Here is a 60,948-nt window from a genome sequence, read left to right as displayed (position 1 = left end):
ACATTTTCATTGTTCCTTCAAACTTTTTATCTAAAATAAGCCTATCTCCTCACTCCTCCCTCTGAGTCTGGCTCACCTCCTATGAGCTTCCTGAGCATCCCTTTCATTAAGGTGACTAACACATTCTGGTTTGCCCAACCATTGCCCCGTTGTAATTACTAACAGTATCTCCTTTATCGTCCCATGGATCCCAGAGCATCATGTGCTCCTCTACCTATCATGATGCTGCGATTGTCTGTGTCCTTTGTATCTCCCCCTAGATGACAAGTTCTAACACTTAGTAGGAACTTAATAACTCTATTGAATGAGGGAAGCGTTGAATAAAATTAGGAGTCTTCTGTGACAGAAACTAATTGCGGCGAACCTTGACTAGCGCTGGCCGTCAGTTCACAATGGGCTTCCTTATCTCTAACGTAAGGGGTCAACTCTCCCTCCAGCCCGCAAGTGTTGGGAACTGATGAGGATTCGGCCACAGCTTCAGCGAATCTGTGACTCAGTCCTGATCCTTTAGACCAGAAGCGGTGTGGGGGATGCTGGTGTGGGGTGGACTGTATTGCTACGTCTCCCCCTTGTGGCTGTTGTGGGGAACTCATCACAAAATCCTTTCTGGTTCTAAGGAGGTGGTTCTGTGGATCTGAACCCAGATTTCGTTTGAGTTTGAGATAGGGTCTGGGCATCAGTATATATTTTTAAAGCTCCCCAGGGAACTCGAATATTTATTTCACCTTGGGAACATGAGCAGGTGTGAGCCCACGCAGCTCTCGTCTCTGTGGGAGGGTGGCTCCTACCTTGAGCTAAAACCCTTGCCCACACCCTAGGAAAGGGACAGCTTCCCACCTCATCAAACCAAATGAGACACCCTCAGCGCTTCATAGTTTTAGAGACACAAGTCTGTGGAACGTGTCTTGCCATACTGCTACGTTATGAATCCTTCAGGTGACACAAGACAAAAGTGCAGGTTCCTTGATGGATTGTCTGAATTTTATTCATTTCCAGGAGGTAGAAACAACAACTCAGGAAGAGACGTAACTTACTGTCATCGTGGTCCTTCAGCCCCCATATGCACCCTTTACCAGCACATCGGCTCGAGTGGCCAGAGTGAGTGTCCTGGACAGGCTGGGACCACACCGGCCCGTTATTGTAGAGCACCACCAGTCCCTTAAGCCCGAGAATGGTCTGTTCCTCTTGAGTTCTCCAGAATTCAGATACGCTCAGTCAAAAGAAGACATGAGAGAAGAAACACGGGGAAACTGGACTTTTTTCATCTTTAGGCCTGAGGAAAAGGAACGCTCCAGCCCAGCAACAGTGCCTTTCGGGGAAGGGTGTGAGCTGAGGGCTCTCTGCTTTCTGGCTTGAACGCGGAGCCTGGACGGTGCAGAACAGGACGTCAAATGTCATTCGAGGGTCGGCCTGAAAGTCCGCACGGCACAGCCATCCTCCTCAGTGAGGTCTTGAGCCCAGGTCTGGGAATTTTGAGGGGATAGTCTCTTCTTCCCCACTTTGTTTCCTTCCTTCCACCGGCTGGGGTTTGGCCACGGGAAAAACCCAGGTGTTGGGAACCGATCTGCTAGAACAGTGTGAGTCGTAGTAAAGGACCGAGTGCTCATAACCTCAGAGTTTACAAATCCCTGATAGTAGCTCCCTTGGTTTTGGAGAATAGACAGCCAACGAGCCTCAGTGTATACCAGGGTGGTGTAGCGAACTTTTTTTTTTTCTTTCTCTGCCTTCCCAGAATTGAATCCCACTGCTTGTGTTTGCAGAATTCCTAACTCCTAAGAGGGAGAGCCCACCAAGCACTACGAAAATGGAACGTTCCAGATACTCAATTCCCAGTCTCCCTTGGAGGTAGGACATGGGCGTGTGACCTAGAACTGGCCACTCAGGCCCCAACTCTGAACTAGACACAAGAAAGGAAGAGACAAGGAGGAGGTCACCTTGGTGCAGACGGGGCACCGGCCGTTATTGGGTTGCTGAGTCCAACTGAGGCAGGGGAGGGGGTGGCGGAGTCGGGGTCTAGTTCCATCAGGACGAGAGCAGTGCCCCTGGCACTCAGCGTCCTTGAGCTGAACAGTCGGTGACCCCCGTTATATGGTTGTGAGATCGCTGGTGATTGATTTCCTAACCCACGTTCACTAAGGTCATAGAAGAACCCATCAGAAAAAAAGAGCTTAAACTGAAGAAGGCCTGTCTGAGAGCAAGAAGAGGAAGAAAATAGGACTTTACTGAAAGAGACACTTTCTGTCTCTGGCCTGCAATTGAAGTCAGGAAGCGTGGAATTACTTGTAGCTGTTGGGTCACAATATGTTCATTTCCCACTTCGGGATAAATGTTGCGTGAGGAGGGGTGGGGCACGGGTGCCTGGTAAGGACCCTGTGGGTATAAAATGGCTTCAGAACGTGGCGAGAGGGTCTCTGCTGAGGCTCGACACTGCTGTTCAATGGAGCCAACAGAGAAATAGGGATTCAAAAATCATTTGGAGAAGTGAAAGATCAGCCTGGGGCCACTTCTGATAATTCTGAATTCCTCCGTGACGGTGTCATCGCAAACTCTCGCCACGTTTCTTTAAACCTAATGCCATCTGCATGGGACATTTTTTCAGAGTTCTTAAATACTTAAATATCACATATATAAGTATATATATATATATGTTCTATAATATTATACTTAAATACCCTGTAGTTTTTTGAGACTCTTGGGTGATTTTCCTTCCATTATTCAAAGCTCAGAGACTTCACAGTCTTGCTGTTGGTTTATTGACCCTTCAGCTTCTGGGTTTTGCAAATAAAGTACTGACTCTATTAGCTTCTTTCATAGAATAATCCCAGAGTGTTCTACCTATAATAAGGAGTTCACCCTTCACTGCCCGTCCAGAGGGGGAAAGTGAGGCACAGGGCCCTGATCGGGGCTGCGTGGGGAGCGGGGTCGGCTCCCAGGACCAGGCATGGGCACGTGAGCTGTCCCAGGCTTCGTGGCTGGTGGGCAGCTGCCTGGGAGGCACTGGGGGCCCCAGCTTCCCGCCTTTGGCTCTTATCGTCCGGTCCGGGCAAGGGGCAAGACTCCTGGAGGACGGAGCTCACGGGACCCACGTGACTCATTCCGTCTGCTACACCACAGAGCTGGAAAACTGCACCAAGTAGGTCTCTGTTCCAGGCCTGAGCCCCGAGGGGCAGGCTGAGCGCTTGGAAAGCCTCGGCCCCTTGTCCATCCCCCGGGTGGCTGTGGAAGAAGCGTCACCAGGGCGTCGATCTGAGAAGAAGGCAGATGTGCACAGTGTCGCGGGGAGCTTGGGACCTGGGGCCACGCGCGGTGCTTATCCGGGCCCCTCCACGTTGCTGCGGAAAGTCCCTTCACTGAGTCTCTGGGGTCAGCTCTCCGGCAGTGTCACGCTGGCGTAGACTGTCATGGACTTTGGTTCCTGAGGGCAAAACAGAAGTCTGTGGGTTCAGGCACTGGCTTCACAGGCTGCAAACGGAAACCGTGCTGCTTAGTAAAAAGAGAGGGTCTCAGGTATCAGGTGGTGGGGGGACCTGCCGGGGACGGACGGCCCTCGGGTCCCCCACTGCCAGCATCCCCTCCGCCCCGGGGCTCCAGCTCCCTCCCGGGTGTGCGCACACAATCAACAATCACCACTGGGAAGACCAGGAGAGATGCCCCCCTTTGCTCTGTGTCCTGCCCCTGCCTTGTAAGGAAAGCCATTGGCTCTGCTCTAGGTTGGACGGGGGTCACGGTTTGGAGAAGCCAAGATGTTCTGATTTACTGAGGTTTAGAAAGGGTTAATGAGACCCAAAGCGAGAAGGGAAGATGGCAGCCCACAGGAAGGGAGAGGAGACAAGGACTTGGGGCAAAGACATCTTCTAGGTCAAGTGCACTCAAGAGGTAGAGAAAGAAAGACAAGAATGGAAGAATTCGGTGGGGGGGGGGGGTTGCTGTAAAATGTGAAATATAACAGACTGCTTCGGTGACGAAAACTTCTTTAAAAATCTGTATTCTTTCTTAAAACTTTTTAAAGCCAGATTCTTGTGTTCACTTTCCCCATTGGATAGGATAGCGTCCTCAGAATAGAGTCCCGGTGCAGACGGGGCATCTTCCCCGGCATTTCCGGGTGTCTGTCCGGCTGTGGGAGCTTTGGGGCAGGGGGCGAATGGAAGCATTTCTGTGGCCTTTTGATCCTCAATTGTCTCAGAAAATGCTTTATTTAATGTAGAGCCCCACTAGAGCCAAGATTCCAGCCCAGAATTTCTGTCCATTTAGGAAAAGGCATAGTTCCCATCAAGCCAGTTTAATCCATGGTCATTTTGCAGCGGGGGGAGCCGGCGAGGCTCAGTCTGGGCCACACGCCACAGGGTCCTCTGGGCTCACGCCAGGCAGAGTGTCACTCTGAGACCTTCTGGTGAGATGGCACTGGATGGAGCCCCCCCCCCCCCCCACCGTGATTCTGTTCTGCAGCCGGACTCCTGGATGCAAGATGCAAATCCCAAATGTCAAAGTGCTCTGGGACCACCTGGGGAGGTTGCTGTTTAATGTAGAGATGCCTGGTTACTCAGCGTGGACATTCTGATTGACCCTGTAGAAAGCCCCAGGAAAATGAATTTTTAGCAAATACATGTACGCCGATGCCGATGGGGTTCTTGGACAACCCTCAGGGAAACACTAGGGAACAGAGAGAGCTGTGTCCCCAGGTGAGCATCCAGGAGGGGTCTCCTGGAAGTCCCGCAGCCACAGAGGCTCCTGGTGACCCACGAGCCAGGGTCTGCCTTCTCCGCTTCAGGAGACGGCCTCTTCCCTCCCTGCAGAGAGGAGGCCCAGACCGGTTCCTCACCTGGACAGGCTCTGGGACAGGTTCTGTGGCAGCGACATAAATGGTGGTGCAGGGGTCCTGAGCTGATGGGGCATCAGGTTTCTTCTGAATGGACTAGAAGAGAAGCAAAGAAAGCAAGAAATCAGCCAGGCAGTGGATTCCACCAGATCCGCCCCATGGAGAAGCCCAAGGTCCAGAAGCTTGGAGCTAGAAAGCCCCTCAAAGTCCATTGGCCCAGCCACTTCCCTGGTGGAAAGGTCCCTCCAAATTCCCTGGAATTCAATCTCAGAGTCCATTGGCCCAGCCACCTTCCCTGGTGGAAAGGTCCCTCTAAATTCCCTGGAATTCAATCTCAGAGTCCATTGGCCCAGCCACCTTCCCTGGTGGAAAGGTCCCTCCAAATTCCCTGGAATTCAATCTCAGAGTCCATTGGCCCAGCCACCTTCCCTGGTGGAAAGGTCCCTCCAAATTCCCTGGAATTCAGCTCTCGGGGCTTTGCTTGGATGCCCCAGGCGACACTGCGGAGCTCACAGTCTGGTGAGGCAGCCCACGTCACCATGAGCTCCTCCCAGATGTCTTAAAAGTCTTCCTCATGGTGAACTGGCATCGCCGTGGCTCCCACCAGGGCAGCTGGAGGGAACGGGGTCTTCATAAGATCTGTCTCGCTCCTGTCACCGACAGCACACAGAGCTCATCCCTTCCCACACTGCTGTTCGTACTATTCCTTCCTCTGACACGGTTTCCCGAGACTTCTCTTTCCCGTCCAAGTACTGAACTTAACAATAGGCACACATATCCAGAGGTGTCAGTTTACGAACTTTTCCGCAGATGCCACATCGGGCTCAAATCCACTCTGTTAAATCTCGTAGCGACACATCACCGATGGGGACGCTAAGGCTCAGAAAGACTTAACACTTTCCTACGTGCACGTGCATGAAGTATCGAAGCCAGGAGTCCCACCGACTTAGAGGCACGGGGGAGAAGTTAAGAAGTTTGGGAAAGGAGAGGGGCTGCCTGGGTGGCTCAGTTGGTTGAGCGTCCGACATCAGCTCAGATCATGACGTCATGGTTCGTGTGTTTGAGCCTCGCGTCAAGCTTGCTGCTGTCAGCACAGAGCCCATTTCAGACCTTTTTTTTAAAATTTTTTTTTAATGTTATTCAGTTTTCAGAGACAGAGAGAAAGGGTGAGCGGGGGAGGGGCAGAGAGACAGGGAAACACAGAATCCGAAGCGGGCTCCAGGCTCCGAGCTATCGGCACAGAGCCCGACGCGGGGCTCGAACTCATGAACTGTGAGATCATGACCTGAGCTGAAGTCGGACGCTTAACTGACTGAGCCACCCAGCCGCCCCCAGATCTTCTGTTCCCCTCTGTCTGCCCCTCCCCCTCTCGCACTGTCACTCTCAAAAATAAATAAAACATTTAAAAATTAAAAAAAAAAAAGTTTGGGAAAAGAGAAAGGTATAAAGGAAACCATCTATAGTCTTACCACTTTGACACAACATGGCTATTAGCACGTTGCTAGATTTCCCTTCAGGATTTTAAGCTGGATTTACGGAATTATTTTAAACATAGTTGTAATGACTTAGTGCATTTTGGTATCTTGGTGTCTTCAGTTAGGGCATGAGGCCAGGAAGCATGATCTACAAGAAACTCCAGGGGTGTTATTCTCACATAGCCTTTGTGAGCAGTGTCCCCATGAGCTGTGCAAGGTAGCAGTCCTGGTAAGACCTAGGGAGTTCCCTGGCGGACAGTAGACGTGTGTTAGATAATTTTCCCCGGTACCCTGGTCTTTATCATGGGAACATACCGCCATTGCAAATAAGAACAAGGCAAATGTTCATATTTCCTCATTGTCCACATAATTAGTCTTTATATGATATCATACAGGCATTGGAAATATGAACAAAGAAAATTGTAAACACGTAGGGAAGTGTAAATACATGTTGATGCGTAAAACAATATGTCTCCTATGTTTAAAACGTACATGAAATTGCATAATGGCCAAGGGGCACCTGGGTGGCTCCATCGGTTGAGCGCCCAGCTCTTGTGTTTGGCTCAGGTCACGGTCTCACAGGTTTGTGGGTTCGAACCCTGCATTGGGCTCAGCGCTAATAGTGCAGGATTCTCTCTTCTCTCCCCTCTCTCTGCCCCTCCCCCACTCACCCCGTCTCTCTCTCTCTCTCTCTCTCTCTGAAAAGAAATAAACTTAAAAAAAAAATCAAAAAAGGCACATAAATCAGAAGGGGAACTTCAAACGAAGATGAAGTCTTGTCCAGGAAGAGAATAAATGTTAGACTTTGGTGAGTCAAGGATGTATTTTATCATTTCTAGGGTAGCAACTAAAGAACAGAAAAAAAAAATTGCTTCATTACTAAAAGGGGAGGAGAACGGAATAATAAAAATATAATTTAAAAGAACCCTTCCTCAAAGGAACTCCTGGCTCAGAGAGCTTCACCCGGGAGCCCTGTGGAAAATTTAAGGGGAACGATAATATTTATCCTGCCCAAAGGAAATACACCATGTGGTGGGTTGAACTGTGACCCCCACCCCCCACCAAAAAAGTCAGGTCCATCCAGAATCTCTAAATGTGACCTTATTTGGCATAGGGTCCTTGCAGAGGTAATTAAAGTAAGGATTTCAAACTCAGGTCAAGCTGGATTACTGGATTACGCTCCTCACTGGATTTAGGACCATCCTCTGAAGAGACAGGGACGGAGAAAACCCAGAGACACAGAGAGGGAGGCAGAAATTAGAGTTCTGTAGCTACAAGCCAACCAGTGCCAAAGATGCCCAGGGTCACCAGAAGCTAGAAGAGGAAAAGCAAGTTTCAGAGGGAGCATGGCCCTGTCAGCACCTTCAACTTGGACTTCTGGCCTCCACAACTGGAGAATAGCTTTTTCTGGTTTAAGCCACCAAGTCCGTAGACATTTCTTACAGCGACACTAGGAAACTAACATGCAGCTCCCGCTCATAATCTTGGTGTCAAAACCTCCCCAGGCAGTTACAAGAAAGGAAAATTGCAGGCCAATTCCCCTCGGAAACCTAAACAGGACAACGACAGCACCCTCTTAAGAAAATATTAACGAAATAAAACCCAGAAGTATTTTATTTTTTTAACTTTTTTTTTTAACATTTTTATTTTTATTTTTGAGACAGAGAGAGACACAGCATGAATGGGGGAGGGGCAGAGAGAGGGGGAGACACAGAATCAGAAGCAGGCTCCAGGCTCTGAACCATCAGCCCAGAGCCCGACGCGGGGCTCGAACCTGCAGACCGCAAGATCGTGACCCGAGCCGAAGTCGGACGCTTAACCGACTGAGCCACCCAGGCGCCCCAAACCCAGAAGTATTTTAAAAGGAGCAGACTACATTGCTTCTATTCCGGGACTGCAAAAGTGGGATAGTCTTTACAAATCAGTGTGGCTCATGAGATAAATAGAGCGACCCTACAACCCGGCAACTGCACTAGTAGGTATTTATCCAAAGGCTACAAAAATGCTGATTTGAAGGGGCACATGCCCCCCAATGTTTATGGCAGCGCTATCAACAATAACCAAATTTTGTAAAGAGCCCAAATGTCCCTTGACTGATGAGTGGAGAAAGAAGACGTGATATATATATATATATATATATATATATATCCACAATGGAATATTACTTGGTGATCAAAAAGAATGAAATCTTGCCATTTTGCAACAACATGGATGGAACTAGAATGTATTATGTTAAGTGAAATAAGTCAGTCAGAGAAAGACAAATATCATATGATTTCAGTCATATGTGGAATTTAAGAAATGAAACAGAAGAACGTTGGGGAAGGCAAGGAAAACTAAGATAAAAACAGAAAGAGAGGCAAACCATAAGAGATTCTTAAATACAGAGAACAAACTGAGGGGTGCTGGCAGGGTGTTGGGTGGGGGGATGGGCTAGATGGAGGATGGGCGTTAAAAGAGGGCACTTGCTGGGGTGAGCACTGGGTGTTGTATGTAAGTGACGAATCACTAACTTCTGCTCCTGAAACTATTATTAGATTATATGTTAACTAACTTGGATTTAAATAAAATTTTAAAAATAAAATAAAATAATTAAAAACACTTAAGAAATAAAAATTTATGGGGCCCCTGGGTGGCGCAGTCGGTTAAGCGTCGACTTCAGCCAGGTCACAATCTCGCGGTCTGTTGAGTTCGAGCCCCGCGTCAGGCTCTGGGCTGATGGCTCAGAGCCTGGAGCCTGTTTCCGATTCTGTGTCTCCCTCTCTCTCTGCCCCTCGCCCGTTCATGCTCTGTCTCTCTCTGTCCCAAAAATAAATAAACGTTGAAAAAAAAAATTAAAAAAAAAAAAAGAAATAAAAATTTAAAAATCCATAAGATCATATCAATAGATGCAGAATGTTGATAAAATTCAACATCGATTCCTTAGCAAACCAGCAGTAGAAGAAAACATTCTCAATTAGATAGGACAGCAGCTATAAGAACCTTCGGCAAAAACCACATTTAATGGTCAGATATTGAAAGTGTCCCTTGTGAGTTTGGGACCATCCAAGGACCCTTCTGTTAACCCTTCCATTCCATACTGGACAAGGCACCTCAGCCGGTAAAAACAAGAAGGAAGAGAAGTTACGTGATTTGAAAATGAAATAAACTGTATTTTTTTTTTTTTTTACAGATGGTACAGTTGTGTACAGAGGAAACCCAAGTCATCTAGAGACAAATGACTAGAATTTTAAGTAAGTTTAGCAATGCTGCAAATATAAGGTTAAAATACAAAAATGAATTGTATTTCTATGTACCAATAATAGACAGAAACTAAAGATTTTTAAAAAGATGACAATATTCAAAATATCAACTGTTCCAACGCCAAGTAATAAACTATGATGGAAAAGTCCTCTTACAAAACCTACAACGCTCCATTTAGAGAAATTAAAAAAGATTGACACAATGGAAAAGATATATTATTTTGTGAATGGAAAGATTCAATGCTATAAACACGTATGGTCTCCTCAAGTGATCAGTGCAGTTCTGATTAAAATTCCAGCAGGATTTCTAGGTGGAACTTGACAAACTGAATCTAAAGTATCTATGAAAATGCCGAGGACCCAAAATGGCCAAGAACCTCTTGAGGGAGAACAAGAACAAGGGAGAAGACATTTTACCAGGTATCAAACTTAGAATGAATCTGTAATGACCGGTCTATAAAGACAGCATGGTCCAGGCACAGGCACAAATGAACAAGCCAATGGAGCAAAAAGAGAATTAAAAAAAAAAAAAAATTGATCCTCACTATGTGGAGCCTTGATTTGTGATGAAGGTAGCACTGCAGGGGAGGGGGGGGGGCAGTGGTGGGATGGGGACAAGGCCAATCTTTTCAAAACGTGGTTGATAGGATATGCATTTGGAGAAAAATGAAACCTGACCCATTTCACTCCATACTTCAAAACTCATTTTCAGGTCCATAACAGATAGAATGTGAAAGGTGAGCCGTAGGGTCTTTAGAATGACAGAGAATATCTTCCTTACCCGGGAGGAGAGAAAAAGATTTCTCCAACGGGACACAAAGCTCCATCTATGAAGGAAGAGGCTACTGAATTGTTCTATGCTAAAGTTAACAACTTTTCTTTATCAGAAGGTATCACCGAGCAATTGCAAAGGCAAGCCACAGAATGGGTGAAGGTATCTGCTAACATGTAACTGCCAAAAAGCTAAAAATATTTAAAGAACTTACACTAATCCATTCTAAAAAGCCTGAAGTTCAAAGGAAAATGGGTAAGAGATTTAACAGGCACTTCAAGAAAGAGGGTATTAATATGGCCAATAAACATAAGAAGTGTTGCTCAGCTTCCTTAATAATTAGAGAAATTTAAAATAAAGCTATAAAAAGACACATCCAACGACCAAAATTTAAAAGGCCAGGGGCGCCTGGGTGGCTCGGCCAGTTAAGCGTTTGACTTCGGCTCCGGTCGTGATCTCACAGTTCGTGAGTTCGAGCCCCACACCGGGTTCTGGGCTGACAGTTCAGAGCCTGGAGCCTGCTTCGGCTTCTGTGTCTCCCTCTCTCTCTGCCCCTCCCCTGCTCGTGCTCTGTGACTCTCTCTCTCAAAAATGAATAAACATGAAAACAATTTTTTTGAAGGCCAATAACACCCAGTTTTGATTAGAAGGCAGAGCTGGCCTAAAAGAAAATTGGTGCACTCACTTTGAAAAAAAAGTTTGGCCTTATGCAGCCAATTTGAGGATATGCGTCCCCTATGATTCAGCAATTCTACTTCTAGGTGCATACCAAACACAAATATCTGCACGCATCTACCAAGAGACACACATAGGAATGTTCATGGTTGGAATTTTTATAATAGTCTCAAACTGGAAATAACCCAAATGTCCATCAATCGTCAACTAGTTAAACTCTAGTGTATCCGTAGGCTGATATTCTATAAATGAAGCGATGAAAACGAACGTATTACATACCAAGCACAAAGACATACGAATCTCGTGAAAGTAATACCGAGCAAAAAACCCAAAAAGCCCAGAACAAAACCAAAACCAGGCCCAAGAGGAAAAATACGGCAGGACTCCATTTTTATAAAGTTAAAGGAAGAGAGAGAGAGCTAAAGTATATTTTTAGAAGTCAGGATAGCGGTATGTTTGGCGAGGGGAGGGAGACTAGAGACGAGGGGGTGGGCACTAGGAGGTCTTGTGGGCGTTGCTGGCAATGTTCTGTTCCCTGATCTGGGTGGAAGTTATTATGGGATTACAGCACTCGATACTGAAAGACGTAATTTCTCCTCAAATGGATGTGTAGATTCAATGCAATCCTAATGGGTTTTTCCCCCCTTTTGTGATACTTGAGAAGCTGATTCTGAAATAGACGTGTCAGTACAAAGGGTCGGGAAGAATCAAAAAATTGTTGGAGAAAAGCAAGGCGGGAAGGTTTGCTTTACTAGATTCCACAACGGGGTAATTCGCTGAGCTGACAGTCACACTTTGTATATGTGTCATACCTGACAGTAAGAAGACAGACGCCAGCAGCATCAGACGGAGTGGGCAGGGAAGGCTGAAGTTGAAGCCAGCCATCTAAGCATGTAAATGCAAGGGAGAGGTTGCTCTTGGGACTCTCCTATACATATATACATATACATATATATACACACACACATATTTTCAGTTTATTTATTTATTCGGAGAGAAAGAGAGAGCAAGCAGGGGAGGGGCAGAGAGAGAGAGAGGGAGAGAGAGAATCCTAAGCAGGCTCTGTGCAGTCAGCACAGAGCCCGATGTGGGGCTTGAACCCACAAACCATGAGATCATGACCTGTGACGAAACCAAGAGTGAAAAGTTTAACCGACTGAACCCCCCAGGTGCTCCGGGACTCTCCGATTTTTAATGTTTGTTTGTTTATTTATTTTTGAGAGAGAGAGACAGACAGACAGAGCATGCGCAGGGGAGGGGCAGAGAGAGAGAGAAGGAAACACAGAATCCCAAGCAGGCTCCAGGCTCTGAGCTGTCAGCACAGAGCCCTACGCTAGGGCTCGAACTCACGAACAATGAGATCATGACCTGAGCCAAAGTAGGACGCCCAACCGACTGAGCCACCCAGGTGCCCCAGGTCTCCCATTGCCAAATGGAACTTGGCTGTCAGACATAGCGATGGCCTATGTATTAAACCCTCCAGGCCACCAGGGGGCAGCAGAAATAAGAGCTCCGGCCAAGAGTCATCCCTGGTTATCAGAAATGCCTTCCCATCTGATGCAATTTTCCAAGGTGTTAATCAAAGCTGTCTTCACCTTCATGCCCTTTACTCCAGAATTTGCTCCCTCTGCATGACCAGATTCTGCCTTGTACATCACCTAGCATTGCCTTCACGTCTGAAAAACTAGAATATCTTCCTGGCTAACTGTATTCCGTTAGCCTCCCTCTAACTTCTAACATAGCTGCATCCTGACTTTATCATGACTAGCCATCTGTCCAGCCAGAATCCTCAAATCCTCCTTCCCTGTCTCTATGGTGCTTTGCAAACTCCTACACTTGCGTCAGACCAACACATCATACCACAGCCTCTCTAAACCTTCCCTTTGTCCTCAGGCCTGCCCCCCTGTCTCTTGAGAAGGGCGAGTTAGGTAACAGGGACCCACAGACACCTGGAACACCACAGCTAGAGGAGTCGTCTATCATAGGTTTCTTGCTTCCTCGTTCTCCCCCTATGAAGACACAGATGCCCAGGCTACCCAGTGTTTTCATCATTTCAAATGATAAATAACCCCATCGGACATTGAAGTTTAATGCCTTTTTGGAGAGCTCTTGTTCTTGACTTCTGCTTCCCTAATTTCCTCTGCTCCGGAACCCATGGAGAACCATGAACGTCAGGCATGCAAGACGGACTGGCCAGGAATCCCACGGAAACACGACAGGCCCACCCCGGACAAAGAAAGTCTAGAACTTACACCTGATTTCTGGACTTGGGCATAGATAGTAAGGCTTTTTGCTTCTGTGGTTGGCTGGGAATGATTTGCTTTACCTGGGGAAAAGAAATCACAGTGGTTATCTCTCTGTGGCCTACCCAGAGAACTCCACTCAGACCTATGTGGTCTTTACCCCCCCCCACCGCATACCCCCCACCCTTCCCCAGGAGTACCAAAGGAACAAACACCAAGTCCCAAACCCCCTGTATATGTGTCACATGACATGAGGTTGGTTACTTGATCTCTCTGTTTCTATTTCTCTGAGAAATGGGACTGAAGTATCTTCCCCCACAGGGCTGTTGTGATGGTCCCATGAGCTGTTATCTGTCAAGTATTTAGAACAGTGCCTGGTCCATAGAAAATTCCCAGTATGTGTTACATGGAATTGGAATGCCATTCAATTATTTTCATCTCTATTGTTTAATGTGCATATCTGGGCTCCTCCCAGGATTCTAAGTGCTTTGAGGACGGGGCTTATGACCCTTGCATACTCTTCCACTTGTAGCACAGCGCTTGGTTCAGCTTTCTCACTCAACCCTCTGTTTCTGGGACACTTTGTGCGTGTGTAGAGGAAGGGGGTCCAAGACGGACGATCCCCCAGGACTGATCGGAAAACAAAGGGACAGCGTCACTCGAACACCCACCACCCGGAAACTTTGCTCAGAGCCTAGGGTCTCCGGAATTTAATTCATTGCAGGACTCTTTAACAGTTAACCAGTTTTTGAGTTTCGTCTTTTTAAATTATAAAAATAATTCATTCTCATTACAAAAATTAAAATTGCATAAGGTCAAAAGTACATCCCTCGTCCCCCACCCCAACCAAGGCAATTTCATGTCCAGAAACGATCGCTTTTAAGCTCGACATATATCCTTCCAGACCGACCCTGTGCAATTACAGGAATGTCCCATACCTGCAGTCTGAGAGACAGAGCATGAGCATCGGAGGGGCAGAGAGGGGGGGGGGGCGGGGACACAGAATCCGAAGCAAGCTCCAGGCTCTGAGCTGTTAGCACAGAGCCCGACAGGGGGCTCGAACTCACAAACCGGAAGTCATGAGCTGAGCCGAGGACGCTCAATCGACTGAGCCACCCAGGCGCCCCTGTTCTCTGGAGTTCTTTATGCGCTTCGTGCAGTGGTGAGAAGCGTGGTGAAAGTACCAGACTAAAGCATGGAGGCTAATTTGGGGACGCTTGCCAAGTCCAGGCAGAAGCAATGGAGGCTTGACCCAGAGGAAATCACACAGGGTCTTTAGGTTGGACTTATTTTAACGCCGATCAATTGATCCTCTTAAAAAAATGAGGAGCCAGTCCCTGAGGGAACAGCACCGAGGAGCGGTACGCTTTTATTTGGAAGGGGAAGGCCGAAAATGTATGTATGCGGTGAAGGTGCTCGAAGGTGCCGCATGAGAATATATGATCGTTGGAGTAGAAGGGGAAGCTCAAAGCTCTCAAAGAACGTCCGCGTAGGATGTGCTTGTGTCCGGGGGTGGGGGGTGTGCGTGGAGTGCCTGGTGGTTCCGGCTTTACTTTTTGGCCAGGATCGATATTGGCTGCCGAGCGTGCGTGAATGCGCGTGTGCAGAACGGAGGCTGGGGCTTGGGGGTGACAGACGCGGTAATGAGAGGGGGGCACAGGTTGGGTCTGTGAGAGGGTTTGCAAAGTTAGCCGCGCCCGCCCTGGCCTGTGCTCAGTCTGTAGGAGAACAGACACCCGTCTTGAGGGACTTCGACTCTCGGGTCAGCTTCAGGCCGAAACGGGTGATTGTGGGGACAGCCCCGAATGCTCAGACAGATGGAAGAAGGGAGGCTGAAACGCCGCGTCCGAGAGAAACACCGATGGTTCAAGATCGTTCCGTCGCACAGCGTCCTTCCTAGCTCCAGAGCAGGTTTTGGGAGTCAGCTCAACTCAGCTCAGTCAGTGAGGCCCTGGGGCCGAATGGAAATGTTCATCGTGGCCTTAGAGTGAGGGTAGCTACTCCCTAGTCCTCACTGGCTGAGTGGCATTGGACAGAACCTGCCACCGAATTGGGTCTCTTCTCTTACTTTAACCGTAAAATTCAGATGGAGAATGTCTAACGTCCTTTCCAGCCGTGGCCTGAAGGACAAAGTTGTCCTTTGTTACCCAGGCTTCATGGGCTTGTCCTGAGTGCTGTTCCCAGATGCGGCCACATCTGCTGATGATAGGACTTAAACCATTGGTGTTTGAATTCACTCCCTTAGGAGATTTGTCTAGCGTGTATGTATCTGTCCATCTGTCGTGCATCTGTCCGTGTCCCACCATCTGTCCGTGGACATCCCCGTATTCGGTGTTTTGGGCGTATGGACTCCTGGATCCCCACAACACTGCACCTTACATAACTTCACCCCTGTTTTGCAGGGGAGACCTCACTGATTCAGTTACCCAGCCCGTCAGTGGCCGAGTCTGCGTGTGAATGTAAGTTTGGCCAGTGCCTGACCCCGTGTGTTGGAGCAGTGTATTCTGGGCATGAAATTGCTAGGGAGACCCTTTGCAGAGCTTCAGAGTCAGGCGGCATCTCGGAGGTGACGGCATTCGTGTTAATCTCAGGGTCCTCAATCCTGGTATCTCGCCGTTTCCTTCTTATCTAGGCCAAATGTGGGTGCCTTGCCCCATCCCCTTAGGCTCTCATCATGGTTTCTGTCTGAATCACCCCACCCCAACCCCTCCCCAGCTAACTCTTAGATGGAGGAAATGAGACAAAAGTAGGTGGCTGGGCTGTGATCTTGACTTTTTTCATGCAAGCCAACCCGACTCAGGGTGCTGCGGTAAGGGCTTTTTTGAGAAGGTCGCACGTGACCGATCTACTTGGCAAATAAGATCAGCCATCAGCTTTGTGGCATGAAAATCAAGTCCCGTCCTCACCACGGGACGGCCAGCCCGGGAAACTGGACCTGTGGGACTGTGGTATGGGCGGGTGAGGCGAGTGGGGCCGAGCGCATTGCTCCTTGATGTGGAATCAGGGGACGACTTGGAGGGGAGGCCAAGAGACCCTACCTCTAGGTACTTAACCTGCAAGGAAGTAATGGGGCCTTCAGAGCTATCCCAGGCGACCTTCCGTATCATTTGGTCTGGCCTTAAGCAACTCGCAAATGGTACCGTTTTCCAAGGTGAGGCAGAATTTGTGCACATATCTTTAGTAAAGAGCATTCCCTCTGCTGCCTTCCGGTGACCCGTGGACCTTCCCCCTGGCATGCGCCCTGGGGGGTGGGTGTCAGTTCTGGTCTCTCATTAACAGGCTGGGTGAACTCGCACGAGTCACGTAGCCTCTCTCTGCGTCTGTTACCCCGTTGCTGAGTCACGTAGAAACGATTTGCAGAGGATATTGCGGGAATAAAAAGAAATTATAGAAAGGTTTCAACCCTTGGATGAGTGCCTTTTTATTAGTCAGTAATTCTAACGTTCCTTGAATGAAATCCAGGAGTCCCCTGGATTCTGCGTCTGGTGAACATTGTTAAGCCTCTGGACCCCTTCAGCATCCTGTATCTACGTCTACACCAGAGCGAGGCATACGGAATGAGAACGATCTGTGTAAGGCCTCCCGCGTTAGACACCTGTGGCTCATCCCTCTTTCCATTCCCACAGCCCAACACAGGGGATCAAGACATGTGTTGAATCACGGGGCACCCGGGAGGCTCAGTGCGTCTGACTCTTGATTTCGGCTCAGGTCGTGATACCCGGGTCATGGGATCAGGCCCCAAGCTGGGCTCTGTGCTGACGGCACTGGGGCTGCTGGGGATTCTCTCTCTCCCTCTCTCTCGGCCCCGCCCCCCGAATAAATAAATAAACATAAAAAAAAAAAGACATGCTGATTTCGACCGAACTGAGCAAGGCCCCAGGATATGTGTATTTAGTTATCGCAAAGGTGCTTTGTGGAGAAAAGCGTGCTAAGGGGTGCAAGCAGGTCTTTGCTTGTGGGGAGCCGTCCCTGCTTACCGCAGAATCTGATATGAGTCTCTTCACTGACACCTACCTCTTCTTCTCAACAGCAGCACTGCTACTTTGAGCGTCAAGATGACACCAATGATGGCCCCTGAGGACAGCCCGACATACAGTCCCCAGGGTCTTAGTTCTGAAAAAAAAGGTCAAAGGGCAATCTCAACAGTACTGCGAGTTTCAAAACATCCTTCCCGGAAGTGGGGAGACCAAGCCTCATGTTCTCGTTCTCTATTCTCGGGGGAGACATCCACTCTGATGGTTTCAGATAGCGGCTTCAGAGCACCGAAGATTCCCCACCTGTTCTCTTATCCTTATTCCTCTCTCCACACTCCATTTTCCTAATTTCCGTAAAGATTTTTCTGCTCAAATGCCTGATGGGCACCTTGATGGCCACATGGCTCAAATCAGACTCATCTTTGTCCCAAGTCAACCTCTCTTCCCGTTTCCCTAGTGTTAAACCTCATGCGTCCTGCATCCATTTTGGTTGAATGAACACATGGGTACTGCCCACTGTCCCCACACCCCGACACCCCCCCACACCATTGTCATGAGACGCTGGGAGGAAGAACGACCAATTTCTGTCTCTTAAAAATGAACACGATGGCGCTATGATCGTCCTACCATGCAAATAACTTTACTGAGGCCACTGGACCCGAACTGAAAGAAAAGCATGTACATTTTCCTCTCAGCGATCCCCACGCTTAACATGAGCCCTTGAGTGGCAGTCAGCAGGCTCAAAGTCACAGAGCACCCCCCCCCTTTTTTTTTAATGCTTTCTCTCCTTTACCCACTTCACCAAATCCTTCTGAGCCAGGAGCGATACCTTGGAAAAGAGCAAAAGAGACCTGAGTCCCAGCAAACAAGACATCTAGCTTACTGAGGTAGTAACGGATGATGAGCCAGGCTTTATTTTTAGGGCATCATGTGTATTAATAGATACAGCCCTCACAACAGCCCTGGGAGGTTCTCATTACTCCCCTTTTGTGCGGAAGGAAGCAGGCATGGAGACCCTCGAATACTAGAGATCGGTCTAGGGGTACAAATGTGGCTGAGTGTTGAAGACAGACCTCGGGGAGAGTCAGAGAGGCTTATGGGTTCGGGGTGAGTTACCCCAGGGTAATGAACAGTGGGTTCATTACCTGAAGCACCAGGATTTTAAGTAAAGTAACAGCATTAAGGCTCTAAACACAGTTGACCCTTGAACAGCCTGGGGGGTTAGGAGTACCGGCCCCCTGACACAGTTGAAAATCCATGTGTGACTTTTGATTCCCCAAAAACTTAACTGTTAACCAGTTAAGTTCCCCCAAAACTTAGTTGATTCCCCAAAAACTACTGTTAACCAGAAACCTTCCTGGTAACACAGAGAGTTGACGTATTATATGTATTAGATGCCGTTCTTACAGTAAAGAAAGGTGAAGAAAATGTTGAGACAACCGTAAGGAAGAGAAGATCTATTTCCAATACCATATTGTATTTGTAAAAAAAATAAAAATAAATCTGTATATAAGTGGATCCACCCAGTTCAAACCCGTGGGGTTGAAGGGCCAGCTATGGCATAAGGACAGGTGTTGGCATTAATGTGTCAGGGTAGTTTATAAGGATGATTGTAGAATCGGCCTGCTTGTTGTTGAACTTGGGGTGGATTGCGGGGGGGGGGGCGGTGAGGGGAGATGTTGAGATGAAGGAATAGGTGGGTTGTAGAGGAGCAGAGTCCCTACAAGCGTCACTCACACAGTTGACCTGTGACATTCACAGAGTTGGCCAAAGCTACAGGCTAAAGTCTCAGGGCATCGATAAAAGGCAAGATCCAAGTGGGCCTTCAGCCCGATGGCTCACCAGAGGTTGCCTCCAGGGTTTGAAAAGATTCCTCCTTTTGCTTCCTAGGCTTTTCACACATCAAGGCATCCCAAGGAACCTCAGTGAACTGGCTTTGTAAGCAGTTGACCCTCTGGATTATTGACCCTCTTCCCCAGACTGAAGAAGCTTTCACCCTGCCAGTTACCAACTCCAGCGGACAGGCGTGCCATGTGACCTGATCAAAGAGCCAGGGTGCAAGCAGAGAGTGGCTGTAAGGCTCCTGGATTAATATCAAGCCTAAGATTTAAGCATGGAGACACCACTGTGGTTGGAACTTCCTGCGAGCGGTCCCCCTCTGAATGGCTTGTGGTCACTGAGAACCCTCTTCGCAGGTGGGGCGTGTGTGTGTGGGTGCATGTGTGTCTGAGACAGCACAAAGAAAGAATGATTACTCAGGGCTTATGTTGCCAACCCCAGGGGCATGGAGAAGTGCCCCAAATCCTAAGCTAAGAAGCAGAGACAGCAGCCAAGCGCCACCATGTTCCGGGGGTCCATGGAGCCGACCCAGAAAATCGTGACAGCGAGTCTGACTATCGTGAGACGACTTCCTTTCCCTTCTTCCCTCGTGTATGTTGGGGACCTGCTAAAACAACAGTTACTTGAAGAACAAATGACTGGGCCAGAACACGTAACAACGCCAGCCCTGTTTCTTTTCCAGGGAGCCGTGGGGATGAACGTCATCTGCTGTCCTTGTCCCATGACATAACCGACCAGCTTCTGCCCATCCAGCCAGATCTGAGAGGCAAGCTGGCCGTCATCCTGAGATTCCACAGCCCGGATTCTTCTCCTAGTCTTTGAATGCAAAGTAATGTGAACCTGTGCGAGGATTTAAGCGACAGCTCCACAGAGGTTTTGAATATTAGAGGAGCTGGAGCATCATCTCACCTGACTCACTAATTTTTACGTTGAGGGACCTGCGATTCAGACAGGTGTGCCCAGAGCCACAGAGAGGTCGATGGCGGAGCTGGGCAGGATGAGAACTGTGGACTTCACAGTCTTGTGTTTTCTCCTGTGGCGGTGGGACCCCGCGAGGAAAGCCCTGGGAGGTGCCCATGCCCTCAACACCCTCCCTCCAACACCCGCCCCGTCTTGTGCCCTGTGGTGTGCCCTCTCCCCTTCCTCCCGCCGCACCTTCGGCTGCCCAGTGTTGACGCCCAGGCCAATGCTACCTCCTCTGTGTCAGTTTCCCTGACCTGTCCCAGCTCTCCTTGTTCCCTGCCCCGGGACTCTGCGGCACCTCGGTTTACGCCGTGTGTCTTAGAACCTGAGTTGTGCCATTATCTTTGCGGTGCAGATCACTTTCAGTGAGGTCATTTGGAACCAGACAGGGGGATTCGAATTCTGGACCTACCACCTGATAGCTCTGTGATCTCGGAGACGCTGTTCATAACTTCTGGGGCCTCAGTCTCCGCGACGGCAAAGCGAGCACGACAATATCCAGTTCGCACAGTCGCTCTGATGAGCCAAGGAAATCTTTGTAGGAGGTGCCCAGAGCAGTGCCTGGAGCACAGCACGAGGTGCACAGCTGTCGCCTCCTTCCGCCGGCCTCCACTCCCCCGCCAGCTGCTAGCCTCTCAGAGGCCACTTCGTTCCCTCTTTTGCTCGTGTCCTAGGACTTGGCACACAGTACATTCTCGGTAAATTCCTGCTGGTGGATTGGAAGGACAAGACGATGGGTTTGATCTCACGTCCACCGGAGTCCCTTCGCTGGCCACCGACACTTCCGCCCCATCCTGTTGTCGGCTTATGACTTCGTTTCTCTCTCTGTCTAGCAGGCGTCTTTGCATGTGGTGCTCCTCTGTTTGGTACTATTCTCTCGTGATACGGATGCTTGTATGGAAACTAAATGTCAGGTACTCCCTGCCCTTAGCAATTTGGATCGATACGGACAGAATGCTGTCAGGCTGCCCGTGATTCCTACAATGTCAGGTGACAACTTCCTCGTACAACGAAAGACTTGCTCCTACGGCTCCGCTTGCTGTGGTCTGGGCTGTCCTGGGTGCAAGGTTCAATGCCTTCAGCAGTTTCCACACACACACACACACACACACACACACACACAGCCAAAAAACCTACACCAAGATTTTGTGGGTGTGAATCCTCTGCTGAAGATCTGAAAGGTCACAGGGAACGGATTCCATCATGAATCAGGTGGGTTTTTCCACCATCTGACAGGCTCAGACCTTCTTTTTCTCTTCCTCTGTCTGCACAAGCCACATCTGTCCCCTTTCTTGCACGGAATCCTCTAACCCACAGCTGAATTCTTTGGGGGAGGGGTGTCACCTCCTGCCCGCTAACGTTAAAAAAAAATTTTTTTTAATGTTTATTTATTTTTGAGAGAGAGAGAGAGAGCCAGAGCATGAGTGGGGAAGAGGCAAAGAGGGAGACGGAGACACAGAGTCTGAAGCACGTTCCAGGCTCCGAGCTGTCAGCACAGAGCCCAGCGTGGGGCTCAGACCCACGAGCTGTGACATCGTGACCTGAGCAGAAGTCGGACACTTAACCTACCGAGCCACCCAGGCGCCCCTGCCCACTAACATTTAAACTAAGGTACAATTCTAAACAAACCCTGTTCCTTTCCAGAGAGGAATTTTAGTCGAAGTTTCTTCATACGATAATATTTTTCTACCTGGTAAGGTAGAGAAGTCCCCCCTAGATTGTAAATTCTTGAAGGTAAACGCTGTGTTAAGCTTTATTCGCACCCCCTCCCCCCACCACCTGATACAATGTAGGGTGGGGGGGGCACTTACTGAGCACAAGATAAAGGAAGTTAAATTAAATTAAAAGCCATAGAAAGAAGACTGGCATGTATCCTTTGGTTAAGAATTATTAGAGCCCTAAATATAAGAAGGTCTCAGAAGGAAGGCAGGGTCACTTTTGAATGGCTCCAAGTGGAATCAAAGGGCGCTTTGACCTACTTAGCATGTGCTTCATAATAATGAAATGGAATCAGGAAGAGACTGTGTGCCTGCGGCCTCCGCACCACCTGTGTTCCCATTTTCAAACCACCGTTTCCTGTGACAGAAAACTCCAGCTCTCCCTCTTCTTCCTCAGTCCTGTGGTGAGTGAGGCCTCTCAGAACGAAATCAGAGCAACGTGGTCCTGGGGCCCGTTGGCCCCATTGTTCATTCACAAAGAAATCCCATCTGAACGTTTCTAAATAGGAGGTGGGGCCTTTTTCCACCCCTGGAGCCTCTTCGAAGCCGCTGAGGAGGCTGGTCGAGAACCCCGGCACAATTTGTGAGGCCTCACCTTTGGTCCTCTCCCCTGTGGGTTGTGGTTTAAACCTGGCAACTTGGCCCGGAGCCACGCCTCCAAGGCAAAGGATGGGGGGCCTTTTTTTTTTAACCTCTAAAAGTCCATTGCCCCAGACACACAAAAGCTGTCCCTCCTCAAGTCCGCCAAACCTCATTCTTCAAGGAGAGAGAGAAGAAAACGAAAAAGAATCTGAGAAACAAACGTAGTCTCCCCCAGGACGTAGTGAGATGCTGCCATAACGGTCTGAGAACAGATCTCCTTCCTGCCTTTCATGTGGTTCTGTCTGCAAGGCCGTCTGCAAAAGCACACAGCGACTTGAAGAAGTCAGCCAGCCTTCAAAAAACACCTTCTCGTCGACGGTGGCTTCCACTCAGAATTGGGGATGCTCACAACCCATACGCTGATTTGAGGTCCAGGACCACCCAAGGGAACAGTTTCACAGAGTTTCCGGGTTCCAGAAAAGCCCCTCACGCCCGCCTATCCCACCCACACTGTGTTGCAGAGGCTACTGGCTGTGCCCACACTTTTCCCCATCCATCCACGGAAGCACGAGTGTTGTCCAGTCCCAGGGCCGGCCAGCCTCCCTTGCGGCAGGGGTGGCCATATGACAAGGCTCCAGCCCATGAGGTACCTTCCAGGCTCCACCCTTCCGCCACTGTTGTCACGCCGGCCGGACTGGGTGCATGATGAAGAGGGACCTGCCTCTGCCCTCGGTAGCAGTGGGTGCTCCCTGGCCTTGTTAGAAAGGGGGAGCCCCTGGGGCTCACTGGCAGGCGTCACCTGTCTCTTCCTCTGCGCTAACCCAGGCTTGCTGAGCCAACTTGTTGGCGATCTACGGAAAAGTAGCTTCTTTCCAAGAGGAGCTCCCAGGGACATTCCCTTTTAGCTGAATTGCTTAAGGTTTTGTATTATATGTTCTAGCATAGATGTAACTCTCTCCGAAGACGGTCACGAAGGACAACAGCAAGGCTCACACCGTCGACCCACATCAACATGCTCCGGGGGACCTCGCGAGAGTGCTTTGTGGCACCCTAAGATTTGGACTTGGCAATAAAGGTGCTTCCTAGCAAGAGACATTAAGATGTTTCTTACCGTGCTCACTGGGAATCAGCAGAAACAAACAAACAAACAAACAAAGACATTTCTTACTGTAAAATAATGAAGTGGCCATTGGAAGAAGGATGAGTATACCACTGGGAGCCTGGACAAATGTCATCAGAAGAATGGCACAGTGAAGAGATCTCCAATAAACCCTCAGCCTCCACCGCTCAGTCCCAAGGCTGGAATTTCCCTTGTGTGAAGTCTTTGTTAAACTAACAGCCACTCCTCATCATCTCTTGATGGGTCACTGCAAGGGTGGCCCTTCCCCATAACTAGTGTCTCTTTCTGCTGCCTCTTCCCTGCCCCCACCCATTCTCCACACCACTGAGATTTCTCTCCGAAATGCAAAGCCGATCGTGTTACTCCTCTATCGATTATCGCTTCCGATTGCCTGTAGGGTAACACAGGACAAGACCCAGCCGCCTCTGCTTTTCCCTCTGCCTGGAATGTCTTTCTTTGACCTGCTTGGGTAATTTGTATTTGCTCTCCAGAACCCACTTGGTGTCGCATCCTCTGTGATGGTCTCTCTGATTCCTTCAGATAGCCTCAATCATTCCCTCTTCTTTGTTACTTCTGTTCTGCCCGTACCACTACACGATCTAGGATTAGCTACTTCCAGAATGATCTCTTTCCTTAAGGGCAAGGATCAGGTCTTTTTTTTTTTTTTGTCTTTGTGCACTCAGCACCTAGCACAATGTTGGAACGTAGTAGAATCTCAACAGAGGTTGTCAAACTAAGCACAGTATTCTAAGGATTAGTAATACTCATTAAACACAAGTCAATAAGCTAATAGAACTCTGTTTTCTGTCTTTAGGCAGCCTGGTGTACTGGGAATGGCATGCCACAGCCCAGCTATGTGAATTTGTTCTGATGCGCCATCGTTCCCCACCCCCAGAGGCAGGAGGGAGGGATCTCTATTTGTGTTATGGATTGAACTGTGCTTCCCCCAAAATTCACATGTTGAAGTCCTTAGAATGTGACCTTATTTGGAAACAGTGTCTTTACAGAGGTGATCAAGTTGAAATGAGATCATTCGGGTGGCGTTATGAGCTGAACTGTGTCCCTCCCAAACTCATATTTTGAAGCCTTAACCCTTAGTACCTCAGAATGCAAATGTATTTGGAGATGGGATCTTAAAATGGGCGATTAAGTTAAAATGAGGCCATTAGGATGGGCTCCGATCCAATCTTACAGGAAATCTGGACACACGAAGAGATGTGTGCACACACAGAGGAAAGACCATAGGGAGGCACGGCAAGAAGGTGGCCATCTGCAAGCCAAGGAGAGGGGCCTCAGCAAAAAAGCCCAGCCCTGTCAACACTTTGATCTTGGGCTTCTAGCCTCCAGAGTTGTGAGAAAATAAATTCCTGTCACTCAAACACCCAGTCCGTGGTCTTCTCTTATGGCAACACCAGAAAACCGATTACAGGGGAGCCCTGATCCAACATGACTGGTGTCCTTATAAGATGAGGGAATCTGAACGGAGATAGGCTCTGAGGGAAGAGAGTGTGAAGAGACACGAGGAGAAGGCAGCCACCTGTCAGCCACGGAGAGGGGCCTCCACAGACCTCTTCCTCACAGGTTCAGAAACAACCAGCCTTACCGACCATGTGATTCTGGACTTCTAGTCTCCAGAACTGTGAGGCAACACATTCTGGTGGTTGAAACCACCCCGTTGCTGGAACTCGGTCACAGCAGCCCTAGCAGCAAATATCCCTTGTAAACTTTGGGCAGCCTTCTTCCCACTGTACGTGCAAAGCGAATCATAGAATATCGACTCTGGACAGAGCTTCGTGACCTATGAAGACTTTGGAAAGCACTAATTAAATTCTTCTTGAACCACAGAGAAAAGCGCAAAGAGAGTCCTTCCTTTTTTTGAGATAGGCCAGGGTAAAACTCTTCACGCCCTGTCTTTGCTCTAGGAGGTTTGCCACGACCACAGAAGGCTCAAGAAAATCCTTGCATTTTTACAATTATTTACGAGGCGTTTAAAGCGTGTTATGTTTTCCACGACTACTTAGGAGGATTCCAGGATCAGACAGCTCAGCCCTGCTACGTGCTCTGTGTGTGACCTTCCTATGTCTTTGCTTCCTCGTCTGTGAAGTGGGGGTGTACTGATGCTCTTTGGTGGCTGTGAGAATTGAGTGCGAGGCCACACAAGTGGCATATTGGAAACAGGCATAAGACCTGTCAGTGGTTACGATTTTAGATAAAGAATCTAAGTCTCAGGCAGGTTAAGAGGCCTTACGCTTGCAAGTAAGCGAGAGTGGCATTGGGTCCAGAGCCACTGGGGACACCTTCCGCAAACCCTAGAACACCTCCCTCATAGACACACCAAGTCTACAGCGGGCTGAAGTCCCCTTGGAATGGCTCCTGTTCCCCACAGTGGATGCAGAAAAGAGAATGTCAGGGCATCAGTAATGCTCGGAGGGCCAGCAGCCAGGTCCTTCTGTCCCTGAACCCACCTGAGGCGTGGACACAGGATCTGTCATTGAAAAGGGTCAGCGGTCTGTCTAGCTAGCTTCCACCCTCAGAGGGTCACTTAATCGGCCCTCCCTTCCTTTTGATAGCAGAATAATGATGCTGTGCTTCCTGGAGAATGAGCAGTCAGAAGGTGGAGGCTTAGGTGCTAAACCTCGAGGAAGCGTGGGGAGGGTACTTAAATGCTACGAGCTTCACCTTCCTCGTCTGTAAGATCAGGACGGCGAGAACACTTAACCGGTAGGGTCGTTGTGAGGACAAAACAGATGAGACCTCTGAAAGCGCTCTGCCAATAACAAAGTACTGTGTGGTTTGTCATCGTTCCCGAACGCCACAATCCAGGTCTTGGTCAGAGAGCTAACCCCCCCGGGACATCTGACTTGCTATGAGGGTCACGGTCCATACCGTTAACAGGTGGCCCTTCATTATACCCTGCTTTCCATTACTGAGCAGATGCTTCACGTCTTGTCACCACACCATGCTGCTAGAGAGCACAGGTCAGGCCTCCTGGCCGTGCCCAATTTGCTGCACGGAGGGGGTCGACAAGTCTTATCGGTGGTGCAGACCTGTCCCACCATGAGCAGACCGTGCACTGGGGAGTCGAGACCTGCCACCCTTGCGGGTTAGAGCCAAGACAGGAGGGGAGAGGAAGAATCACAACGGGGAGGCCCGCGCTCTGGGTCTGACTCCATCGTTTCCCACCGGTGTCCTCGGCCGGGAACTGAGCAGAATGCCCTCCTGGCGATTACGAGCGGCAGGCACCCACTGAGCGCACCCGAGGAAGCTTTTATCAACCGTAGAGAAAAACGTAAAGTGTCGTTACCAGGGTGGAGGCGGGAATCATTGGTTCCGGTTGGGGACTGAGCCCCTATCGTCAATGTGCCACACCGGCCCCCACCAGGGCACTCACCTGGAGGATCCGGCATGCACACGGACCCCGGGGTGAAGGTCTGCGAGTGGTTGCTGATGGGGTTGCTCACGGTGCAGACGTAGACGTTGTGGACGTGCTGAGGGCCCAGGCTGAGGTGCAGGTGGGAGCTGTTGGCTGAGATCGGTGGGTCGGCGCCCGTCTCCTCCCTCCAGCTGTAAGCCACATGGTCCCCCTTCCCCACTTCGCAGGCCAGCGTCAAGCTGCAGTTTCCGTTCTCCTGGGTCCAGTTCAACACCTTTATTTCCGGAGTGGAGACCTGTTCTGTCAGGAGGGGGAGGAAAGAAGGCCTCACTCAAGTGAACCCCCTGGGATTCTGACTGGACCTTTCCGTCAGAAGAAAATGCAACCTGATGGTGTTTTTCCTTCCCTGTGGGTCTGCAGCGCGATTTATTCTAGTGGGGACTTACTGGTTCCCCAAATCCCTCTCTCTCCACTACGCTCCCTTCCGGTGCGAGCTCGGGACAAAATAGAGAAAAGTAATCTGTCGTTTAGTCCCCTCCTCCCACCACTGTTAGGAACCTACCTCCTCTTGCTAATACTCCTGATCTGATACTTGAGTATTTTACCTCCTAGATCTGAAAGAATGACTGGGTGGTGGGGTTTTTATCTAGAGTGTGTGTTGGGAAGGGGTGCTCACTCTAATGCCAGGAAATAGCCGAGGCCAGGGAGCAAGTTGTATTTATTTAGCAATTACTGTAGGACAGACACGATTCTGGCACTGCACATTCATCACAGCCTTTAATCTTCTCAACAACTTTCTCAACAATCGTAGCCTTAGTGGTAAGTATTCCCATCTTACAGGTGGAGACACTGAGTCCCGCAGGGATGGCAGGGGTCACATATTATGTGAGCTCAGAACCTAGGTCTGTCTGACTCGGAAATCCAGCTTCTTCCTTGGACTCGAGAAGACTCTCGTGGTTGCATAGACCGCACTTTCCAAGGTAAGAATTTAGGTGACAAGACGTGACAAAGGCAATGAACTGTTCTGGAAAATGCATGATGGGTCATCCCTGGGGGGCACTACTGGAGTGGCCAGAACTCCCTGGTACCTGTCAGGGGGCTGAAGGGAGTCTGCATACACTGTGTGGAGGAGGGGGAAGGACTCTCCTGATGTCCTCCTGTAGGCATCTGGGGATTTCAAAGAAATGCTGGGTAGGTGAGGCTCTCTATCCCATCTCAGAGATAAGTCTCTCTATAAAGGAGCCTCTGGGCTTGAAAGACACAAACTCTGGGTGCATTCAAGAGGGGCTGGCAGTTAAAGAGGCTCAAAAAAAGCACTGGCCTTGGACTCAGATGGACCTAGGTTCTAGTTTAAGTTCTGCAACTAAGCGACTTTATAACCAGAGTCTCTCTTGCGATGCCAAAAAAAAAAAAAAAAAAAAAAAAAAAAAAGAGCCCTTCTAGCAGGTGGATGTGGTCCTGTTCCTGGGCATGGGGCGTGGGAGTGGTGCATGGGCTGAGACTCAGCTCTCCTTTGCCCAGGCCCCTAGTGCAGGGGACCAGCCACGAGGACGTGTGTAAGCACATGACAGTCCTGTGGATTTCAATGTCTTCATCTATGGAAAAGAGGTCGGACTTGATCCGCGGCATTCAAACATTTTAAAAATCGGGGGAAAAACAAAACCCTTTTTCAAGCCAAGTCTTATTTGCAAATTGAGACTCTCAGGCTCCTACGCCCTGTAGTCCGTGAGCAGCTAGGCTCCTTGTCTTTGGCAAATGGGGGTAGTAATTAGTGCTCTCAGCTACCACCAATGGGCCATTTGGACAAAAAAGATTTGTGAATCTCTAAAACGTCTTCCCAAACCACAGTTTCAACACCCTGGACTTGCTGATCTTTAAAAGTCACTCCCAATCTTGGAACCCTCGCTAAATTCTTAGGCAAGGGACTATCGCTGCCCACCCACCCCCACCCCACCCCCCAGCCCCCACCCCCGCCTGGTGGGGACCGGGGAAACCCTGTCATTACCAAAGAGCTTCAGCTGCAGGCAAAAATGGCGAACTGAAAAGTTCTCCTCCAGGGTCGTGAAGTACCAGCCCTCAGTTTCCTTCTTGCTTTGCAGGATCTCCAGCTTCAGGTTCTCCGGATGGAATTTATAGCCATTTTCCAGAAAGCGTGGAGAGGCCCTTTCCGGCAGACTCAGAGACACTATTTTCGTCTTGACATTTTTTTGCGGTGATTCTGACTTTGTGACCAGGATGTGGATACTCTTGTTCATGCTCTTACTTATGCCTTCAGACGCCAGGGGCAGCAGCAAATTTCTTCCCAACTGCTCGGTGACCTCTTGACAAGTCATCAAGCTCTCACCTGTGGGAGGAGGAAGAAGAAAGTCCCTTATCGTGGACGTTTTTGAGAATCACATCCTCTCTGTGGATCAGGAATGACAGACTATAGATGCTCCTTCTTCTTCCCGGCCTCTCCCTGGCATTGCCAGGTGCTTAGCAGCCAATGAGGGCAGTCACGATAGTCCCGCTGTATTCTCAATGTTTCAAACATCCCAATGGAAATCTTAAATTTTTGTTTTACATTAAATATCATTTATTGTCACACTGGTTTCCATACAACACCCAGTGCTCATCCCAACAGGTGCCCTCCTCAGTGCCCATCGCCCACCCTCCCCTCTCAGTTTGTTCTCAGTATTCAAGGGTCGCTGATGGTTTGCCTCCTTCCCTCTCCGTAACTTTTTCCCCCCTTCCTCTCCCCCATGGTCTTCTGTTAAGTTCCTCAGGATCCACATATGAGTGAAAACATATGGTATCTGTCTTTCTCTGCCTGACTTATTTCACTCAGCATAATACCCTCCAGTTCCATCCACGTTGCTACGAATGGCCAGATTTCATTCTTTCTCACTGCCAAGTAGTATCCCATTGTATATATAAACCACATCTTCTTTTTTTTTTATAATGGAGGTGTGCAGACTAACTGGGACACTGGATTTCTTTGATCTAGGAGAGAATTCTCTCAACTCAGATTTATAGTGAAGGCACAGAGAGGCGAAGATGTGGAAAAGTTAAAGGACATCCCGAAAGTCACGTAATTAGTAACTGGACTAGAATCCAGGTCTGCTAATTCCTTGACCAGACTTCTCACCACCACTGCGTACATAATATGAAGGGTGGAGAGCAACCAAAGCTGATTCTGAGCTTGTGAGCCCAGGACACCAAGGCTACAGAGCGTCGTTTTTCAGATGACAAAGAAAGAAAAAAGTCTGAGGGGTGTGGAGCCAGGCAGGTAGTAAGCCCGGGGTTCAAACTCTGGAATTCTTGCTCTCCAAAAAAACTGTTAAGTAGTTCCCAATATCAAGGCTGAGAAATTATTTTACTTCTCTTTTTCAAAAGAGCTGAGCCAACAACAACAACCAAAAAAAGAAAGAAAAAGAAAGAAGAAAGAAGGAAAGAAAGAAAGAAAGAAAGAAAGAAAGAAAGAAAGAAAGAAAGAAGGAAAAGGAGAGAGAGAAAGAGAGAAAAAGAAAAAGAAACCCAAAACCAAACCTTTCAAATCACTGTAAGGGATCCTACTGCTGACTATTTAACACCTCCTCTCCTCTTCTCAAACTGATGACCTCAGCTGATGACTCTGATTCTCATTTCACTGAAAAAGGAGTCGAAACAAGAGGAGAATTTCCATTTGTAGCCACCACCAGGAAACCTACCTACTTAGATGGGTAGTCTGTGCTCCCCTTAGGTCTAGCCTCGTCCTTCACGGAGCACTCGCCCACTTCAAGAATTTGCTCTTGCAATTGCCCTCATCCCTTGCATCATCAGCTCCGTTATTGGCATAGAATGTTGTGGGTTATTTCCATCAATACACAATAAACCCACTTGTAACTTCCCTCATTTACAAACCCCTCCCCTGACCCCAGGTTCATCCCTAGCCGCTGCCTCATATCTCTCTTTTCCTTTATTGCAAAGCCCTTTAATGTGTGTTGATATTTTCTGTTTCCATTTCCTGACCCATTTTCCTGTGCCCGCTCCTGGCAAGTGCTGTTCCTTACTACTCACTGGAAGGTCACTCGTCGAGGTCATTGTATGCACCGTGGTGCCGAGTCCATTCTCCATTCTCATCTTGCTTTCTCAGGAGCACTTGACATGCTTCCCCACTCCCTCTTTGAAACAGTCCTCATTCAGTCCCCTGGAGCATCACGCTCCCCTGGTTTTCTTCCTCTTTCATTGGCTGCCCCTTGTCAGTTTCCTTGACTGGAACCTGCTGCTCTTAACCTCTAAATATTGGAGCATGCCAGGACTCAGTACCCAGACCTCCTCCCTCCCAGCCACGTTCACCCAGCTGCATGGGTTGCATACTTCTGGAATGCTTGCAGAGATAGATCTCCCTCCCAAACTGCCTACACGGATCAGCACTTGGAGGTCTGAAGGGCATTGCAAACTCAGCAGATGAACTCTTGGTTCTATAGCCCCTTCTACCAACGGCATTACAACTCTCCTGAATTCTCAGACCGAAGCCTTTGGAATCATCCTTGACTCCTTTCCTTCTCTCATACTCTGCATTCAGTCTATCAGCAAATCCTGTTGGCTCTACCATCAGAAAAGATCTGCAATCCTAGCACTTAGAACCTCCCTCATTTCTACCACTATCATCATTGCCTGGCATGGCCATTGGCTTCCAACTCATCCCCCGGCATCCATACAGCGGGCAGAGTCATCTTTTAAACCTATGTCAGCTTTTGTCTCTCTCTTGCTTTTAAACTTCCAGGGCTTTCTAGCACCATTGCATATTTGCTCATCTTATTTCTGTGTCCCTGGCTAGGATGCAAGTCTTCATGAGGAAGAATTTCATTCTGTTCAATTGTTTTGTCTCTAACACCGACAGCAGTAGTTGGTGCATGGTAAGCTTTTCGCAAATATCTGTTTGATCTACGACTGCAAAAAATGACATTACCTGACTAAAATCTCTTTTATTGAGCTGTGCCCAATATATAACTGAACTTAACCATAAGTTAATTCTCATAAAAGAAGGAGCCCATGACTCAGAGAGCATAGATTGTTCTAGCTGATAAGGAAGCCAGAAAAGTAACACAAAACCACCTGGTTAAGTAACGCAGGCACTTAGAAAGGACACAACTGACTTGTGACTAAGATTGGCTGTTGGAAAATTGGACAGACCAAATCCTCTCCACACCAAAAATGCCCTGAAATCCCAGCACTGGCCCGTAAAGGGCCCAGGTGGCGTTGGGCTAGAGATTCCGAGGAGGGGGGAAGCACGAGGCAGTCCACATGGGCTGAAACAAGGGCGACATTGGGGGAGACTCATAACAATGAAGGAAAAGGAGTTTATAGGACGAGACGGGGGGAGCCCCTCACCAAAGGAATCAAAGAAAGCAAGTAGGAAGGGAAAGAGGACAAGAAGAGAAGGGGCAGATTCGAGAAGGGCAGGCTGAGTGATGTGTGCACGCTCACTCACGGGGAGTGGCATTGAAACTTGGTCAGGAAGAGACCCTCACACCCTGCAACCCACACGAAGAATGATGACCTACCAACTGACTCTGTGTCAGTGGCTGGGGTGGGAGGGGGGACTAGAAACCAGCACCACCTAGACACAAGTGGAAAAAAAATAGGGGGACTTTAAAGTGGTTCACAAAACCCTTCAAGTGGAGTCCCTGCTCCTGAAACTTCCTACCGTCTGATGAGTGTTTTCCAGTGGGTCTGTGATTCAGTCAGCCCCTGTTTACTAAAGCGTCTGGAGGAAACACCAACTCACTTTCTTCAAGGGTAATTCTACTTAGAAAGTAGAGTGATTCACGTGGACCCATGGATATTTTCCTGAAATCAGCAGCATTTAGCCAACCCTTCACGAGATGGGATTCTACCTAATGACAGCCACCCCCTGCCCTCCATTTTTCTGCCGCCATGACGCTTTCACATCTCCCTATAGCATTTCTTTCGAGTGGAGGAGGGGGCGGCACTTAACAGCTCTCACTTCTTACGGCAGATCTAGGCCCAGGGAGAAAAGATAACTTGTCCAAGCCTGCTTTGTAAGCTGCAGTCCCATGAACCATCCTCTTTTCCCTTGTTCCTTGATGTTGCTGGGTCTTTCTGTCTCAGAGTATTTGCATTTACCCCAGCCTGAATGCCTGTTGCCCCCCTGTATTTCCCTGGCTGCCTCCTTCTGTCTTTCAGGTCTCTGCCTCTGACCCCTGGCTTAGTCTAGGCCTCCCTGCCAGTGCCTCCCGTGCCTTTGTTTTTTTGTTTTTTTTTGTTTTAATTTTTTTTAACGTTTATTTATTTTTGAGACAGAGAGAGACAGAGCATGAACAGGGGAGGCGCAGAGAGAGAGGGAGACACAGAATCTGAAACAGGCTCCAGGCTCTGAGCTGTCAGCACAGAGCCCGACGCCGGGCTCGAACTCAGGGACCGTGAGATCATGACCTGAGCCAAAGTCGGACGCTTCACTGACCAAGCCACCCAGGCGCCCCATCCTGTGCCTTTGTATCACACCTGCGTCTCACCCATCACGCTTTTAACCCTGATCTGTGCCTGTCATCATGACTTAAGAATAAGCTTCCAGGAGTAGTCACTGGGTCTGTTTTGTCCACTTGGAGTCCTAACGCCCAGCTGGAACATAGCAGAAACTCAGTTGCTCAAGAGAACAAAACACTGAATGAGATGAATAAGTGAATGAACAGAGAGGCTAAGTTCTCCTCTCTCCCAAATCAGGACGTTTTACCTTGACACCACCCCTCAGGAGTATAGGATGGGGGCAAACGGTGGGGACCTTTGTCCCCGCTTGCCAGGTGAGGACACAGAAAAGCCGTGGCTGTAGACCCTGGGCTTTAGCTCAACAGACCACTTGCCATTTCCCCTTGAACACTCAGAACCCTTCACCTCTGCATTGGTGCCTTCATCTGGAATATTCTCTTCAAGTCCTATAAAAACCCAACCTACCAGATGTATGTATTTGGGAAGACACACGAGGCAGAAGGGGGATTTATCTCCACTGTATACCCTTTTGTACTGAGGAAGTTTTATAGACGTATGCATGATACCCTTCCAATAAACAAACTAGCTCACACAAAACATTAAACGAAAACTTACTTGATGAAAGCAGTTCCTATCCACTTTCCAAACTCCAGACCAAATACTTCCAGACGCCCTCTACTTCCTTCTATGATCTTATCACCTTCTCTCATCTTTTGAATACTCCCTGTACTTCCATTCAATTAAAAGCAACTTACATGCTCCAATTATAGGTAACATATTCTAATATTCACCATGGGACCTGGATACGGATTTTAGCATCCCCTCCCCCACCGAGCAGAAGTTTATCTAGTGTCATTTATTGAGGCTTCTGAAGTCAGGCTGTGTGACTGCAGAGAAACTGTTAAACTACTCTGTGCCTCTCATTCCTTTTTGGGTAAAACTGTAACGTAACAACAATAACACATATCTCATAGGGTTCGTGTGAGAATTCAATGAATGATACACATAAAGCACTTAGAACCCACAGTGCCTTGTGTAAAGCAAGCAGGCTGTGCTTACTATTATTATCCATTCAACAAACATTTGTGGAAGGGCTCTCCTTGACCAGACAGCATGTCAGGTGCTGGGCAGAGGCTGCGGTTGATGTTTCCTCCACGCTTCGCACAACGTCTGCCCCATCGTGTGTCTTAATAGATGGTTGCTGAACGGGATTGTCCAAAGTCAGCCTATGGATAAAACCAAATAGTCCCGGCGTTCCCCTTTCCAGTCTGGTGCCACAGACGTGAAGGTGATGGCTTTATTAAAGCTTTTGAGAAATAGAAGTTGCTGAGGCCTCCGTCTCGGGATGGAACAGGCAGGTGAACAAAGTTGGGCCAAGTCTGGAACCCACACTCTTGCCCTTCATGTGTGAGAAGGAGGTGGGGTGGACCCCCACGGAGGAATACAAAATCCCCTTGGGGCAATTCATCAGTTGCAATAGATGCATCCCTCTGGTGGGGGATGCTGGTAATAGGGAGGCTGTGCATGTGTGGGAGTAGGGGGAAATCTTGGTACCTTCTGCTCATTTGTGCTGTGAACCCCAAACTGCTCTAAAAATAAAGTCTACTTAAAAAAAATACCATTGAGGGAATGGAAAATTCACTTTATTAGGGGAAGGGACATGTGGACTTTTTGATTTTTACGATTCTGACTCGGAATTGGGAGGCATGCCGAGTAGAGACGGGAGGGCGACTGGGTCCTGATTTTACAAGAATCACGCTTCTTGGTTGAATAACTGTCATGGTTGACCTGTCCCACTTGCAAAGCATTTCCGTCTGTATTTAACTGGGGTTTCACAAAAGCGGGTGCATTTAAAAATAAAAACACTAAAAATTGTGCGTGTGTTTCAGAAAAGACAGCTGCTGCCTATTGGGTAGACACGCCCCACGGGGCTGGGCTGCTTCTTGGTAACCAGGGAGCCCCAAGCCTCCAATGGAGCACCTGGTGGACACCGTGGGGACACCGTGGGCCAGGCTGGCCAGCAGACAAGCAAGCCCAGAGATTTAAAACTACCATCCCACTGTTCAACCCCATCCCTCCTGACGGTCACTCAGAAATAGCCCCAGATGCTAGAGTCACACATGGGACGCACCTGGAAGGGCTTGAAGCGGATCAGTTTGGCTTTCTGAGCCCTGAGCCCTGAGCCCTCAGAGAGCAGGAGCCATGGGTCTGCCTGATTCTGAGGGAACCGGGGGTCAAGGAAGGGCCTCTTTATCTGGAAATCTAATAAAAGAGAGACCCCATGTGCAGCCTCTCCGACATCCCTAGCGTATCTCTGGGCTTTTCCTGGAAAAGTCCTTAATGGATTTGCGGTCTTGAAAACCCCAAGGGCAAAATACCGGAGCCTCAGGATTTCCCCCCACCTTCCCTAAAGCTGCTTCCACGCCAAGCTGCCTCCCCAAGTCTGATCGAACTCAAGACGCTTAAACACTCCTCAGGGAGCCCGAAGTCCCTTCTCGCGGGGCCTTTTTAGTCTCAAATCCCTTTTCTCGTAGCCCTGAGACTGCTAACAGAACACCAAGCGCGCCTTCGGAGGAACACGAGCCAGAAAGGCAGGAGCAGAGCCCAGGCGCAAAGGCTCTCTGGTGCGTCTGGCGCTGTGGCTGGAGATGCCCTGACCCTTGAGAGTTCCCAATTCGCATTTCCCACTTCCTGTAACCAGCCCTGGACACCAAAAATCCTGGCCTCTCCCCTGCTTGCTGCCGTGGAAGGTTCCCTTCCAGGAAAGTAGCCACCGGTACGACCACACTGTGGCCACTGCCTGTTCTCAGCTGATGCCTGGGGTTTTCACTTCTAACTTCTTTTCGCACGGCGGCGGCCCCTCTTTGTTGTTGGACCATGTTTCTGGCTTGTCTGCTCGCGTGTGTGAGGATCCCCTCCGAGGGCAGGGATGTGGGAGTCTCCTCCCAGAGCTCAGCCCGTCCATCTCAGCCCCACAGCCTGGGTCTTCGCCAGATGCAAAACCAACCGCTCAACCAGAACCTTGACCACGCAGCTTCTCGCCCTGAGAGGCTGGTCTGGAACGTGGCCAGTGCCTTTGGCTTAGGGCTCCTGGTCTCCCAGCATCGGTAAGACTGAGCCTTAAAATCCAGGCTCCAGGGACTCATGCTATTCCTTCCTCTTTGAAAGAGTCAGGAGAAACTCAGAACCAGTCCCCGAGGAGGAGGCAGCCAAGCCACAGCCCCCAGCCCCTGCTGACTCCTCTCTCTCTCTCTCTCTCTCTCTCCTTGGGCTGGCTGAGTCCTGGCAGGTAACGGTGGGACTCAGACCCTCAGACAGATGAGCACTTACCTGTTCCACAGCTCAGCTCAAAAGCCAGGGAGAGAAACAGCAGGAAGTTCAAGGAGAGGAGCCCCTTGAGATCCATCAGCCAGTGAAGAAAGAGAAGGGAGCCCGGTGAGGAGCCCGGCAGCTGCTCGAAGATGCCACGGCAGAGCGAGGTCAGTGTCAGACAGAGCTGACACTCCCGACTAGTTATGCATCAGGAACCAGATGGCTTCCTGTGTCGCTGGGACTTTTTCTGCCTGAGTCTCGAGGATTGCTCATCTCCTTTCGGGCTTTAAATCACTTGGCTGTTCCCAAGAAGTCCGCGTCAAGTGCACAGACTGCTGAAGCCGGGAAAGCGGCTCAGCAAGCCCAGCCTTGAGCAGAAACGGCCCCCCTCCCCTCCTTAGCTCCCGCTGCGAGTTCTGCCCCGCTAAGTCTTCTTAGAGCACAAAGAGGAGGCGGGGCTCTGGCAGACCACCCCGAAATCTGGTCAGTCAGTTCAAGGCTGAACTTGGATGACTGAGCTTTAAAAGGTTCTTGCGTCTCACATCTGATTTGTTCCATAACTTCAGAGAACACCTCCACATGCCGTGGGGTCCTGCTGACAAAGCCACAGAGACATGGGGGGGGGGGGGCAAGGGCGTATCAACTGGCAGAAACCCAATTTCCCGGCTGTGTGTGTTGTGGTAGAACCCAGTGAGCCCTGGGTTGTGTGTGGGGGGAAGGGAGACTTCATCTCAGGGCTTGTGTCTAACTTTCTGTGGAAGAGAAGGGGCTAGAATTGGCAGAAGAAACACAGACGCTTTTCCAAGAGTTAAGCCACAGGGAATGAAACAATGGAAAGATGATTTTACTGGTGTGTGGCAAGAAGAGACTTTGCAAGGCCAGCCCGTTGCGTTTTGAAATCCATTTTAACAGGTCACAGGCACTCTCCAATGGGCTTCCCTAAGGGAGTCAGGGTGAACCTGCCCTTTATTCTCGCCTCTTTCCCCCCCTCCTTCGCCGGACACCGTCCTCCCCACAATACTACCCCGCGGCATGCTGGAGTCAGCACGGACCAACTCCTGAGAGCCGATGGTTAAATTTTCAGGCACCCTGCGAGCTGGGTGGTTGATCAGCATTGCCGTTATTAACAAGGTGAATGATGTGAAATTACGATTAAATGCATTGTATTAAAACTAAGGGACTAGGGGTGCCTGGGTGGCACAGTCGGTTAAGCATCCGACTTCAGCCAGGTCACGATCTCGCGGTCCGTGAGTTCGAGCCCCGCGTCAGGCTCTGGGCTGATGGCTCAGAGCCTGGAACCTGTTTCCGATTCTGTGTCTCCCTCTCTCTCTGCCCCTCCCCCGTTCATGCTCTGTCTCTCTCTGTCCCAAAAATAAATAAACGTTGAAAAAAAAACTAAAAAAAAAAAAAAACTAAGGGAATAAAAACTCAAAACGCATTACTTCCTAAATAGTTCACAACATTTGACTGTTATCTGTGCCCTTGAGGACGCTTCCATCTACTGTATCTTTACGGTCGAACTAAAATCCCAGATCACAGAGCTGCTGTGGTGCTCTCGCAGCCCTGCATTTGATGACACCACGTTGGTAGCTTGAAATCAGCCAGCGTGGGAGTATATGTACCATGGAAACTGGCAAACGATAGAATCAGAGCTTTGGCTCAATGTTTTGTTGATTTTCTAGATGTAAGAAAGTGATAGAGGAAAAAAAGCAATGATTCAGTTTGAACTTAAAAGCATGTCGTGACGGCAGCTTTGATGTCGTATTCAATACCTGTCGTCTCATTCGGCAAAGTCACAAGGGTCACTGATGAGCAAACGGGTTTGCAATGTATGTCTTTAACGTTGCACCTGTCTTCAGCTTAAAAAAAAAAAAACAACCCTGACTGTCAGCAAGAAGACAACACAGGGAAGTATTTAAAGAGTTGAGAGGAAAAAGAATGCCAGTCTGGACTTCTGAATCCTGAGAAATGAGTCCTTCAAAAGCGAAGGAGAAACCAAGACTTCCTTGGACAAACAAAAGTTGAGGGAATTTGTTGCCAGTGGTTCTGCCTTGCAAGAAATGTTCACAGAAGTTCTTTAGGGAGAAAGAAATGCTATAGGTCAGAAACACAGAGGGGCGCCTGGGTGGCTCAGTTGGTTAAGCGTCCAACTTCGGCTCAGGTCATGATCTCTCAGTCCGAGTTCGAGCCCCGCCGTCGGGCTCTGCTTCGGATTCTGTGTCTCATTCTCTCTCTGCCCCTCCCCCACTTGTGATCTGCCTCTCTCCGTCTCTCAAAAATAAATAAACGTTAATTAAAAAAAAAACAGACCTACATAAGGAGAGGAAGAACATCAGAGAAGGAGTAAGTGAAGGTGAAATGAAAACTTATTTTTCCTACGCATAACTGACCTAACAGATAACACTCTGTTCAAAATAATAATAATAATAATAATAATAATAATAAAATAATAAAATAAAATTAAAAATGATAAAAATAATAACAATAGCAGCAATGTATTCAATTATGGGTGTTTACGTATATCCCTTATGTGTATCTATGCTTATGAATGCTTATATATAAGTGAAATGAATGACAAGGATACAAGGGCCAGGAGAGAGGAATTAGGATTATTTTGTTATGTAAGGTACTCACACTACCCAGAAAGCAGTGTAGTGTTATTTGGAAGTGCGCTTGGATGAGTTGTAAGTGTATATTGCAGAATCCAGGGCAACCAGTAAAAAAAATCAATAAAAAATAAAAGGTATAACGTACCCACTAAGAAAGGAGAGAAAATGAAGTGCTTAATGAAACTACAAAAGACAGAGGAAGAGTGGAAGGCAATAATAGTAACAAAGAACAAGGGAACCAGACAGAAAACAGTAACAAATATGATTAAATATTATCCTAACTATATCAAGAATCACTTTGAGCGTCAATGGTCTAAACGAGCCAATGAAAAGACAGAGATTGTCAGAGTGGCTCAAAAAAACGAGACCTGATTGGCTCCTGGTGGGCAGCAGGGGCCATTCGGGAGGTGGAGCAGGGCAAGAGGCGGCAGGATTGGCTGGTGTAGGGCCCTGCCCCTTCTGCTTCTCGGGCCTGACTTCCTGTAGCTGGGCTGCCCGCCAGGCCGGCGATAACAGGTCCTTGCGATTTGGTCAAAGGTGCTCACTCTTGAGACATCATGGTGGTGTACTGGTGACAGGCTGGGCTCAGCTACATCGGATACTTCCAGATCTCTGCAAAAGCAGTGAGAGATGCACTGACAACAGAATTCAAAACAGATGCCAAGAAGACTTCCGGCAGCAGCCTAAAAATTGTGAAAGTGAAAAAGGAATAGTCTACTCTTACTAAAGCTTGAAAAGCTACATTTTCAAGTTGAAGATGTGTGGGCACGTGTTACAGCAGATTGAAAAGGATCTCCCTTCATGGGAAAAAGACATACTTGTTCACAGATCGACAATGACAATACATTGAAGTATGATTCAAAACAACAAAGACAAAAGACAAAACCCAACTCTGTGTAGTCTATAAGAAACCCATTTTAAGTATAAAGACACATATAGATTAAAAGTAAATAGAGAGGGGCCCCTGGGTGGCTCAGTCAGGGAAGCCTCCGACTATTGGTTTCTGCTCAGGTCATGATCTCATGGTTCCTGAGTTCAGACCCTGCTTTGGGCTCTGTGCTGGCAGGGTGGAGCCTGCTTGGGATTCTCTGTCTCCCTCTCTCTCTGCCTCTCTCCTGCTCACGCTGCCTCTGTCTCTCTCAAAAATAAATACATTTTAAAATAAAAGTAAATAGAGAAAGAGAAAACATGCTAACCCGATAACAGCAGAATACGCATTCTTCTCAAGCTCACATGGAACGTTCACCAAAATAGACCACCTTCTGGGTCATAAGACACCCTGTAACAAATTTAGAATAATAGAAATCATACATTGTCTGTTCTCAGGCCACACTGGAAATAAACTGGAAATCAACAACAAAAAGCATCTGGAAAATCCCCAAATATGTAGAGATTAAACAATACATTTCTAAATAATACACAGGCCAAAGAATCTCTAGAGAAATTTTTCAATATTTTGAGCAAAATTAAAATGAAAACACAATTTATCAAAATTTGTGGGATTCAGCAAAAGTAGTGCTTAAAGGGAAATTGATAACATTGAATGCATATAACAGAAAAGATGAAAGACCTAAAATCAAGAATATAAGCTTTCACTTTAGGGAACTAGAAAACGAAGACCAAATTCATTCCAAAGTAAGCAAAAGAGAAGAAATAATAAAAACTAGAGTAGAAAGCCAAGAAATTGAAAACAGGAAATTAATAGAGAAAATCAATGAAAGCAAAGGCTGGTTCTTGGCAAAGATCAACAAAATTGGTAAACCTCTAGCCAGGCTAAATAAATTTAAATAAAAAAAGATACAGGACACAAATTACTAATATCAGAAATGTAAGAGGGAACATCACCACCAAACTCATGGACACTAAAAGGACAGTAAAGGGGCGCCTGTGTGGCGCAGTAGGCTAAGTGTCCGACTTCAGCTCAGGTCACGATCTCGCGGCCAGTGAGTTCGAGCCCCGCATCGGGCTCTGGGCCGACGGCTCGGAGCCGGGAGCCTGCTTCCGATTCTGTGTCTCCCTCTCTCTCTGACCCACCCCGTTCATGCTCTGTCTCTCTCTGTCCCAAAAATAAACAAACATTAAAAAAAAAATTAATAAAAAAGGAAAAAAAAATAAAAGGACAGTAAAGGAATACTATGAACAACTCTATGCCTACAAATGTGATAACCTCAATGAAATGGAACAATTCCTTGATAAGACAAAATCCGCCAGAACTCACACATGAAATAGACAATCTAAACAAGTTATTGATAACCTTCCAAACCAGAAAGCATACTGATTCACCGGTTCTATTCTGTTGTCCTAACTCATTCTATTACATATGCTTTTTTTTTTTTTTTTTTTTTTTTTTTTTTTTAGAGAGAGAGAGAGAAAGCTTGCAAGCAGGGGTTTGGGGGGAGGCAGAGAGAGAGGATTTTTTTTTTTTGTTTAATGTTTATTAATTTTTGAGAAAGAGAGACAGAGTGAGAGTGGGGGAGGGGTGGGGGGGTGGAGACACAGAATCTGAAGGGGCTCAAGCTCGTGAGCCACAAGATCATGATCTGAGCCCAAGTTGGATGCTTAACCGACAGAACCCCCCAGGCTCCCTGAGAGAGAGGATCTCAAGGAGGCTCCACATTCAGCATGGAGCCTGACACAGCACTTGTTCCCCTCACCAGGGATCATGACCTGAGCCAGATTTAAGAATCTGATGCTTAACGAACTCAGCCATCCAGACACTCTTATTCCATATTCTAACTCCCTCTAATATCAAAAACAGGCAAAAACATTACAAGAAAAGAAACCACAGGCCAATATCTCTTGTGGACATAGGTACACAAATCCTCAACAAAATATTAGCCAATGAAGTCCAACAATGTATAAAGTGGGATGTTTTTGACCACGTGGAATTTATCCCAGGCACGCAAGCCTGGCTCAACATTAGAAAATCAGTTAATCTATCCTATCAACAGGATAAAGAAGAAGAATCACAAGATCATATCGACACATGTGAAGAAAGCAGGTGACAAAATTGGTAGTGAGAATTTTTGGCCAACTAGGCGTAGAGAGAAACTTCCTCAACCTGATAAAGAACATCTACAAAAACCTACAGTTTAGCCATCAAGTTTGTGGTAATTTGCTATAACAGCCACAGAAAACCAAGATAGGGGTAAGGTGACTACCATGATGTTTATAATTACTGTATCTGGTACAGCAAGCTATTTCTATCAGCTGTAAAGAGGAGACTTGGACTTGGAGTGCCTGGGTGGCTCAGTCAGTTAAGCGCCCAACTTCAGCTCAGGTCATAATCTCATGGTTCATAGGTTTGAGTCCCACGTCGGGCTCTGTGCTGACAGCTCAGAGCCTGGAGCCTGCTTCAGGTTCTGTGTCTTCCTTTCTCTCTGCTCCTTCCCCACTCATGCTCTATCTCTCTCTGTCTCTCAAAAATAAATAAACGTTAAAAAATTTAAAAAAAAAAGAGCAGACTTGGACAAACAATTAAAGATACACAAATGATAAAGCCTTGTTTTTATGAATCCATTTTCAAAAACCTTCATATTCACTCCCTTATTTGATCTTTACAGCCCTATGAAGGGGGCAGAGCTGGTGGTGGTGGAAGGCAGGGACTACACCAAACTTGGGAACACTGACTCCAAGTCAAAACCTTTCTCTTTCCCTGGAGTGTACTCATTATCCCCCATGAATACTCAAGAAGGCAAGGAGGAAGCAAATCCTAATTGAAGCCCCTGGATGTCTGGGGCTTCCACATACATTATTTAATTCATTAATTTTCTAAAACATTTATTTACTTGGGGCCCCTGGGTGGCTCAGTCGGTTGAGCATCCGACTTTGGCTCAGGTCGTGATCTCGCAGTTGACGAGTTCGAGTCCTGCATCGGGCTCTGTGCTGACAGCTCGGAGCCTGGAGCCTGCTTCGGATTCTGTGTCTCCCTCTCTCTCTGCCCCTCCCCCGCTCACGCTCTGTCTCTCTCTGTCTCAAAAATAAAATATAAACATTAAAAAAAATTAAAAATTAAATAAAACATTTATTTATTTTTGGGGAGAGCACATGCAGGGGAGGGGCAGAGAGAGGGGGACAGAGGATCTGAAGCAGGCTCTGTGCTGACAGGCTGATAGCAGTGAGCCAGATGTGGGGCTCGAACTCACAAACCGCGAGATCATGACCTGAGCCAAAATCAGACGCTCAACCAACTGATCCACCCAGGTGCCCTTCAGTAATTTTTATAACAGGAAAAAGCAGGCATAATTATCACTATTTTACAGCTTAAGGTACAGAGCTGCTAAACAATTTGTCTAATGGCCCAGAGTCCCCAAAATGGAAGAATTGCATTCAAATGTATTCCTGTGTTATGTGACTCCAGAGTCTGTGCTCCATCTGCTCACCACCTCATTTCCATCACAATGGGCAAGGACCTTAGCCAATCTTCAGGCTCCTGTTGGCCAATGGCCTGTTATCCATGGAACATTCCCTCTGGCACAGGTGAAGTTCTGGGCAACAGGAGAATCCTGTGGGAGCAACATTTGCTACCTCTTACTTCCGTCCCCTGTGACAAAACAGCACTTCCTTTGGCTATGTGGAATCCTTTGGCCAAATGGAACCCCACTCTGAGAGTGAGGAGGACCACATATCTGTGGAAAAGGGCCCTCCCCAAACAATCTCCTGTAACAATGAGGTTATCTCTTATCCTTAAACAGGAGGATGGAACATCCCCCTAAGATTTGCTTCTCTCTCTCCTAACACTTTATGGCCACAGCAGCAAAGTGACCTGCCTAAAGGTGCCTGGGGCTGGGCTGCCCCTGCGAATCCTGGCTTCCCAGCCGACGGCCATGCTCATCATGGCCTCTGACTAGGGAGGCCTCGATACCATGAGCCAGCACCACAGGGAAGGATCCCTGAGGAGCCAACCAGACTACCTGGCTGCTTGGCGTTCATGATAAGCACATTTATCCGAATAAGCAAAATTAACACAACAACAACAACAACAACAACAAAAAGCAACAAAAACCCCACAAAAACAAAACGAAAATACAAAATTCCCCCAAACTCTGAAACATCTCCTAGGAGACCTGATTGCGTCTAAAATCGGCCTGGGGAAATCACTGGAAAAAACACCCTGGCTCAGCCCTGCTGGGTGAGAGGAGGAAGCCCACGGGACAGGTGTCTGATACGGGGACTGAACAGACCAGTGGAGCAGACAGCCCTCCAGTGGGTCGGGGTTGCAGGGCCTCAGGGACATGGGAGGAAACCATGGTATGAGGTGGCTCTCACCCAGACTGAGGCCCCGGTTTTGCCCAACATCTTCATCTTCGGTGTTCACACCAGTAGCCACCCTCCTGAACAGATGGACGCGCTGACTGACCCAGCCTCAGAAAGGGGAGCTGGGGACATGGCCCAGTATGGCCTGTGAAGATACTACTGACAGTACCTTCTGGTCTTTACTTGGTCTGAGATACTGAAATCGCTCCCTCAAAGACCTTCCCACATCAATGCCTCCTCCAGGGTTCAGATCCGGGTCAGAACACTGGAATCTAGAGATTGAGGAGAGATAGCCATAGGCACCCCTAATCTGAGGGCTACCTCCCCAAACTCTTGTCACTTCCACTGATGCTCCTGCCCTCCCTCCAGACCCCAGAGCCAATAGGTGGAGATCCCTCCCTTTGGGGCCTTCCCTGGACTGACTCTCCATGTCTCTTGTCCCTACAGTCTCCACGGCGATTTGAGAAGCATTGTTGGTAGGGTTGGGGGTGCTTCTTAGTATCCCCCACATTACCCTACGTGGCAGCCATGTAATTTACTAGCCTGTTTTCTACTGGCATAAACTGCTACAGAGAGGGAAATGCCCACGCCATTCCACTCCTTCTAGGAAGGAACAGAGTTTAGGAACCAGTGACAGTGGCTGTTGAGTCACCGACCTCAAATTCTTTCTGTGCACCAAAAAGTGCCTCCCATAACGCTGATCCACCTTCTCCGACAGAGTAATAAATTTAAAATCATTTGCAAAGCACCCTAGAAACCCCGGATAGTCATGGCCAACCTTGTTCTTCCCTTCACGCAAAGCTCAAACTGAGGCTTCCTCTTCAGCAGTTCTAGAAGACTCTTTGGCAAGTCCACGGATCACTCTTCCTGCAGAGCCAGGCAAAGAGGAAGATTCATTCCTTTCTGAATAGTCCCAGTCCCTAACCAATGTTCACTCTCTGCGAGACAAAGACAGCTGGGGAGGAAGGACTGAGTGCTCCGTGAGGTCACTACATGACCTGAGATGCTCACAGGCCACGTATGGAGTGACATTCCCGCACCACCATGCCAGTGACATACGTTGACCTGAAAGTGAGTCCAGGGAAAAAGGAACAGTTAGAGCTCTAGCTGGGATCACTGGAGAGAGCGATGAAGTGTGGGAAATACAGTAAGAAAGTCTAGTAGCTTCCCCTTCTCCGTCCACCTGCCTGCCCCAGCGCTAACCACAAGGAAAACACTGTATCCAATTGAAATATAATGACCTTCAACATCCTTTAATGATGTAATCATACAAAAACTCACACACCTAATTATCAACCACTCGAATGACTTTACCAAACAACATTTCTAGTTCAGAGCAAGCTACGCGGGAAATGGGATGTTGAGATGTTAGGCTCTGTCTCCTCTTTTTCAAATTGCAAATGTCATACAGTATTGAAGAACATTTCCAAAGAAGAGATAAAGTAAAATCTCCCGTAGTCTTCTAACCTTGTCACAACAGTTTTCACACTTGCAGATCTCCAAATCTTTGTTTACAAGGCACCAAAGGAGACTGGCTCAGAACCCTGGCTCTGTGGTCAGAGACACCTGGGTTCAAGTCCCCAGCCTGTTTATTTATAAATCGTGCGACCCCGGGCAAGTTGAATAATCTTTCTGAGCCTTTCTTTCCTCCTCAACAACAAAAAAATATATAAGGAAATGCTTCACAGGGTTGCGGGACGCTAAATGACATCAGTGCGAGTGGGGTGCTCAGCGCGGAGCCTGGCATGCAGTAACCGTTTTGTACGTGGCGGCTCTCGTTTTCATTGCTTCCTGAAAGTGGCCACGAGCGATTAGATGATGAACCGCATGTAGCTGCAGCAGGTGATGCACAGAAAATACTACCTTGTGGTCAAGATCAGGGACGATCCTCAGAGACCTGGACCAGAATGCTATAGGCACCCTGGCAATGAATGTCGTTCCCGGGCTTCCCCGCCAGAGGCCAACAGTAACTTTGCAGCATCCCTTAGAGGTAAAGCACGTGACGGGGCCATAAAGAACCGTTAGCAATTTCAGGCAGAGAGGTGAATTTTCTGCCACAAGTGTTTGAAAGCCCTGGTGTTAAGGAGTTGGACATCGCGGTGTCGAAAACCACATTTCATTGAGAAAAATACCGACGGGTGTTTTAAAACGTTAACAGGCACGATACAATTAAATGTAAATCGGCACCGAAAATGTGGAACAGAATGAAAATGTGAACCGAGCCCTTGGCCACACCTGATTCAGTTTCGCAGAATCCACGTGCGGAGGGATTGGAAGTCCAAAGCATGCAGCATAGTAATTACGGTTATTGTGTAATGTAAATCCCGTGACTATATGAAATGCCTGTCGAGCTCTCGCTCTGTAGCATGGCTCTGGCCACCTCAGTGTATTCTTTTGCTGTATTATGAAATTTCAAGTAAAAAACGCCTCTGGGTATGATCACAAGCGAAGAGCGGATAGTTGAACTAGTTCTAAGTGATGGCTGAAGTCCAGATGCTGGTGCCCAGCGTGGAGGCTGTGAAAGCGACTGACCCTCCTTCCTGAGCTGTGGCTTAAGTGCAGTTTCTTCTTGCCTCAGTCGTCCACTCACTCCATGAGCACGTCTGTAATTGCAACAACCGCTGTGCGCACGCTTCTGTGTTCTTTTTTAATTAACGAAAGACACAAGGATGTATTCTTAGAGGCTGCTGCCTGGTTTCGTGACCCATGATTTCTTAGAGAGTTTTGTATTAATTATGCCTTAAAAGGAGAGCCAAAGAAGATCATGAGGTTGTTTAAAATGTTAAGCTGTAGGGGCGCCTGGGTGGCTCAGTCGGTTGAGCGTCCGACCTCAGCTCAGGTCAGGATCTCGTGAGTTCGTGGGTTCGAGCCCCGCGTGGGGCTCTGTGCGCACAGCCTGGAGCCTGCTTCGGATTCCGTGTCTCCCTCTCTCTGCCCCTCCCTCACTCGCACTCTGTCTCTCTCTCTCTCTCTCAAAAATAAATAATAAAACATTTTTTAAAAATGTTAAGCTGTAGAAGGCGTTCTGTGGGGCGAGAGTGTAGACCGTATCTGGAGACGGAGGCTTCCTTCTCCAGTTTTACCTGTTTGCTTTGTTGATAACCGAGTTAAAACAACAAGGAGGGTGTCCCATCCCGTGGCGTTGTATTGCCCTTGGGAGGGATGGCTCCCAGCTCCCTGTTCTGACGATAGAACCAGGGTAAAGGCCATTAAAATGCTAATCCTTGGCCTTGTCTGGACCCTACACGGCTGGGATATTAAACCCTGTGTGCTCAGATGGCACCCTGAGACCTAGCCGTCCTTCTCCAGCTTTCCTTCTGGACAGCGCGTCTCACAGGGACTTCCCCACATCCTGTAGGGTGCACCATTCTACACTGGGATGGAAGGCTGGGAGAAAGAGGGGCAATCACATTGCTTCCTACGTTGCTTACTGAATTCTTCAAAATACAAGAGTCTACTTGAAGAGTCTGGGTTCTAAATTCAGCTTGTTCACACAGGAATGCCAGGTCACGGGTGGGGAGAATCCCATCACAGAAACAGCTTATCTTTCCCACGAGCTCTGTAGCGGGTCTAGATCTTCCTATTACTATCCCCAATTCACAGATGAGGAAAACTGAGGCTTAGGAGCTAAAAAGTTGCCTGAGGCCACGCAATGAATAAGAAACAGGAAAAGCACTGGAACTTTTTTTTTTTAATTTTTTTTTTTAACATTTATTTATTTTTGAGACAGAGACAAAGCATGAACGGGGGAAGGGCAGAGAGAGAGGGAGACACAGAATCGGAAGCAGGCGCCAGGCTCTGAGCCGTCAGCCCAGAGCCCGACGCGGGGCTCGAACTCACGGACCGCGAGATCGTGACCTGAGCCGAAGTCGGACGCTCAACCGACTGAGCCACCCAGGCGCCCCGGAAAGCACTGGAACTTAAGGTCTGCCACCTCCTGCCAGACTGGCCTGGGCTACATGCTGCCTAGCAAAGTCTTTATCATTCTTTCTGGGCTCTGCTCCCCATATTCTTTTTTTTTTTTTTTTTTTTTGCAATTTTTTTTCTATTTATTTGATTTATTTTTTTAGTTTGAATTCAAGTTAGTTAGCACATAGTGCAACAATGATTTCAGGAGTCGATTCCTTGGTGCCCCTGACCCACTTAGTCCATCCCCCCTCCCCCACCCCCTCCAGTAACCTTCAGTTTGTTCTCCAGATTTATGAGTCTCTTCTGTTTTGCCCCCCTCCCTGTTTTTATATTATTTTCACTTCCTTTCTCTTATGTTCATCTGTTTTGTATCTTAAAGTCCTCATATGAGTGAAGTCATATGATATTTGTCTTTCTCTGACTGACTGATTTTGCTTAGCATGATACCCTCTAATTCTATCCACATAGTTGCAAATGGCAAGATTTCGTTCTGTTTGACTGCCAAGTAATACTCCATTGTATATATATATACCACATCTCCTTTATCCATTCATCCATCGGTGGACATTTGGGCTCTTTCCATCCTTTGGCTATTGTTGAAAGTGCTGCTATAAACATGGGGATGTGTGTGTCCCTTCAAAACAGCATCCTTGTATCCTTTGGATAAATACCTAGTATCTGCACCCCATATTCTAACGTATTTATTATTATCTCTGACTCTTGACTTCTTTGGTATTTCCTGTTCTCTTCTTAGGAACTGCCTCCGTTTGCCCTTAAGGCCTTCTCTTTCCCCCTCCCTTGGCCCCACTCCCATCAACCCTTTGAACTCTCCAGCTTGCAGGCCACTTTTGGCCTCTGGCTCCCATCCATGATCGCTGCTTTGCTGACTTTTTCAGCTACCAGTCTTCTGCAAAGACCCATGCTGGGCCTGCCATAAGGATGGCCCTGCTCTGCTTGTCCTGGATTTCACCTTGAGGCCCTCAGATCTTGAAACTTACGCTGTCTGTTCTCAGAAATCTCTAAGACCTTAAATATTTGGCCCCACCAGCAGCCAGTTCTAATTCTTCCTCTAACGATCACTGCATGTGATAACTCATGCTGCCGCCCAAAGTCCCTGAGGGTTCAGGTTTGACCTGACCCCAGTGAAGCCTTTTCTAATTGCAGAAGTATTTATAGCTGAAGGAGCATGGAGTCAGAAAAATATGAGTTATACCTACAGGGACACTAGTCGTGTGACCTGGGATCAATCACATTATTGGTAAAACTCACTTTTCCCATCTATAAAATAGTGCACTGCGAGTTTCCTCATGTCACAGATGCCACTACATGCTGCCCAGGTCTGAGAACCAAAGCAACCATTTCCCAGTTGCTGGAAGCAGCGGGGGAGTCCCTCCTCGGAACCTGCCCTCAGCCAGTTCCTTCCCTGAGCGCCACCTACATCCAACAACTGGTCAGGTGGTCACTGAAAGAACATAAAAGTCTCGTCCCCTTGCCTCGATTTGGAGTGGCCTTTAGGAGGCATCCCAGCTCCGGAGGTCCTCAGATAGTCAGGTGAGGCCTTTGTTCCAACCGTTTCCAGAGTTCAACCCTTCCCTCTGCTCAACCCTTTGTCCTTCACTTCCCACAGGTATTGACCTTCACAAGTACTCGGGTACACTTCCTGCTCACCAGTCTCCATCTCAGAGTCTACTTTGGGGGGAACCTGACCTTAAATGTCTCTTATATTTGTATATTTTCCAAGTGGTAAAACAACATAGTGTATATGAAGTACAGCATTTGACATAACACGGGCACTCGATATTTGTCCGTTCCCTCCTTTTCTTCATTGTTTCATCTTTCATTCGTTCCTAAGGAAACTCTGCCTGGAGAACCGAGGCCTTCCAACAGGAGGCAATGTCCCTTCTTCTGCCTGCTCAGAAAGCTCTTTTTCACCCACAGATAATTAAATACATTCTTGGACAGTTGTTCATCTTCTTGATGGAAGCCACCAAAAGTTGTAAGCGGCTAAGTGACCATATTTCATATTTCTGCTTCGGAAAGATTACTTCAGCCACAGTATGGGAGAGATGGGAGGTAAACTGGAGGCAGGGAGATGATTAGAATAATGGTCTCCACTAAGGAAGTGATAGAGGTGGGAGACAAGGTAGTCCATAGAAGACTCATTTCACAGGTGGATTTTGTAGGGTTTGGTGACTGACTGGACAGAGAGGGGCCTGTATACAATGGCCTTTAGATGATGGTGTAGTCTTTAGGCATATAGCAATGCCAGTCTCTGAGCTAGGAAGTATAGGAAGTAAAGATAACTTTGGGACAAAATTGGGAGCAAAGGTGTAAGATTAGTTTGTTGGCTTGGGATATGTTCAGTTTAAGTGTCTGTGGTTCATCCAGATAGAGCTTTCCAGAGAGTACTTGAACATACAGAGCTCAATTTCAGAGGAGAGGTATAATGTGGGGACACACACACACACACACACACATACAACCTTAGAAGCTATTTTTCTATCTCCCTCCTCTCACCATCAGGAAGCTGAGTGTTTAGAGGTAAACACTTGCCAGAGGCAACATGGCCAGGTTTTACAAAGCCATGACCAGAAACCAGGTCTCTTCAGTCTAGGTCAACAAACCCACCCCCTCACTGAGTTTCATTTTGTTCTATTTATATTTGTATTTCCCCAATCTAACAATGCCTGACATACAGTAGGTGTTTAAAATATTTGTGTGATAGACATGCTAATTACAACCATTCTCTGAGGTAGGGCCGGCCTCTCCTCTTCATATCATCACTGGCATTACATCTCAGCAGCATCTTGGAAGTCATCAGACCTAGGGAAGTCCTATTTAGCCACCAAATTTGCATTTCCCCAGGTACCTTCCAATTCCCCTCTACTTCCTCTGAGAGAAAAACCTCTATTGTGCAGGTCATACCCAGGGGCAGGCTTTGTGCGGGGTCCACAGACCTGAATGGAAGATTGATAGAAGCAAGAAGGATAGAAAGAAAGTATCATTTTAGGTACAGAGATCACGTAATCAATTCCCTCTTATTTTATACTTGGAAAAAGTTAGGCCAAGAGATCTTGTCTCAATTCACTCAAATTAAAGTCCTGAGCCTGGGAAAAAGGAGGGAACGGTATGAGACAGAAGAAGAAGAAGAAGAAGAAGAAGAAGAAGAAGAAGAAAAGCAACTAATACTTATGGAGTATTTACTGTATGCCAGATTTTTGCTGAATGATTTACTAAGGTAAACTCATTTAATCCTGATGGAAAAAAGCATCCACTTTTTTTCACGTGAGGTAACTGAGACTAGAAAGTTCACTTTTCCTGAGGTTCTAAACTTGTAATTGGTGGGTGTTGGGATTCAGACCCAAGATGTCCGACTCTGGAGTTGATGCTCTTCCAGAGGCTTCCACTGGTGGTTCCAGATGTTAGGTATAAGCCTACCAGTGGAACTCATTCCAGTGCTTTTTTGAGGTGCCAACAAGACCTCCAATGCTGCCATTTTAGCAAGTCTTGCAAAATTCAGTGGTCTGGGGTTTGAGAGAATCCAGGAGACCTTATGAACATAGGAGAGAAAATAGATCAAGTCCCAAAGAGCTCTCAGTGGGCATCAGCAAATCTCAAAGGAGAGAGAAAGCATCTTTGACTTCCAGCGTCAGCTCTGCTGGTAACTTGTTACATGGACTTGGGCATGCCACTTCCCCTTCTTGGTCTTCCAGGATTCAAGAAAATATGGGGAAATATAAATTTTGTGGGCTTCCCTGCTGATGATTTCCGAGTCTCCTCTGTAATAATCATCTCCACCTAACAGGGGACAAAAAGAAATAATGTATGGGGGAGGGAGAGAGTCTCATCCCCAAGAAGTGGTTTTTGGGCTTTGGAGAAGCAACAATTGGTTTGAATCTTGAAAAATGAGTAGGAGTTTTTGGGCAAACAAGGCAGGGTGGGGGAAGGGGAGATTCCAGGAAATACAAAAGCTTGAGTAAAGGCACTGGGTGAATTTGGGGAACTACAAGTAGTTCGGGAAGGTTGCAGCATTGTTGCAAGGGAGGGGGCAGGCTAGAAATTAGACAGAAGAAATCCACAGAAGCCAAGTCATGTAGGGATTAGTAGTCACCCTCAGGCCCTTTACAGCACCTATCTTTGAAGATTCTAAGCATGGAGATGTCACAGTCAAACGTGTGTTTTAAAAAGACCCTTCTGCTTTGGAGGGCCTAGGTGGCTCAGTCAGTTAAGCGACCAACTTCAGCTCAGGCCATGATCTTACCATACGTGAGTGAGTTTGAGCCCTGCATCGGGCTCTGTGCTGACAGCTCAGAGCCTGGAGCCTGCTTCCAATTCTGTGTCTCCCTATCTCTGCCCCTCCCCCGCTCATTCTCTCTCTGTCTGTCTCTGTCTCTCTCTCTCTCAAAAATAAATAAATGTTAAAACAAATTTTTTTAAATAAAAGTAAAAAGACCCTCTACTTTTTTTTTTTAATTTTTAACATTTATTTATTTTTGAGAGACAGAGAGAGACAGCATGGGCAGGGGAGGGGCAGAAAGAGGGAGACACAGAATCTGAAGCAGGCTCCAGGCTCTGAGCTGTCAGCACAGAACCCAACGCAGGGCCAGAACCTACGAACCGCGAGATCATGACCTGAGCTGAAGCTGGATGCTTTACCGACTAAGCCACCCAGGTGCCCCCCCCCCCACCTTTTTAAAAAGACCCTCTACTTTATAGTCATACCCTTTGCCAAAGAATAGCACAACAGAGAGAGAAGCTGTTCCTGTTGCCTGGGAACTAGAATGGAAAGACATTTGTGGGGCAGAGCCCTGCTGAACTACAACCAACTATAACCCTTACCTATCTGTTATTCATGGAAGCTTTCTTCTTTTCTTGATGGACTCAACAAAATAAGAACAAGGGAACTGTTCTCCAACACCTCAGAGAGCTTCAAAGTTAATCAGTTGCCTCTAATTGTTTTGGACAAACACTCCCAGGATAAAGACTTTCACACTGTGTGGTTTCAAGTCAGGTCCAATAAAGACAGCCTTGCAAGTGGGGTCTTTCAAGCAACCAGCACATATGTCAAATAAGGACACTTCTCTGAGAATGAAGTTTCAAAGGAGTTTCAACCCCTTTCTGCCCCTCCAGCGGCTGCCAGACTGTTGGCTTTCATGATTTGGGGCTGTTGGTTTTAAAGGCAAGAGAGAGGCTAGACAGAGTAGGATGGGTGAAGGACAAGTTAAAATACCACAGAGGTCACTGTTCTTATTGGGATTTACCCATCCTTCTTGAATAAACACTCTGAATTGCTGTTAAGCTTTTGGTTGATTTCCAGAATTCTGAAAAGGCCGATTTTGATTATTTTTTTTCTCTCATTTTCTTATTGCTTGTACAGATGAGAGAGTTTTTGGAGGCCCTTTCTCTGCCATTTTTGCTAGCATGTACTGTGTGTGTGTGTGTGTGTGTGTGTGTGCATGTGTATGTGTGAAATTTTATTAGGTTAAGAGAATTCTCAGCCACTAAGTTGATTTATTTTAATTGTCGTAAGTATTTTATATTTTTTCTTCGTTTATTGAAGTGACTTCTGCATTCCCCCCTTTAATTAGCCAATGTGGTTAATTACATAAATAGATTTTTAAAAGTTAAGCCATCTTAGCATTCTGGGGATGATAAGTCCTATGGCATATCTTATTGTGTAGATGAATTCAATTTGGTAATATTTTACTTAGAATTGCTATTCACAAGTAAGATTGGCTTGTAATAAAGAGAACTAAAGGAAAAATAGTCATCATTTGGGTGACTGAACTCAGAGAAGACTATCCATGACATGACTTCTATGTACAAGAGTTGGCTATAACTTTTAGTTGTTTTCTATTGGGGAGTCAGTAAATCTATTTGAAGGTACACATGAAAATCAGTTAAGATTAATATTAGATGAGTTAAAGAGAATTGAAAAAGGGTGCTTTAAACAAGATACATGTTTACTATTCTCTCAACTAAAAAAAGAGGTAGGCAGTTTAGATTGGATGATGATTTTTTGGATATTTCTAGGATATCTGGGATAACTCTAGGATATGACGTTCTATCATGGCCTTTGTCTTCATAGTTCAAAATGGCTAGACTCCATCCATGCATTTTTGTCCCTGGTAGCAAGGTAAATGAAGAAATGGAAAATACTTTCCTACCCATTCCCAGAAATCCCACACAATTCTGCCTATATAGCAATGGCTGAAGTTTATCTACGTGTGAAGGAATCGGGACATGCAGTCAGGCTGGTTGATTTGAGAAAAGAGAAGATAAGTATTTATTTAATGAGCAATTCGTAGTCTCTGCCACACTGAGAATGGTTTGATCATAAGAGGGGGCATCTTGGTAATCAGATGTATGAGAAGGTGAACGTGTTCCTCTGCTTGCATATATATGTGCTTGGCAGTCAAGGAGAATGAGAGGGACATCCACCAAGGTATGTACTCATCCGCCTTTCTCGATGAGCATGTCACAACAGAATTTATCCCTTATGTTTATTAAAAGTTAATCATAAGTTTCTTGATCTGTGTGATAATTACAGAGGTATGTTTACTTTGTAGAAATTTACCATGCACTTTTCAGTACATATATAATATTTCAGTAAAGAAAGATAGTCATATAATATTCCAGTAAAGAAAGATAGTCATAAAAGTTGGCTCTGAGAAAACACTTGTTTTCAAGGTTTAACTTCAAATCCTTCCCTAGTTGTCTCCGTTTAGCCACATTTCAAACCCATTTTGTCTCTCTTTTATGTAGACATATGTATATGTAGACATATGCAATTATTTAATATGTAAATATATTTATATGTATTTATTATCATATGTAAATACATGATACAATTTATAGAAAGTATATATATTTACCACAATCATTTCTGATGCCTACCTAAAACTTCAGTATCACATTACATTAATCATCCCATATCTGGAAAAAATTTTCATAAAACAAAACCAAATTGATATCTAGAATTTTCCGATGAGATATTTCAAATTTGCTTATTTGCCTCCTCACCCTGCAGAAAGTTCATCTAGAATCACTTCTATCAACATCTGTAACATTCTTGAAAGTTTCCATACTCAATGGAAGCAATCTTCAAAACACAAATCTGGCCATGCACCCTCCTTGCTGAAAGCCCGTCATTGGCTTGCCAATGTTCTTGGGATAAAATTCCCAAGACCCTGTATGAAATGGGTGCTGCTACCCCACCCGTCTCCTCTCCCGCCATGCTTTCTCTAGTCCTCCCAGACCCACTGATCTCTCCGTCTGTATCTCAGGAATGATAAGGCTTTCCTCCTTTTGCTGAGTTAGGGTTTCCTGGATTCAGTGTGGAATCTTTGGTGCTGGTGCAAAGCAGGGGAGGTAGGAGGTAAGAATTAACGGCAATGTATCTCTGTAGGTCTCTGGCCTACGGATCTGCCAATGCTACCAATAACTATCTTTCTTGACCCTGCTTGGAAATTCACAAGAGGGTGGGGCTGATTCTCCTCCAACCTTACCTCTCCAAGTGCCCTCACCAGAACTTGCAAAGGGATTACTGGCCCTTTTCAGAGTAACTCCCGTTTTTCCAGGTTTTCTCAGAAAAATAAACACTGCCCTGCCGTGGATGCAAATAAAAGCCTTTACTAAATTGCCCAATAGATCTCAAAAGCCCAGGGAACTTTAGAAGAAACAGTGGTTAGTTATAGGAATTTGCATACAAAGCAATGTCACAAGTCTGGAAAATAATTAGAACTGATTCATCTTGATGGGGAACCCTAAAAATTTGCCCGTTAAACGTTGCTACCTAGACATCAGGGTTTAGCTTTTCCCATGATTCTTCCAGTTACACCCAAACCCTTCAGTAAAATCCTCCCCCACCTTGCCTTTTGTGAGTACAAATCCTCTGGCTTTGGCCTGATGCTGACTGAAATTCTCCTTTGTACACTCAAAGTTGGTTTTGGAGTGGGGAAAGGTAAACTCCAGTCTAAAGGATGAGGGAGAAAATGGGTCTCCATCGAATCAAGTCTTCATGCCGGTGAAATTTTACAGCTGATTTTCTTACTAGTTTTTCTAAGAAATAAGCAGGCTCAGTCCTATCAGGAAAATGACATTTTTCTTTGATGCAACCCTGACTCTTGTGAGATTAAAGCCCCAGAATTATTATGCTAAGGAACATTCAATTCTTTGAGAACTGGCTTATTTTTCAAGGACCACCACCCAAGATGGCTACTTGCCATCTAGAAATGTGGCCATAGCTTTCCTTAATACTTTTTTATTCAAGTTTCTCCAGCAACCAGGTTGGTGTTTTCCTTCCAGAGCATCCCTGTCTCGTGCTCCTTTCTTCCTTCTTGAGGGCTCCTTCTCCACACACTCTCTCCTGGCCTGCTCATTTTTTCAGTCTCTTCTTCCCAAGGGACTTTCTGTCTGACCCTCAAAACCAGATTCCATCGTCCTGATATGCATTATTTCTATCCCCAGTAGCTCTTCTGTCTAGAAGTTGTCATAGCTGATACCCGTACCACGGTCATAATTGAAATTAAATTACTAATTTTCCTTAAGGGCGTCTTCTAAATATTTTTTAATCTTTATTTATTTTTGAGAGAGAGACAGAGAGAGAGGCAGAGCGCAAGCAGGGGAGGGGCAGAGAGAGAGGGAGACACAGAATCCGAAGCGGACTCCAGGCTCCGAGCTGTCAGCACAGAGCCCGACGCGGGGCTCAAATTCACGAACTGTGAGTTCATGACCTGAGCCAAAGTTGGACGCTTAACTGACCGAGCCACCCAGGCGAGGGCTGTCTTCTATACCAGAGTATCAGCTGCATGAAGACAAAATCTATGTCTGTCTTTCTGAGTACTACATCTAGGATCGTGTTTGATTCCTAGCAATCGTTTAATAAATACATACAACCACTCTTTTTAATATTCTGAACTCAGTTGGTCAGGAGTTGACATCAAAGAGTGATTCTTTTCCCCTTTCATATCAGGTCTATGTCAAATCTGTCTTCTATCACTTTAGGATGTTTTGGGAAAATCCCTCAGTTTCATTTTTATCACTTCTAGTAATTTAAGAGTACAGTTCGAAGTAAAACTCCCCTTTAACCTCTTCCTGTCACTCCAGCTCAGGCTTGTCTCATGGCCCAGAAACGCTGCAATAGGGGAGGGAGGTATGATCTAAGCTCCCCCACCTTCCTTTTTTTTTTTTTTTTTTACCTCCTCCAGTTCCAGCTTCTCAAGTGGCTCAGGGCAGGGAAGAGAGAACCAAACTGTTCCGTAGTTACCCAACTGCTCTTGACCATCTCTGCTGCTCTGGCTGACACTGACCCACTGGCAGATGCCTCCATAACAGACACCTGACTTTGGCTCTTTTGTGAAGCACGGTGCCAGCGCTTTAGGAGCCTCGGCAAGGCTGGTGGGGGTCAGGAGCCCTCCGCTGGAGAGCGTGCTAATGTGGGACAGTCTCTCGGGCTTGGCCTCTTCTGGCCCTCTCTCCTCCCATGCAGCTCCCGTTGATGACGCAGCAACCTCTGATCACTGGGATCTGCCTGCCTGGTGAGGCCTTGTTGCTGGTCTGTAGCATCCTCTGAAGAAACTACGTCCTCGCCGTGCCAAGCAGTGAGTATACAGGCGGCTCCCATCCAATGTCACGTCTCTACCTCAGGGAAGAGCAAGCCATCCACCGCCTGACCGGGAAGGGAGACATTAGTATCTATTTCTTCTGCATATCTTGACTCTCTCAAGCGGTGCTGGCAGAGAGGTCCCTTTCAAGGAGCATCATGAGAAAGGCACCTGGTTCGGGGAGGGGAGGGGGAAAAGCCACAGGTCTCTCCCAACTGTGACAATTTCAGTCCCGATGGTTCCCGTTCTCTCTTCTCTCCCCACCCTGGGAATGGAGATGGGAAGTGCTGGGTTTAAGCCACTTAAATCCAAATCAGATCAGTCGCCCCTGGAAGTGGTACTACCCCTGACCTATCTGTAGCTCTCTTTAGAAAGTGACGTCTCTTGGGCCCAGCTCTAAATTTGAAGCGTAAGGAAAAGTGCCCTCGGAATCCCATCACAGATAGCCGTTGAGAGAATGAGCCGGTGTGTCTGTTGTGCCATCTGCTCCAAAGGAAGCCCTGCCCGAGCTGGGCCCCCAGGCACAGAGGTCACGGCGCTGGAGGGCACGACGGAGGGGATCGCACTTCCTATTTCAAGAGGAGAGGAAAGAAACCCACCAAGGCATCTCCTATCGGGGCTGCGCAGACCCTTGTGGGCAGATGGAATGTCAGGGGCAGAAATGGCTGCATGAAGCAGAAGTAATGAAAAAACCATCTGCAGGATGAGGTGGGCCAGAGGAATGAAAAAAATAAGAGATAGTAAGACGATGGGCGTAGAGAACGAGAGAATAAACCGAGGGTTGCTGGAGGGGCTGTGGACGGTAGAATGAGCTAAATGGGTCAGGGGCATTAAGGAACCTACTCCTGAAATCATTGTTGCACCATATGCTAGCTCACTTGGATGCAACTTCAAAAAATGAATTAAATTAAATTAAGTGAAGTAGAAAGAAAAGGAGGCAAGAGCAGAGCATGGGGGAGGGGCAGTGCAGCTGGTGAAAGGGAATAAGGGTCTATCCTTACCACTTCGCAGCTCATGCAGGTGGCTCTGGGTTACATCTGTCCTCTCCCCCACCATGCGGTCTTCTGAGGAGTGGAGGGGGGGGGACAATAGCAGCGGGCAGGGGGAGGGGAGAGCACACCTCTCCTGGTGCAGGGACGGCCACTTTAACAAATGCGCTTGAATAGAGCCCAAAGGCACTGGAGGAGGTTGATCTGTTACTCCTGGATACGAAGTAAGGATAAAGGATGAGGCCTTTCTAAGATTGCTTTGGCGTCAGCAAGAATTGTGTAGAATGAACAGGGTCAAGGAAGCCACTTCAATCCAAATCCCTGATTAAGAGTTTGGAAAGACTTCCTCTCCCAACACCCGTCCCTGTTCCTCAAAGGGACGCGTTCGGGTAAATTGCTCAGCAAGAGCCAGGCACATGGGCCTCGGTCAATGGTACCTTTCATTAAGCAGCTCCCAGGCACCCAGCACGGCCAAGCACTTGGGAGATAGCGGAACGGAATGAATGAGCTCATTGGCCGAAGGGTCCAGGTCTAATTTCATGGTCCAGGTCCCATCACCGGGGTCCAATCCAAGCTGTTGGTTCGTGCAGAGCCAGATACGAAGTTACTTCCCAGGAGATCCTGGCCTTGCAAACCTTCTGTGAGCCATCTTGTGCTGCCCGTTGAGCCAAGTTGGTCCCGGTGGCGTAGTGGTGCACCTGGGGATCGTGGGGACCTGGGAGGAACCACCGGACACGTTAACTTGAGAAGGGAAAGGAGTGTGGTGTCCAGGAGAGGAGCAGGGCAGGAAGTGGGAGAGAAGGGAATCCCTTGGACAGACCTAGAAACCAGGGAGCTGAAAGTCAGAACAACAGAGCTCAGGGACACCTTGTGCCTTACTGCTCAGAGAAATGGTCTGTGGACAATGACACCGGCATCTCCTAGAATCTTCTCTAAGATGCAGAATCTCCCTCCCCACCTCAGGCCTACTGACTCAGTCTGCATTTTAACAAAATGCCCGGGTTGGCTGCAGCTACAGTGAACGTTCGAGTCGCACGGACCCAACTGGCTGCAGTGGAGACAGCAGAGGGCAGTATTGCAGAGCTCACCAGAGTGGCCACAGGGAGGACGGCTGGGGACGTCACACGAGGCAGTTCTCGGTGAGAACTTTGGGATATCTTCTTTGCACGGAGACAAACGGCTTGTGTCAAAAGTTAAAAATGAAAAATTCAGCCGAGTACATTTTAAAGATCTTTCTTGGCTTTATTCATGAGTCAGGCAGCATTCCATGTGCACATTGAAAGAAGTTCTGAGGAGCAGTACAGAATGAGCGACTTTCACAGGCAGAAGGGAGCAGGACACTTACTAGCAGAACACAGTTACTAGCAAAGAGCCGGATCGTTTCAGGCAAGATCGCCTTCCTTTAGGGGACAGCAAGGGTCTGTCGGGCAGGTGACTTCACTAGGAATGAGGTAATTCCAGATTGACTGGTTCAACCTAGGAGAGGTTGAAACTGTGGTTAAGTTAGGTATTAAGTCTTGGTTTGGCAGCATGGGCGCAAGTGACTCCATTTGTGGGTGGTTTTCCTTTTCTTTTTCTTTTAATGTTTATTTAGTTTTGAGAGAGAGAGAGAGAGAGACAGAGAGACAGAGAGACAGAGCTTACGTGGGGGAGGGGCAGAGACAGAGGGAGACACAGAATCTGAAGCAGGATCCAGGCTCCGAGCCGTCGGCACAGAGTCCAACACAGGGCTTGAACCCGTGAACCGCGAGAGGATGACCCGAGCCAAAGTCAGACACTTGATCAACTAAGCCACCCAGGTGCTCCTCCTTTTTTTTTTTTTTTTTTTTTAACACTTGAGTTCGCTGATAATCACCCCGCTAAGTTTTGATGTATGGAAACACATGAGAGGCTGGGGAATCCGTGAGAATCAGGCATGGTCCTTGTACTGGAACTCCCAGAAGAAGGTATTGTCTCGGTGTAAGGTGTCAGGTATCCTTGAGGCCAACCCAGCTGCAACTGGGTT

The 60,948-nt window shown here is 47.6% G+C and overlaps 1 protein-coding gene and 1 pseudogene across 3 annotated transcripts; one reads left to right on the top strand and one right to left on the bottom strand.

Annotated features, from left to right (window-relative positions):
* Window positions 1-967: 967 nt before the first annotated feature.
* Window positions 968-37,153, bottom strand: SLAMF1 (signaling lymphocytic activation molecule family member 1). 3 transcript variants are annotated; one of them, XM_043567795.1, is made up of 7 exons: window positions 36,594-37,139; window positions 28,798-29,136; window positions 26,811-27,092; window positions 17,238-17,336; window positions 13,233-13,306; window positions 4,820-4,912; window positions 968-3,462 (listed from the first exon to the last, which is right to left on the bottom strand). In XM_043567795.1, exons 1-7 carry the CDS (start codon window positions 36,667-36,669, stop codon window positions 3,400-3,402), a joined length of 1,026 nt encoding a protein of 341 aa, XP_043423730.1. In that variant the 5' UTR covers window positions 36,670-37,139; the 3' UTR covers window positions 968-3,399. The 3 variants fall into 3 exon arrangements, with proteins under 3 accessions (XP_043423730.1, XP_043423731.1, XP_043423732.1); XM_043567796.1 differs by having other exon boundaries at window positions 968-3,415; window positions 36,594-37,138; XM_043567797.1 differs by lacking the exon at window positions 17,238-17,336 and having other exon boundaries at window positions 36,594-37,153.
* Window positions 37,154-39,627: 2,474 nt separating this feature from the next.
* Window positions 39,628-39,897, top strand: LOC122476314 (annotated as a pseudogene).
* The last annotated feature ends 21,051 nt before the right edge of the window (window positions 39,898-60,948 follow it).

Source organism: Prionailurus bengalensis, chromosome E4 (assembly GCF_016509475.1).
Source record: "Prionailurus bengalensis isolate Pbe53 chromosome E4, Fcat_Pben_1.1_paternal_pri, whole genome shotgun sequence".
Classification (NCBI taxonomy): Eukaryota; Metazoa; Chordata; class Mammalia; order Carnivora; family Felidae; genus Prionailurus; species Prionailurus bengalensis.
The sequence above is the reverse complement of the archived record's forward strand: the minus strand, read 5'-3'. Positions and strand labels throughout refer to the sequence as shown.

Bases quoted from the DNA above. Each gene is read 5' to 3' on its own strand.
- SLAMF1 (XM_043567795.1), bottom strand. From the start codon at position 36,669: ATGGATCTCAAGGGGCTCCTCTCCTTGAACTTCCTGCTGTTTCTCTCC. The intron at 27,093-28,797 runs GTAATGACAGGG...CCCTCCTGACAG, and splicing joins CCTGCAGCTGAAGCTCTTTG to AACAGGTCTCCACTCCGGAA. The intron at 13,307-17,237 runs GTAGGTGTCAGT...TCTTTTCCCCAG, and splicing joins GCTGCTGTTGAGAAGAAGAG to GTAAAGCAAATCATTCCCAG.